Raw genomic sequence first — 72,089 nt, forward strand, 5'->3', positions numbered from 1 at the left:
TCGGATTCCAATACATTGCTTCGCCAGGCTTACATCGAGACGGAGGATAATCTTTTTTAATCAATTGGCAAAAGTATTTTGATCGATTGTAAAGATAAAATGGGAAAGTCGAACATGCAAGTCACTCTTATTCTTCTTCGAAATAAAAATATTGGATGCTTGGTGTAAATATAGCTTTCAAGAAACTAGTAACCAACTGCTAACACTATACAGATCAAGTACGCCCAGCAATTCATGATGATTCTGTGCAAAGGAGGGCGGTCCGTCTGATTGATAATCCATCGTTAAAGGCGAAGCTTAATGCTAAATCACTATTTTATTTATGTATTAATTAATTAACGGACTTGATGGTAATTGTGTTTGAAAGAGAGAGTACGAAAACAGTGTGCAATATAGTTGTGAATGAGGAATACTTGGAGCAGGTGGATGAGTTTGTGTATTTATGAAGTATGTTCTAGAGAGATGGGAAGGCTGATAGAGATATTGAAAGAAGAGTAAATGTAGGTAACTCCATTAATGGAGGACTGAACGCAGTTGGTGCTAACAAAAAATTGTCCAAAGAAGCGAAGTTAGCAGTCCACAATGGAGTGCTGGTACCTACCCTGATGTATGGAGGTTTGGCATGGAACTGTCAAAGAAAGGATGAAAGTAGATTGAATGCTGTTGAAATGAGATCCCTGAGGCGTATGTGTGGTAAAGCCATGTTTGATCGTGTGAGGAATGTGGAGATCCGCAAAGAGTGCAAGGCTGATGTAAGCGTAATGAGTAAGATCAAGAAATGGACGCTTAGATGGTTTGGGCGTGTAGAGCGAATGAGCGAAGAAAGAAGTGTAAGGAGAATATACGATGCAAATGTGAATGGTAGCAGAAGTCAGATAATCAGATACTTGAGTCGGGTCATGTCAAGAGTCAGAACAATATAGGAGTATGTATGAGACGATGTATGAATGTGAATGAGGCAAAGAGTGTGAGCCAAGACCGAGTTGTTTGGCGGTCCGTCCTCTCTGCCTACCCCTGCGGGGAAACGGCGTGATGGTTAGTTAGTTAGTTAGTTAGTTTAACGGAGTTAGTTAGTTTAACGGACTTACGTCCAATATGTTAGAAAGCGATACGAGATTTGGGACAATGTACAATACAAGAGTAAAGGATGGTATATAAAAGCAGAGACAAACAGGGAAAACATAAGAAAATATAAATGAAATAGAAGTGTCAAGTCAAGTCAAGTCCTTACTAAAACTAAAGTGATACAAAATATCCTCAATTGTATAGTGAGCGACAAAAAACATTCTGACTTATACCAAAAAAAAAATAAGGTTTTGAGGTGAGTTGACCATTCTACATATTCTGGACAATGGTGAATTATAAGCATAATAAGTCGAGTATAGATAATATAGATAATAGATAATCATAGATATAGATAATCATCATCCTCCCCTATACATTAAATTAAATATGACATGTGATAATGAAAGGAAACCTTCACAAAGCGTCCTAAACTTTAAACGAGCCGACTTCGACTCAATTAACTCCCATTTCTCAAATACAGACTGGTCTTTTTTATCCGACGAAAGCGTTGATGAATTGTTAGATAAACTTTATTTATATTTTTCTAATACTATTGAATCCTATGTACCTTTTTACACACCAAGAAGCTATACCTACCCGGTTTGGTTTTCATTAGAGCTTACAGCCTCTCTTCAGCAAAAAAAGAGTCAACACAGAAAATTCAAACAAAGTAAATCCATAAATGATTATATAATCTTTAGCGAAACTAGGAAAAAATGTAAAGATCTTTCCAAACAATGTTACAAAATGTACATAACCTCTGTCGAGGGCACTGTCTTTAAATCCAAAAACCTTTGGAAATTTCATAAAAAAATGAACAATGAAAACACAGACTACCCGCCAATAATGCAAATGAATGGAATCAGTGCAAACAATACACAGGATATTGTAAACCTTTTTTCGGACTTCTTCAAAAATGTATATGATGAAGACACTCCAGATGATAAAATACCCGAATACAAATTTAATATGACCACAAACTTAACAAACTGCCAAATCACACAAAAGTGTTGCGAACAAAAATTACTTTCCTTAGACACTGACAAATCCGCTGGCCCAGACAACATTCCACCAATATTCCTCAAAACATGCTCTAATACATTATCTAAACCACTTACATTACTATTTAACCGTCTCTTGTCCCTTGGACATTTTCCAGACCGCTGGAAATCTAGCTTCATTACACCGATCTACAAAAAAGGAGACGATACTGACATAGCTAATTATCGCCCCATTTGTATACAGTCAGTACTGCCAAAGCTTTTTGAATCATTGGTCCTTGATGAAATTTATCCCAAATTAATAAAATTAATTAATCAAAAACAGCACGGTTTTATCAAAGGAAGATCCACCGCAACTAACTTAACGGTATTTCAAAACTTCATTATACAATCATTTGCAGAAAATAAACAAGTCGACTGTATATATACAGACTTTTCGAAGGCATTCGACAAAGTATCCCATAAACTACTAATCCAAAAACTATTTGCTCTAGGAATAAGGGATAACATGCTAAAATGGTTTAGTAGCTATTTGTCAAATCGTAAACTGTTCGTTAAAATAAAATCTTGGATGTCGAAAGCTTTCCGGGCTACCAGTGGCCTACCGCAAGGTAGTCACCTTGGCCCGGTTTTGTTCCTCATTTTCATCAATGATATAACCAATTGCTTCAACGATGTCGAGGTATTGCTCTTTGCAGATGACGTCAAACTATACAAGAAAATAACTGATATAAATCATTGCCATATACTACAGTCAAATATTAGTAAGTTTAGAGATTGGTGCGTTCAAAATAATTTATTTTTAAATGTAGTAAAGTGCAAAACCTTGACTTTCTTCAGAAACAAAAATCCTGTTTTATTCGAATATTCCATCAATAACATAGCTTTAGAAAGAGTCACGAAAATGAGAGATCTTGGAATTATTTTGGACGAAAAACTAAGTTTTACCAATCATATCCATCAAATTGTGAACAAAGGTATGAAAACACTAGGCTTCGTATTAAGAACAACTAAAAACTTTAATTCTTTGCAAGCCATTAAACTATTATACGTATTTCTAGTAAGAAGTCTAATTGAATATAACTCAGTAGTTTGGTCTCCATCTTATACAATTCAAATTAACAACATTGAGCGAATACAAAAAAAATTTCTACGTTTTATAAATTTTAAATTAAAAATCCCTGTCGAAGACTTAAAATACAATTTCTTATTAAATACTCTAAAAATACATACATTAGAAGATAGACGTAAAATAAACGATTTAACGTTCTTATTCAAAATACTTAACTCTAAATTCGACTGTTGTGAACTCCTGCAACTTATAAACATACATACACCCACAATAACAACACGACAAAATACAATATTCTACAGCAGCACACATAAGCGTAACTACATTGCCCACTCTCCGATACAACGACTTCACACCATGGGAAATCATTACTTGGGTGATGTTGACATATTCAATACCAACTTGGCAAGTTTTGTGATCATTTAAAACATTTATTTCAACAATACTCCTAAATACATCATGTAAACCAACAAATAGCTGTAATTTTCTGTTTTTGTTTCTTGTGTTTGTATAACTTGTTACATAGCTTTTATCAAATGTAATTTTATTCTTATTTTTTATGTTTGAAAGTATTTGTCAAATTAAAATTATACTACCAACCATGTAAAAGCCCTCTGGGCGTTAAATAAATAAATAAATGAGTGTTGATTGAGGGAGCAGTTCTTTATTTCTTAGTCTACGAGAAGGTATATTGAATCAGATGAGTTCTAGTATCGATATATTTTTATTAATCTCTATAAATAATTGGTTAACATTATGAGTACCAAAAAATATGCTTTAGATAAACTGAAGATTTTCCTATCGTTTCCCTTGAGTAGAATACAAATAAATAAATAAAATACTCAATAAAAAATATATATGTAAGCTACTACTGCAAAAAAAATTTCAATAGAAATGTATGAACGCGTAAAGTAAACAACTTTGAAATATTACAGTGTTATAGCTAAGATTATCTGTGACAGTTTCACTTGATTAACTTTTTTGCTTTCTTATAAAATTATTTACAAAATAAATAAAAACTAGTTTTGTGCTTGAAATCGAACGCTTCTAGACTCCGTTTGTCAAGCGATTTTAATGCCTATTACCTACTATATAAGGAACACCAAAATGTACACATTTTGGCTTCCTCTTAATGCTAAATAATTATTATCTTTAAACTACATTGCCTACACACTTTATAATTGGCTTCCAGAAATGTATAAAACCATTGAGAAAAATAAAAAAATAAAAACTAACAATGATGGTTTAAATATTTTTAAAAATGAAAATCAGTAAATCCATATTTGTATATTTTTGATTGTTCCTTTATTTGTTTACTGTTTTTTTATTCTACTTAACTTGTCTTTAAAAAATATTATGCAGTGTTGTATTTTTGATATTTTGATGCCAATGTAAAATTGTATGTACTGACTTCTGTATGTATTCATCTTTTGTATTCTGTTCCGACTTATGTATTGTAATTTCCTCCCGTCCTAAAATGAGTGTACTAGCAAGAAATAAAAATAAATCACTATTTTCGATTAATCTTTATAACGAATTGGTTTACATTATGAATACCCAAAATATGCTTTAGATAAATTGAAGCTTTTAGTATCGTTTCCCTTGAATAGAATAAAAATAAATAATGTATGTACTAAATACAAAATATAAATGTAAACTACTAAAAAATGTATTTATTCAATAAAAGTTTATGAACGCGTAAATGAAACATCTGAAAAAATACAGTATTATAGCATTTTTTATATATGTATTTTCTTTTGATTTACTTTTTTGCTTTCTAAATTGTTTACAAAATAAATAAAAACCACTTTTGCGCTTGGAATCGAGCGTTTCTTGTCTCCGTTTGCCAAGCGATTTTAATGCCCATTACCCATATTCGTGACGATATAAGGCAAACCAAGAATGTACAAATTTTTGATTTGTAGCATCCTCTTAAGCCAAGACAAACCACTGGCAAAGCGGTGGGTTGAGAAAGTCCTGCTGGAGAGATCCAAAGACCTCCATCAACCAGTCTCTCCAAATCCGGCCCGCCACGCAGCAGGTGGGCAGACACATCCTCACCTGATGAATCCGGGCACCTTTGTTTAGTCACCAAACGTAACGAACCACTTATGGTGACCTATGGCAGATTTATCAAAGTGTTGAGTTATCGCGGAACTCAGTTGGGAAACTTGAGCGGTTCGTTTTGAAAGAAAAATAATTACAAAAGAAAGATTGCTATTTTTATTTGAGTCATCAAACATTTATTTCTACAAGTACAATCTTACATGAATGTATCAACAATTCAATAATTGATCAGAGTAACAGATATGTAAATTTATTTTAAATTACAGAAACAAACAATGCATTGGTTACAGTGAAAACAATTTACAAACACTAACCATTTCAATTGTAGTGACGGTGACGTGTTTAGTGTATAAATGCGTGTGCAAATGTGTGTGTGTATATATGTACATGCATTGAACCGTTTATCATTGACATGGTGCTCCTTTTAAATTTTAACAGTAAATCATAAACATGATGAGTTTTATAGATTATTGTTTCGGAGAATTTGAACAATTCATCAAATATCAACGTTCTTTTTCGGGTTCTGTGAAAGTCTTATTTAAGTTCTGTTATAGTTTAATCATAGGCTAGTTACTTGACAAAACTGAAATAAAAACAGAACATAAAAAAATCTTTCACAGAACTTGAAAATGAATGTTGAAATTTGATGAATTGTTCAAATTCTCCGAAACAACTCGTCCAACAAATTTGAAAACAAATTTGGAAGTATCTTTGTTTGGCCAAAATATCGGAAAGGGTATAGATAAATTCACTGAAGCTTAATTCATATTTCTACCGCTAGAGTTCAGTAGTGAACTTAAGCTATAACAAACGTCAGATCAAAAACAATGTCGTCTTTTGTAGTAATGACGCTAAAATAAAGAATTCTGAAATTCTACCATTGTATTAATTTAGTTTGTAAGACTGTTACGTAGAAATATTTGCACATAAGCAGCCTGCATTACTGGGGTAGTCGCAGACTTCTAATACTGGGTTGAAGTGTAAGTTATCTGGACAAGAAAGAAGGAATGGAGCTTCTCCATTACACTTGTAAAACTTGGTGCAGTCACTTTCGTGTGGTAAATGAACCACAGAACCATCCGGGTTATATTCAGGACATTTTGGAGGTCCGGAATTCGGATCACAGACCGTTGGTTGTTCAGAAGGAAAAGTAACGGAGTCATTTGGTGCAGGGGTGGTGCAGATAACTGGTGGTTGAGTTGTTGGCTTTGGTGTGGGTGGAGTTGGTGTGGTTGGTCCTGGAGTTGTACAGATAACTTGCGGTGGAGTTGTTGGTTTTGGTGTAGTTGGCGCTGGAGTTGTACAGATAACTGGCGGTGGAGTTGTTGGTTTTGATGTGGTTGGAATTGGTGTGGTTGGCTTTGGTGTTGTGGGATTTGGTGTGGTTGGAGTAGGTGTAGTTGGCTTTGGCGTTGTTGCTGCTGGAGTAGTACAAACAGGAGGAGAACCCGTTGTAGTTGATCCTGGCGTCGTGCAAACAGGAGGCGGCGAGGTAACAGGTATTTCAGTAGCACACCCACCAGGAGTTGTATTAGAAGGAGTAGAACAACCACCTCCAGGAGTTGGAGAAGTCGGCAGCACCCCGGTGGCACACTTACATCCGGCCCTCTCAGGATAATCGCAGACCTGCAGGACCGGATTAAAGTGTAAGGTGGGTGGACAGGACATCAGGTAAGCCACCCCCCAGTCACACTCGTAGAACTTGGTGCAGTCACTCTGATGGGGCAGATGGACAGCCGGGGCGCTAGGATCGTGCACCGGACAATTTGGGGGCGGAGAATTTGGGTCACAGGTGGAACCATTAGCCTTTGGTTGCGTGATTTTGGCGGAAACTCCGATAAAGAGCAGCCCAAATAAAGCGAAAAGGATTTTTCCTGAAATCAAAAACCCATGTTTTTAATTATCTCCACCCAGGAGTCCCTAAGAAACACAATTTATAATTTAAATATCATCTTTGGGGAGAATGTAACATCAGATTTTTTTATTTTTTTTATTTATAATACGCTTTTTAAAGGATTTTGCACATATATATAACAATATTTACGAAATTATACTCGTAAATAGTGCAATAAACGACTGTTTAAAATACTTGCACTAAAACAAATATTAACTGAAAGTATTGTTGAATTTGATCCACAAAGTATGTTGGTACAAAATATAAATAATCCAAAATAATGTTTTTAAATAGTCAATTTAAATAGCTTTATCAAAATATTCTCCTACTTGATGACGAAAACTTCAATAAGGTATGCTTCTATATTGAAATTGATGTAGGTAGGCTACTAAATATATCAACAACATCGAAGTATTTGTTTCCTAGCTTTTGAATCCGTCACATAGGAGTGTGACGTTGATGTAGAATTGCTATATTAATATGGTAGGTACTGTCATATAACTGAAATGTATGAAAAGAGATTACATATAATAAATCAGGGGTATCAAACATTGAATTAATGATTTTATACAAACAGATTAATTCGGAAATTATTCTACGATCAAATAATTTTATTAAATTTAATAAACAAAGTATTTTTTCGCAATTCTCTAGAAATGCCCATTTTAAAATTTACTATCTTAAAAATTTATTTTGGATTCTTTCAATCGCATGTGAATGAACCTCATAATTTGGGGACCAAACCGTGGAATTGTATTCTACATGACTCCTTACTAGTGACATATATAATGTTTTTACAGTATTGACATTATTGAAATCACTAGAAACCCTTAAAATAAATCCCAAAATTTTCAAAGCTTTATTGGTTATTATTTCTATATGCTTGATAAAGTTGAGTTTCGCATCAAACCAAATACCTAAGTCATTAATTTCCACGACAGATACTAACGACATAAAAAAATATGGGATTCTTTATTCGATACAACCTCATAATTTGACATTTGCTTATGTTAAGTTGCAAGCGGTTATCATGACACCATATAATAAATCTCAAGTTATTTGACAATATATGGCAATCGTAAATGCATCTATACACGGCGTCTGGTATTTACTACGGCATAAAACTTAACAACAATTTAACAATCTCTTACAAAAAATAAACTTAGGTTTTCTACAAATTCACAGCGTTCATGAAAAATGAATCTGGGACACGAAATTGATAGAATATTGCAACCAAACACAGACTGATTGAAGTGAGATAAATAAATAGATTACATTCATAGACATATGAATATTAGTAGACCTGCCCTAAGTGATTAAAAGCGTATTATCCCCACTCCCCATACCGGTTCCATTGGAGCCGGCTGTGCTCGCGTATGGCCTCAAGTGAAATTTGAAAACGTGACGTCATCATTCTTGTGCGAACTATGGTCGAGGCATCATCGGTTCATTTTACGAAATAACACGGCAAAATGTTGACTTGTACTATGAAAACTTGTAAAAATAGATGTGAAAAAGAGAATAAACCCAATTGTCGTATTACATTCCATATATAAGCATTATTTTACTTTATTTTAAGCATATTCACATCGTATAATATAGATCAGTTTTAGAAACATATACTATCACACCGAGAAACGTCTGGACGCGAAACACAAAGCTGGTTGGTTGCTGGGAAGTAAATTATGAACATTTATAAAAGTGTCTTAACTAAATACTTAAACGAAATATTCGACTCTGAAAATAGAACCGAATTTTTTTGCCGAATTTGGACTTTGCAAATTTGTTCATAACGTGGCGAGTAATTTGCGCTCCCATGTAAAAATGTCTATTCATTCAAAAGCAGATTTTACTTTTAAGAAGTAAATGGTGATATTATAATGCGAGATGCCTATTTACTGTCAGATTGATTTATTGACGAATCACAGTCAGCCTTACTCCCTTCGTTCTTCAACAGTTTATTTTACCCCTCGCCATTATTTTCTCGTCTATTAATTCCTATGTCTGTGATTACATTAGATTATATAATGTTTAAATTAAAATGTTAATAAAATACTGAAAATTTAGGAATCTTTTTGAAATCGATAAGAGTAACTTTGCGGCCTTACATTCTAAAACTTATTTTGGTCAAAGAAACTATTTATATCAGGCACCACTTATGTTTAATATTCTTCCAAACATATTAAGTCTACCAATTCTTTGGTTGAATTTAAAAAATCAGAAGATGTTTGTATCGACAGACGATTGTCTTAAGGCGAAGCTTAATGCTAAATCACTATTTTGATTAATCTTCATAACGAATTGGTGTACATTATGAATACCAAATAATATACATAATATAAATTGAATGTTTTCCTATCTTTTCGCTTGAATAGAATACAATTAAAAAATAAATTACTAATTAAAAAATATAAATGTAACTAAACTACTAAAAAAAATTTTTTGTTCAATAGAAATGCATGAACGCATAAAGGAATCAACTTTTAAAAAATACAATATTATAGCGAAGATTATCTGTGACAGTTTCACTAGATTAACTTTTTTTGCTTTCTTATAAAATTATTTATAAAATATATAAAAACTAGTTTTGTGCTTGAGATCGAACGTTTCTAGACTCCGTTTGTCAAGCGATTTTAATGCCTATTACCTACAATATAAGGTATACCAAGAATATACATATTTTTGGCTTGTAGCTTCTTTTTCCTTGTCGTTTCTTAAATAATAAGATTTTTTATAAGTCCCATTTGCTTAAAATTGAATGTCAGCGATTCTATTTGAAATTGAATTAGAATGATAATTTTGGGTTACGTTTAAAAACAGCGATTCTATTTAAAATTGAATTAGAATGATCATTTTGGGTTACGTTTAAAAACGGCGATTCTATTTGAAATTGAATTAGAATGATAATTTTGGTTTACATTTAAAAACAGCGATTCTATTTAAAATTGAATTAGAATGATCATTTTGGGTTATGTTTAAAAACAGCGAATCTATTTGAAATTTAATTAGAATGATCATTTTGGGTTACGTTTAAAAACAGCGATTCTATTTGAAATTGAATTAACATGATCATTTTGGGTTACGTTTAAAAACAGCAATGACATGCTATTATTTTGTCTAGATTAGAGGCGATAATTAAAATTAGCAATGAATTTTAGAAGATTTTCTAAATCCTAGATTTATAAACTTACCAGACATGTTCCTGAATTTTCACACAGTAAAATAGTCAATGCTCGATGATAATAGTTTTAACGCAACGGACATCAATAGAATAACTAAATTATATAAAACACTTATTCACTTTGAAGTTGCATTTATACCCTTTGAGAAAATATTTTAAAAGTAAATAGAGATAGCTGAACAACTAAATGTTATTAATTTTCCTAGTTATGATTCTTATCTTTTTTATCAACTAATCACTTTGGTGACGCAATTATTAATAATATTTTTTAATACTTTCTAATATATTTAATGGTTTATATGTGAATTATTTATTATTTATTATTTTATTTTTCATGTTCTCCGTAAAACGGTTATTCACCAATACATTATGGAGAAGATTACAAATTAGACAAAAAGTATAGCAAAACACATAAAAAGGTCAGTTTCACTACTTTGTGACATACGTCAAAAGATAATTGTTAAACTGCCTGTAGGTTACGAAATGTCGATGGTCAATGCAGACTCGTTGAGCAGTTCAGTCGCTCTGTTGACTGGGGCGTTCTGATAGGCAGAAGTCCTCGCTTTTGGAGCATAAAAAAGGGTACCGCAATAATACCGCAAAGGAGTCCCAACTGCTTCCAAACGTCAGGAGCCAGTGAGACTATGGCAGCCCCAATTGGGGTATGCTGTGGCTGAAGGAAGTGGGCAGGGTAAGGAGTTGGGAAAGAGAAAGGTAGGGGAGTACCTGGATATTCAAATGTGGTCATCAAACACGGGTAAAGCCATCTCAAGCAACATTTCAATTCTGAATGGTGGTTTTACACCAGGGCTATATTGAGAGTGTCTTTCATATATTATTTCAATTTTTTTTTTTTTATATTTACTCCACACAGGAGGCCCTGAAGAAAATAATTTCCCTCAGGGCCTATGTCATCTTTGGGGATGCTGTGTGGAGGGTCTTTTTGTGGAGAGGAAGGAGTGAACATGTGTCTTGAAGAGTCCCATGTTGTAGGAGGGAGGAAACACAGAGGCCGGCAGTTCAATCCACAGCCGAGCTGTTGAACTTAAGAACGAATCGTAGAAGCGACCCGTTCTCATGTGACAAATATCAACCGTGTACAAATGTTGGGCGCGCGTTTGGCGTGTATCCCGACTACGCACCGGTGCCGAAGGGATCAATGACGCTAGTTCCTCAGAGCATCTTCCATTGTAAATTAATGATTTTGTGAAATAACACAAATTCTTCAAAAAAAATTTCTTGCGCACGCCGGGATTTGAACTCGCGGCCTTCGGATTGCTAGTCGAGAGCCTTTCCCCCTTGACCCTTTGAGGGGTGAATTAACACTATGAATTCGGAAGTCACGGGTTATAGTATATTTTCAGTATTTTCAGTACATTTATTGCCCAGATCTGAATAGCCAGGTGCTTCACAATCTTCCTCTTCCCCATCTCCTTCCCCTCTCCATCTTCTTCCCCTCCCCTCTGCCTCCAGCCTCACAACCATACAATAAATAAGAAATGACTTCAATATAGATTTGAATGAAAATTTTGCCATTGACTTTGTACCTTTTGGTTCTAATTAAAGATTAAGAACTTTCGAAAAAGTAAACAACAGAAATACACATTTCAAACATATAATTATTTTTATAATTGATTTTTGAAAAATGTTGGTATTAATCGTCTGATATGACTTAATACACACTTATCAGTTCCAATATAGTTCGTTGAACTTTGGATAATATTACGCATTTACTCAGGAATACGGGGGAATATTTTACATCACACACGCACCGACAACCGATTATGGTATTAATTGAAATGTATGAAATGTGTATGTAAGTGTTTGTATGTGTGTATACATGTATGCATGTAGGTGCATACATGTACATTATTCTGTACTTACAGTGTTGTGTTCATCAATGTTGTGTTTGTCTGTAATTATATCAACCAAGTTTAATTAATGTAATTGTATTTCGAGAGCTTTGATATGAATCACTGTTGACAAACCTAAGAAAAAAAAAATAATAAAAAAATTAAAAATAAAAAAAAATTAACACGAATACAGTAAAATGAAAAATATAGGAGTAGACAAAGGTACATGAAAGCAAAGACATATGGTAGATATAATATAAGAAAATAAAGTGACAAGTCGAATCAAGTCAAGAATACGCCGTGGGTCAGGACCACAGGACACATAATATTCCATCACTTGTTTAGCGACTGGCAAAAATCATTTAGACTTATCCCAAAAAAGTTAAGGTTTTGACTTGAGTTGACCAGTCTACACATTCTGGACAATGGTGAATAATATCCATAATTTGTCGAATGATGGTTGAGGAAGAGCAGTTCATTATTTCTGAGTCTTTGCGAGGGGATATTGAAGTGAATGAGTTGCAGTAGAGTAGGTGAATCAATAATACCATTTATAATTTTGAAGAAGCAAATGAGGTCATTTCTTTCCCGACGGACTTCCAAATGAGAGAGGTTTAGAGTTAGTTCAATTTCATCATATGAGTATTTGCCTTTTTCTAAACCTAGCCTCCTAGCAATCCCTCTTAAGAACCGATGTTGAACAGATTCAATGCGTCGAATGTGGACAGAATAAAAAGGAGACCAAATAACACAAGCATATCCAAGATGGGGGCGAACCAAGGAGCAGTAAAGAGTTCTAAGGGTATTTACGTTTTTGAAGTCCGAAGTGATTCTAGTGATGAAACCAAGTAGTTTGAGGGATTTATTAACGATTGCAGTTATGTGATCCAGAAAAGAAAGCTTGCTATCAAGAGAGACACCAAGGTCTTTAATAGATGTAACAGTTGCTAAGCAAATATTATTAAGTTTGTATTCGAAGACAATCGGTTTTTTTGATCTATAGAAGGACATAATTTTGCATTTATCGACATTTAGTTTCAAACAATTAATTTTACACCAATCATTGAAAGAGTCGATATTCGATTGGAAAAGAAGGCAGTCATCGTGATTTTTTATTATCTTTAGAATCTTATTGTCGTCCGCAAAAAGCCAAAAGCGTGTATGAGAAAAAATACTAATAATGTCGTTTATAAACAAGTTAAAAAGAAGCGGTGCTAGATGTGCTCCTTGGGGTACGCCGGACGTTACTTCAATAATAGTAGACACAAAGTTGTTTAATTTAACTCTTTGTTTATTATAACCTCTGAAGGACAGATCTGACCGGGACGTCAATACATTATAAAATTATTTTTATATTTTTTTTCTATAATGCGTAGATATGTGATATTTTCGTCATTGGAAAGATAAATAATTATTCTTCACAGTTTGAATCAAATATTTATACATTATTACGTAGATAATTTTTTTTTTAAATTGTCAAAGTGCATGATTACGAATTGGCTGCATTTTTTCATTGACAGCTGAAAGTCAAAAAATTATGTTTAAATTTTTATTGTATAAACGGCATAAAAAGTAAATTGACAGTTTTATTACTAATTACAAAAGGAATATGTTTTATAAATATCGAACTATTTCAAAATTATGGACGTTCCGAGTAAAAATGTTTTGGTAAGTTTATCTGTTAGAACATTTCCATGTTTGATATTAAAAATGTATTGAATAGAAAGAAAGATCAATATTTTTTTCAAATGCAAATTTTTCAAAGATAATTTAATCTAGTTTCTAAAATAGTATTTTTTTAACGACAATTTCAAAAATAAGTAATTTGTAGCACATTTTAGATACCTCGGGAGTATTCCGAAATTCCATAGAAAATTGTCGTTGGGACTTAAAATGGATTAAATGGCAACAAATGAATGTGAGGATGGGTTTATATCTAGAAATAAAAAAAAACATTTACGAATACTAAAATGTATTGCAATAAAAAGACATAATGAAAAAAGAAATTATATAGCATCCTACTATTAAATCTGTCTGGCACAGGACTTGCATAGGTAAAATGATAAAGTGTCATACCAGTTGGTTCTTGATGCGAAGTAGTAGATTCCGGTTCTTCACAGCAATTATGCCAGTTTATATTTTACCCAAAAAATAATGCTGTAGTCCATTACAAAACAGCCTCAGGCTGGTGGTCTCCAAAAGGGTCTCTCTTAACCAATCAGGATCGGAAGATGTCATCGGATTCAATCAATCCAATAGTCAATGCTCTATATCCAAAAGCTGATGCTCACAAAATTGGCGAATGTGTTAGTCGAACTTCAGCCAAGAGGAATGCGCACTGCTTTGGGCTGGTGATCAAAGAATGGCCACTGCTTCCAATGCAAATCACAGATCCTTCCTCCCTCAGGTTTGGCAACTCTCCAAGTCAGAATTCCAGGGCTGTCAATTTGACCAGTATCAAAATGACAATGTGTAAGTACTTAAAGGTCCCACACACCATAACCATAGATGCGATGTAAGTAAAGTGATGCACACACCTTATTACAAATCTTATATGTAACAATACTTAAGAACCCAAGGGTTAAGATTTAAGTTAAGGGTTAAGGTTAAGAAAAGCAACAATTATTAAATATCGTGCACAGTGATTCATATTAATTTGAATTACATGTGTACAAGTGTTATTGTGTCTTGTCTAGTCGATATTTGTTCCTAGCTAGGCAAATTGCCTGTACTGAGGAACAAATGCTCGTGAAATTTCAAAAGAATGAAATTTGTAAACTTCGTCTGGGACTTGAACGCAGATTCACCAACTGTGCTAATGGGACAAATTTAACTGTATCATACTTTGAATAAAAACTATCAACATTATCTTAATTTTTCGTAACGCACATTTTTATTAGGAGTTGCCATCTTTATGTATGATCACAAGATTCAACTCGAACTAAATGCAATCTTCCTATTTTCATTTTATCTATTGACTTGACGATGAGTATTTCTATACAATTATTATTGTTCAAATTCCCACCTACGTCAAATGAAGAGGTTATAAAAATTATTGACAATCTTAACACTACACATTCAAAAAGTCCTGATAGTCTTAACACTCATATACTAAAAATCATCAAACACAATATCGCATCGCCTTTATCAAACATTTTCAATAAAAGTTTTTCTTCTGGGGTTTTCCCCGACCATCTTAAAAAATCTATAGTAGTACCAATCTACAAAAGTGGACCCAAAAACCAAGTGGGCAATTATAGGCCAATATCCCTATTGAGTGCAATCTCAAAAATTATTGAAAAAATCTTCAAAAATAGATTAAGTAATTATGTAGAGAGTCGAAAACTTTTAAGCAAAAATCAGTTTGGCTTTCGGCCGGGGAGAGGAACGGACGACGCTATAGCGCAACTTACAGAACATATTTCTGGAAATATAGATCGCGGAAAGAAAAACATTGCACTGGTTTTAGACTCAGCCAAGGCTTTCGATACAATTTCTCATAAATTACTTCTCAAAAGATTACAAAATATTGGTGTGGTAGGTATGCCGTACGAATGGTTAAAGAGTTACTTAACGGGTAGAAGCCAACAACTCAAAATAGGCAAAACAGTGAGTACCTCACTAGACACCAACTTTGGTGTACCACAGGGAAGCACACTGGGACCTCTTCTATTTATAATTTATATTAATGAGTTATGCGGTTATGCGAGCTACCAGTAGGCAAAACCGGAAAAATTATGACGTTTGCATACGATACGGTAGCTATATTTGAAGGAGAAGATTGGACTGAAACTCATAAACATGCTGAAAGTGGAATCAATGCGATAAAACAGTGGCTTGACAAAATTCTACTAACACTAAATATAGCAAAAACTAAATACATAAGATTCAGCTCAACTATAAAGGGACTACCTAGTACATCATACATAATAAAAACTCATAAAACTAATTGTATCTCATATAATATGGACTTTAACTGCAACTGTGAAGCTTTGGAATGTGTAAACAACATCAAATATTTAGGTGTTATTGTAGACAATCATCTTAATTGGAAACATCACATTGACAACCTTTTAATTAGGGTAAGAAAATTAATTCACATATTCTTAGCATTACGCAACATAATTAAACAACAAGACCTAAGAAAAATTTATTTCGGACTGTGCAACCCCATCTTAACGTATGGTTGCATTGGCTGGGGAGCGTCAGGAAGAACAATTTTAGATCCGCTTGTGAAGGCCCAGAAATCCATAATTAGAGTCATTATGCGTAAACCCTATAGGTTCTCAAGCGATGAACTCTACAAAAAATTTAATGTTCTTGATATTCGTCAAAACTTCATAAAAAAGATTATTATCCATGTGCACAAAAATCTAGAATACTTTAATAAAATTGATCATAAATATAGTACAAGAAGTCACACCAGAAAAGATTGCGTGGTCCCAGGGAGCAATACGGCAAAATATCAAAAAACATATACATATCTTGGACCGAGATTATATAATAAAATCCCCCCAGATTTAAACATAAAAAAATGCAAAATGTCCTATATCGGTGAAATAATAACTAAATGGTTGATTGGCTTAGGTAGGGAGGAGTCTGAAAACTATTATATAATGTCACTTAAGACTATACATGTTTAACTATGTCATATTTATTAAAAACTTAATATAGGACTGAAAAACTATTATATAATATAACTTAAAACTATACATGTTTACCTATTAATATCACATTTAGTAAGAACTTAATATAAGACTGAAAAACTATTATATAATGTCACTTAAAACTACACATGTTTAACTATTAATGTCACTTTTAGTAAAAACTTAATATAAGACTGAAAAACTATTATATAATGTCACTTAAAACTATACATGTTTACCTATTAATGTCACATTTAGTAAAAACTTATTATAAGTATACTTAATTTTTAAAAAAAGAGTAAAAATTAAATTACATTTGGCATTTCAAAAACATTTGGTTCCTTAGAACAGGCAATCTGCCTAGCTAGGAACTAAATTCGACCCAACAAAACGTAATAACACTTGTACCTACTCATTTTAAATATATGCTCTCATTGTGCTATATATTACTGCTATGTCTCCTTTAAATGTATCTAATCTAAAAAAAAAAAATTAAAAAAATACATCTCTGAACTATGCGTCCCGGAAAACACTGGTCTGACGCAGTCAACTCTTAGATCAGCAACATCATCAGCTGTAGGCAGACTGATGGAACCTAAGTGCAAGCCAAATACTAAAGTTTGGTGATCGCGCTTTCGGAGTATCTGGGCCGAAGGCTTGGAATAAACTTCCTCCGGAACTAAGATCCATAACAAGTCCAACAGAATTTAGGTCTAAACTAAAAACTTACATTTTTAAGCTGTCATACCCTTAAATTAAATATACCATTCCTGAGAGAAAGTCCAGTTATATTCAATTTTCCAATTCTGTCCTAAATCCTGTATCTAAATTTCGCTAATAAACAATTATTTAATGTTAATCTTAAGTGACCTACTAGGTAGGTATGGTACTGTATATTATCCTAATTATATAGTTATTAGTAACAAAGATCATTGAAGATGTGTATTATATATTTGTACAGCACCTTGAGAAGATTTTGCACGGCGCTATACAAATCATCCAAATATTATAATTATATATTTATTTTTGGAATAACTTTATGAATAAAACCTAATTTTTTTATCCCAGATGTGACCATTTTTTTTTTGATTTTTATGTTTAAAATTATCTTCAATATTTAAATATTACATATTTTTATTACAAGTTTTACTCTATTCCAAAAATAAATCAAAACAAGCATATATAAAAACTCAGTTACTATGCAAATAGGAAAATAAAATTTAAAAAAAACCATAACACTCAAAGGATGTGTAAAATTTTAACACAATTAAAAATTATAAAAACTCAGTCGAATGACAAATAGGACAAAAAGAAACAAGAAATATGATTTTAAGGATTAAGGAGATAACTTACTGATATAAAATATTGTCAATTTATTAAAAAATCTCTTCAAATTATCCGTATTCCTTTCAAAAACAGGACTGCAGGCCTTTAACTGATGAATTGATTGGTTTCCTAATAAACTATCAGTAAAACACGAATGTGGTATGGCGATGTTAGTAAAATACTAATATTTTCACATTTCGTCATTACATAATAACGCTGCTGCATGAACACGTGTTCTGATACATTATGAAAAAAATGAGCTTTATAGGAAAGGGCCTGCTGTCACCTTTTTAACAGAATTTTAATAAATCAGAAATACTCGTTTTCTCGGTGAGAATCTGCATATATTTTCGACGAAAATGTCTACATCAGCACACTCTATTTAAGGGCTAAAATACGTGAAAATTAAATACATCTATTTGATGCATTTAATTTGAATTTCACCTTTGTTTACGTAACTGATTGCAAATCTTGAAAATGGAAATTAACCCACTTTCTGACATCCGACCAAACTCGACAGATATACTCGTTGTCGATGACAATGCATACGAACACGCACGCGAACACAAACGCATTTTTATGAAATCGGATGACCTTACAGCAGTTAATATACGAAATAATTGTCGGTCCTACCCGATAGGCATTTGGCGAGGTAGGTAGAGTTATTAACTCCATTTCCTGGGTAGGATGATTCAATCTCAGGCAAACAAAATTTTAACACGATATTTAAAAATATACTATAGCAACATTTCTTTGTACGGGTTGATTTTTTCCATTTTGGATTGTAAATTTGTTTTAAATGTTGTTGTGCATATTTAGATGTTCTTTATCTTTGTTTTTAATTTTTCAACATACTCTTGTCATTGTCAATGTGGTAACTCTGTGATTGTGGCTGATAAGCCAACACTGGTACTTTGTAATACTTCTTTAGTCAGTAGAATGTTATTGTAAACGTACTGTAAAGCTGTAATTTTAGTTTTAATAACTGTAGTATTTATGAACTAACTAATCAATCATCACGCCGTTTCTCCGCAGGGGTAGGCAGAGAGGGCAGTCAGGGCATTTCCATCATACATCGTCTCATTCAGAGTCTTCTATTATTTTGACTCTTGTCATGGCCCTACTCAAGAAAAGCGTATTATCTAAGGTTGATATTTTCAGTTGCGAACTTACCAAATACAAGAGGTCCATAAAAGAATATTTCTCTGATGCTTTGTGAATAATGTTTATGTCTCTATTGTTTATATCTCTATTATGATTTGATTTATATTTACAACCTCTCTCCATGGCTATAAATGTTTTGTTTTCTAAATTTTTCGTTTTATATAATCTTTTGTTTTGTATAATTTTTTTCATTAATATTCCTTTCTCACAAATTTAAATTATGCTGTCTCAGTAGAGGTAAAGTCACAAGGAGGAAATCCATAATTGGTTTTATTTAACTATATAATACTTATGTACAAACTGATTAAATGTAAACTGTCGATTTCCCAAAAATTAATAAATAAATAAATAAAGAATACGTTGACTTGATTGTGCTATTTCTTCCTTAGCCATCACCGACTTGTTTTATAATTCTTCCATTTTTTTAGCAATCACACACACACATGCGGACATATAAGCATTTTTCTGAGAACGGATGATATCAGAGTGGAAGATACTCTCAGTGTTGCCCTAGTGTAAGACCACAAATCAAAATTGAAATGTTGCTTTAAATAGCTTTAGCCGTGTTTGGTAACAGATCTGAAATAAAACAATAACTTCTACACATCTTTTTCCCATCTCATTCCCCTCCACATTAACATAGATCTCACAAAAAACTAAGGAATTAATGACATTGTTTCAATTGCAAAAGACGGTTAGGAGCAATTGAGACACTTGTTCAAATTTTAAAAAATCAAGAAGAAGGAGATTTCAATAAAACATAGTTAAACATTTTTTTAAATTATTATTTTAAGCAGCATTACAATAACGACAAAACAGTTTAAAATAAATAAGTCTTACAAATATTGCCGGCATTGCCTTATTATTAACCAGTTGGTTAAATTAATAAAAGAAATGGAAAAATGGCTACAATCTATGCACAATTACAGCCAGCATCCTCAGGCCAGTCACAAACTTGGAGAACTGGATTGAAGTGAAGGCCACCGGAGCAACTAAGAAGATACGGAACTCCCCAGTCACACTCGTAGAACTTAGTGCAGTCATTCTCGTGAGGCAAATGGACGGCTAGTCCAGTGGGATCGTGATCAGGGCATGTTGGTGGTCCAGAAGATGGGTTGCAGGTGGATGGAGGAGGGGTTGAAATCCCAACACATGCGCAGCCAGCATCTCTAGGCCAGTCACAGACTTGAAGAGTTGGGTTAAAGTGAAGTCCACTTGGACAGTCAAACAGGTAGGCAACTCCCCAGTCGCACTTGTAGAACTTTGTGCAGTCATTCTCGTGAGGCAGATGGACAGCGAGACCTGTGGGATCATGAACGGGGCATGTTGGTGGTGAAGAGTAAGGATTGCAGTTTGATGGAGCTGATGTTGTGACAGTTGGTGCAGAAGATGGAGTTTCAGTTGGAATTTCAGTTGGGGAAGCAGTTGTTGCGATTCCAGTGCAAGAACATCCAGCATCCTTGGGCCAATCACATACTTGCAGTGTTGGATTGAAGTGAAGGCCGCTCGGGCAACTCAGAAGGTAAGCTACTCCCCAGTCACACTCGTAGAACTTAGTGCAATCATTCTCATGGGGTAGATGGACGGCTAGTCCTGTGGGATCGTGCACGGGGCATTTTGGTGGTCCAGCAGATGGGTTGCACGTCGAAGGAGCTGATGTTGGTGCGGGGGTTGGTGCCGCAGTTGGAGCGTCAGTTGGGGAATCAGTTGGTGCTGCGGTTGGGGCAGCAGTTGTTGCAATTCCAGAGCACGCACATCCAGCATCCTTGGGCCAATCACATACTTGCAGTGTTGGATTGAAGTGAAGACCACTGGGGCAACTCAGAAGGTAAGCCACTCCCCAGTCACACTCGTAGAACTTAGTGCAGTCATTTTCATGGGGCAGATGGACGGCTAGTCCTGTTGGATCGTGAACGGGGCATTTTGGTGGTCCAGCAGATGGGTTGCAAGTCGGTGGTGCTGAAGTTGGAGCGTCAGTTGGGGCATCAGTTGGAGCATTTGTTGGGGCATCGGTTGGCGCTGCGGTCGGGGCAGCAGTTGTCGCGATACCAGAGCACACACATCCAGCATCCTTGGGCCAATCACATACTTGGAGTGTTGGATTGAAGTGAAGACCGCTTGGGCAACTAAGGAGGTAAGCCACTCCCCAGTCACATTCGTAGAACTTAGTGCAGTCATTTTCATGGGGCAGATGGACGGCTAGTCCTGTTGGATCGTGAACGGGGCATTTTGGTGGTCCAGCAGATGGGTTGCAAGTCGGTGGTGCTGAAGTTGGAGCGTCAGTTGGGGCATCAGTTGGAGCATTTGTTGGGGCATCGGTTGGCGCTGCGGTCGGGGCAGCAGTTGTCGCGATACCAGAGCACACACATCCAGCATCCTTGGGCCAATCACATACTTGCAGTATTGGATTGAAGTGGAGTCCACTCGGGCAACTCAGAAGGTAAGCCACTCCCCAGTCACACTCGTAGAACTTAGTGCAGTCATTCTCATGGGGCAGATGGACGGCTAGTCCTGTGGGATCGTGCACGGGGCATTTTGGTGGTCCAGCAGATGGGTTGCAAGTCGGTGGTGCTGATGTTGGAGCAGGGGTTGGTGCCGCAGTTGGAGCTTCAGTTGGAGCGTCAGTTGGAGCGTCAGTTGGGGCATCAGTTGGAGCATCAGTTGGGGCATCGGTTGGCGCTGCGGTCGGGGCAGCAGTTGTCGCGATACCAGAGCACACACATCCAGCATCCTTGGGCCAATCACATACTTGCAGTGTTGGATTGAAGTGAAGACCACTGGGGCAACTCAGAAGGTAAGCCACTCCCCAGTCGCACTCGTAGAACTTAGTGCAGTCATTTTCATGGGGCAGATGGACGGCTAGTCCTGTTGGATCGTGAACGGGGCATTTTGGTGGTCCAGCAGATGGGTTGCAAGTCGGTGGTGCTGATGTTGGAGCAGGGGTTGGTGCCGCAGTTGGAGCGTCAGTTGGAGCGTCAGTTGGAGCGTCAGTTGGAGCATCAGTTGGAGCATCAGTTGGGGCATCGGTTGGCGCTGCGGTCGGGGCAGCAGTTGTCGCGATACCAGAGCACACACATCCAGCATCCTTGGGCCAATCACATACTTGGAGTGTTGGATTGAAGTGAAGACCGCTAGGGCAACTAAGGAGGTATGCTACTCCCCAGTCACATTCGTAGAACTTAGTGCAGTCATTCTCATGAGGCAAATGGACAGCAGGTGCCTTAGGATCATGCTCGGGGCATGTTGGTGGTCCAGCAGATGGGTTACAAGTCGGTGGTACTGATGTTGGAGCAGGGGTTGGTGCCGCAGTTGGAGCGTCAGTTGGAGCGTCAGTTGGGGCATCAGTTGGAGCATCAGTTGGGGCATCGGTTGGCGCTGTGGTCGGGGCAGCAGTTGTCGCGATACCAGAGCACACACATCCAGCATCCTTGGGCCAATCACATACTTGCAGTGTTGGATTGAAGTGAAGACCACTGGGGCAACTCAGAAGGTAAGCCACTCCCCAGTCACACTCGTAGAACTTAGTGCAGTCATTTTCATGGGGCAGATGGACGGCTAGTCCTGTTGGATCGTGAACGGGGCATTTTGGTGGTCCAGCAGATGGGTTGCAAGTCGGTGGTGCTGAAGTTGGAGCGTCAGTTGGGGCTTCAGTTGGAGCATTTGTTGGGGCATCGGTTGGCGCTGCGGTCGGGGTAGCAGTTGTCGCGATACCAGAGCACACACATCCAGCATCCTTGGGCCAATCACATACTTGCAGTGTTGGATTGAAGTGAAGACCGCTGGGGCAACTAAGGAGGTAAGCTACACCCCAGTCACATTCGTAGAACTTAGTGCAGTCATTCTCATGAGGCAAATGGACAGCAGGTGCCTTAGGATCATGCTCGGGGCATGTTGGTGGTCCAGCAGATGGGTTGCAAGTCGGTGGTACTGATGTTGGAGCAGGGGTTGGTGCAGCAGTTGGAGCGTCAGTTGGAGCGTCAGTTGGGGCATCAGTTGGAGCATCAGTTGGGGCATCGGTTGGCGCTGCGGTCGGGGCAGCAGTTGTCGCGATACCAGAGCACACACATCCAGCATCCTTGGGCCAATCACATACTTGCAGTGTTGGATTGAAGTGAAGACCACTGGGGCAACTCAGAAGGTAAGCCACTCCCCAGTCACACTCGTAGAACTTAGTGCAGTCATTTTCATGGGGCAGATGGACGGCTAGTCCTGTTGGATCGTGAACGGGGCATTTTGGTGGTCCAGCAGATGGGTTGCAAGTCGGTGGTGCTGAAGTTGGAGCGTCAGTTGGGGCATCAGTTGGAGCATTTGTTGGGGCATCGGTTGGCGCTGCGGTCGGGGCAGCAGTTGTCGCGATACCAGAGCACACACATCCAGCATCCTTGGGCCAATCACATACTTGCAGTGTTGGATTGAAGTGAAGACCGCTGGGGCAACTAAGGAGGTAAGCTACACCCCAGTCACATTCGTAGAACTTAGTGCAGTCATTCTCATGAGGCAAATGGACAGCAGGTGCCTTAGGATCATGCTCGGGGCATGTTGGTGGTCCAGCAGATGGGTTGCAAGTCGGTGGTACTGATGTTGGAGCAGGGGTTGGTGCAGCAGTTGGAGCGTCAGTTGGAGCGTCAGTTGGGGCATCAGTTGGAGCATCAGTTGGGGCATCGGTTGGCGCTGCGGTCGGGGCAGCAGTTGTCGCGATACCAGAGCACACACATCCAGCATCCTTGGGCCAATCACATACTTGCAGTGTTGGATTGAAGTGAAGACCACTGGGGCAACTCAGAAGGTAAGCCACTCCCCAGTCACACTCGTAGAACTTAGTGCAGTCATTTTCATGGGGCAGATGGACGGCTAGTCCTGTTGGATCGTGAACGGGGCATTTTGGTGGTCCAGCAGATGGGTTGCAAGTCGGTGGTGCTGAAGTTGGAGCGTCAGTTGGGGCATCAGTTGGAGCATTTGTTGGGGCATCGGTTGGCGCTGCGGTCGGGGCAGCAGTTGTCGCGATACCAGAGCACACACATCCAGCATCCTTGGGCCAATCACATACTTGCAGTGTTGGATTGAAGTGAAGACCGCTGGGGCAACTAAGGAGGTAAGCTACACCCCAGTCACATTCGTAGAACTTAGTGCAGTCATTCTCATGAGGCAAATGGACAGCAGGTGCCTTAGGATCATGCTCGGGGCATGTTGGTGGTCCAGCAGATGGGTTGCAAGTCGGTGGTACTGATGTTGGAGCAGGGGTTGGTGCAGCAGTTGGAGCGTCAGTTGGAGCGTCAGTTGGGGCATCAGTTGGAGCATCAGTTGGGGCATCGGTTGGCGCTGCGGTCGGGGCAGCAGTTGTCGCGATACCAGAGCACACACATCCAGCATCCTTGGGCCAATCACATACTTGCAGTGTTGGATTGAAGTGAAGACCACTGGGGCAACTCAGAAGGTAAGCCACTCCCCAGTCACACTCGTAGAACTTAGTGCAGTCATTTTCATGGGGCAGATGGACGGCTAGTCCTGTTGGATCGTGAACGGGGCATTTTGGTGGTCCAGCAGATGGGTTGCAAGTCGGTGGTGCTGAAGTTGGAGCGTCAGTTGGGGCATCAGTTGGAGCATTTGTTGGGGCATCGGTTGGCGCTGCGGTCGGGGCAGCAGTTGTTGCGATACCAGAGCACACACATCCAGCATCCTTGGGCCAATCACATACTTGCAGTGTTGGATTGAAGTGAAGACCGCTGGGGCAACTAAGGAGGTAAGCTACACCCCAGTCACATTCGTAGAACTTAGTGCAGTCATTCTCATGAGGCAAATGGACAGCAGGTGCCTTAGGATCATGCTCGGGGCATGTTGGTGGTCCAGCAGATGGGTTGCAAGTCGGTGGTACTGATGTTGGAGCAGGGGTTGGTGCAGCAGTTGGAGCGTCAGTTGGAGCGTCAGTTGGGGCATCAGTTGGAGCATCAGTTGGGGCATCGGTTGGCGCTGCGGTCGGGGCAGCAGTTGTCGCGATACCAGAGCACACACATCCAGCATCCTTGGGCCAATCACATACTTGCAGTGTTGGATTGAAGTGAAGACCACTGGGGCAACTCAGAAGGTAAGCCACTCCCCAGTCACACTCGTAGAACTTAGTGCAGTCATTTTCATGGGGCAGATGGACGGCTAGTCCTGTTGGATCGTGAACGGGGCATTTTGGTGGTCCAGCAGATGGGTTGCAAGTCGGTGGTGCTGAAGTTGGAGCGTCAGTTGGGGCATCAGTTGGAGCATTTGTTGGGGCATCGGTTGGCGCTGCGGTCGGGGCAGCAGTTGTCGCGATACCAGAGCACACACATCCAGCATCCTTGGGCCAATCACATACTTGCAGTGTTGGATTGAAGTGAAGACCGCTGGGGCAACTAAGGAGGTAAGCTACACCCCAGTCACATTCGTAGAACTTAGTGCAGTCATTCTCATGAGGCAAATGGACAGCAGGTGCCTTAGGATCATGCTCGGGGCATGTTGGTGGTCCAGCAGATGGGTTGCAAGTCGGTGGTACTGATGTTGGAGCAGGGGATGGTGCAGCAGTTGGAGCGTCAGTTGGAGCGTCAGTTGGGGCATCAGTTGGAGCATCAGTTGGGGCATCGGTTGGCGCTGCGGTCGGGGCAGCAGTTGTCGCGATACCAGAGCACACACATCCAGCATCCTTGGGCCAATCACATACTTGCAGTGTTGGATTGAAGTGAAGACCACTGGGGCAACTCAGAAGGTAAGCCACTCCCCAGTCACACTCGTAGAACTTAGTGCAGTCATTTTCATGGGGCAGATGGACGGCTAGTCCTGTTGGATCGTGAACGGGGCATTTTGGTGGTCCAGCAGATGGGTTGCAAGTCGGTGGTGCTGAAGTTGGAGCGTCAGTTGGGGCATCAGTTGGAGCATTTGTTGGGGCATCGGTTGGCGCTGCGGTCGGGGCAGCAGTTGTCGCGATACCAGAGCACACACATCCAGCATCCTTGGGCCAATCACATACTTGCAGTGTTGGATTGAAGTGAAGACCGCTGGGGCAACTAAGGAGGTAAGCTACACCCCAGTCACATTCGTAGAACTTAGTGCAGTCATTCTCATGAGGCAAATGGACAGCAGGTGCCTTAGGATCATGCTCGGGGCATGTTGGTGGTCCAGCAGATGGGTTGCAAGTCGGTGGTACTGATGTTGGAGCAGGGGTTGGTGCAGCAGTTGGAGCGTCAGTTGGAGCGTCAGTTGGGGCATCAGTTGGAGCATCAGTTGGGGCATCGGTTGGCGCTGCGGTCGGGGCAGCAGTTGTCGCGATACCAGAGCACACACATCCAGCATCCTTGGGCCAATCACATACTTGCAGTGTTGGATTGAAGTGAAGACCACTGGGGCAACTCAGAAGGTAAGCCACTCCCCAGTCACACTCGTAGAACTTATTGCAGTCATTCTCATGGGGCAGATGGACGGCTAGTCCTGTGGGATCGTGCACGGGGCATTTTGGTGGTCCAGCAGATGGGTTGCAAGTCGGTGGTGCTGATGTTGGAGCAGGGGTTGGAGCATCAGTTGGAGCGTCAGTTGGGGCATCGGTTACAGCTTCAGTTGGGGCAACGGTTGGTGCTTCGGTTGGGGCAGCAGTTGTTGCGATTCCAGAGCATGCACATCCAGCATCCTTGGGCCAATCACATACTTGAAGTGTTGGATTGAAGTGAAGACCGCTAGGGCAACTAAGGAGGTAAGCTACTCCCCAGTCACATTCGTAGAACTTAGTGCAGTCATTCTCATGAGGCAAATGGACAGCAGGTGCCTTAGGATCATGCTCGGGGCATGTTGGTGGTCCAGCAGATGGGTTGCAAGTCGGTGGTGCTGATGTTGGAGCAGAGGTTGGAGCATCAGTTGGAGCGTCAGTTGGGGCATCGGTTACAGCTTCAGTTGGGGCATCGGTTGGTGCTTCGGTTGGGGCAGCAGTTGTTGCGATTCCAGAGCATGCACATCCAGCATCCTTGGGCCAATCACATACTTGCAGTGTTGGATTGAAGTGGAGTCCACTAGGGCAACTCAGAAGGTAAGCCACTCCCCAGTCACACTCGTAGAACTTAGTGCAGTCATTCTCATGGGGCAGATGGACGGCTAGTCCTGTGGGATCGTGCACGGGGCATTTTGGTGGTCCAGCAGATGGGTTGCAAGTCGGTGGTGCTGATGTTGGAGCAGGGGTTGGTGCCGCAGTTGGAGCTTCAGTTGGAGCGTCAGTTGGAGCGTCAGTTGGGGCATCGGTTGGCGCTGCGGTCGGGGCAGCAGTTGTCGCGATACCAGAGCACACACATCCAGCATCCTTGGGCCAATCACATACTTGAAGTGTTGGATTGAAGTGAAGACCGCTTGGACAACTAAGGAGGTAAGCTACTCCCCAGTCACATTCGTAGAATTTAGTGCAGTCATTCTCATGAGGCAAATGGACAGCAGGTGCCTTAGGATCATGCTCGGGGCATGTTGGTGGTCCAGCAGATGGGTTGCAAGCCGGTGGTGCTGATGTTGGAGCAGGGGTTGGTGCCGCAGTTGGAGCGTCAGTTTGAGCGTCAGTTGGGGCATCAGTTGGAGCATCAGTTGGGGCATCGGTTGGCGCTGCGGTCGGGGCAGCAGTTGTCGCGATACCAGAGCACACACATCCAGCATCCTTGGGCCAATCACATACTTGGAGTGTTGGATTGAAGTGAAGACCGCTAGGGCAACTAAGGAGGTATGCTACTCCCCAGTCACATTCGTAGAACTTAGTGCAGTCATTCTCATGAGGCAAATGGACAGCAGGTGCCTTAGGATCATGCTCGGGGCATGTTGGTGGTCCAGCAGATGGGTTGCAAGTCGGTGGTGCTGATGTTGGAGCAGGGGTTGGTGCCGCAGTTGGAGCGTCAGTTGGAGCGTCAGTTGGGGCATCAGTTGGAGCATCAGTTGGGGCATCGGTTGGCGCTGCGGTCGGGGCAGCAGTTGTCGCGATACCAGAGCACACACATCCAGCATCCTTGGGCCAATCACATACTTGCAGTGTTGGATTGAAGTGAAGACCACTGGGGCAACTCAGAAGGTAAGCCACTCCCCAGTCACACTCGTAGAACTTAGTGCAGTCATTTTCATGGGGCAGATGGACGGCTAGTCCTGTTGGATCGTGAACGGGGCATTTTGGTGGTCCAGCAGATGGGTTGCAAGTCGGTGGTGCTGAAGTTGGAGCGTCAGTTGGGGCATCAGTTGGAGCATTTGTTGGGGCATCGGTTGGCGCTGCGGTCGGGGCAGCAGTTGTTGCGATTCCCGAGCAAGCACATCCAGCATCCTTGGGCCAATCACATACTTGCAGTGTTGGATTGAAGTGAAGACCACTTGGGCAACTCAGAAGATAAGCTACTCCCCAGTCACACTCGTAGAACTTAGTGCAGTCATTCTCATGTGGTAGATGGACTGCTAGTCCTGTGGGATCGTGCACGGGGCATGTCGGTGGTCCAGCAGTCGGGTTGCATATCAATGGAGCTGATGTAGGAGTCACTGTTGGTGCGGCAGTTGGAGCGGAAGATGGTGGCTCAATCGGAGCCTCAGTTGGGGCTGTAGGTGCTGCGGTTGGTGCTGCTGTTGTCCCTGTCTCACACTGGCATCCCGCATCTTCGGGATAGTCGCAGACTTCCAATACCGGGTTAAAATGAAGGATTCCTGGACACTTTTTTAGATAGGCTACTCCCCAGTCACATTCATAGAATTGGTTGCAGTCACTTTGATGTGGTAGGTGTATTGCTGGGCCTTCGGGGTCGTGAACCGGACAGTTTGCCGGTGGTGCATTTGGATCACATGATCCAGGTGGTCCTCTCGCTTGGGATGTTCCTAGTAGGAAGATCCCCACTACGACGATAAATATTTTATCTGGAAACGTAATGAAAGCATTTTAATATTTTTCATCTGTGAGTGTACTTATGTCGTATGTCTGTATGTGCGTCTGTATTATTATGTTTTTTTATCGAAATGTAAAGAAAGATTTGAATGTTTACTATATATTTATACGTCTATGTGAATGAGCCGCTCACCTAATTAACTTTAAAGTACCTTATCCAGTTACTCTGCCTAATGCATTATTCTGCAATAATAATCATACTGGACCTTCTATCATTGGACCCTTATTTCGGAAACCAATTCACCTCAAGTTTTGACATGTTTATTGTGAGCTTACCCGTGCTTTAGTGATTCTTGAATTATATATTACAGAGCGGTTGTCCTGATTATTTTACAACACGCTTTCTTAAGGAATCGTCAAACCCACTCTGTTTTAACCAGCCGTTACAAACAGGACACTTTTCGAAAAATGTAATTTCAGTTTCTTCATCTCAGATAATATGTTTTTTAATCTTTTAAACAGTAAAGTTTGAAATAGTAAAAACTTTTCCTCGAATTCAAAGGAAAAAATTTTACTTGTAAAATATAATTATTTTTAAAGATAATTATGTTAGGCAAGGTTTTAATGCAAAGCACAAATCTTAACAAATTATCATAATTAATCATGATTAGCCTGAAACACCTATATAACACAGTTTATCGATTTGCGGACAGGTGCACTAAACATCGCATTGCTTTGCTACGTCGGCTTATTTAAAACTGCCAAATAATTCAATAAATGCTAGTATTTTATTCCACAATAATTTCTTATTAGATTTATCCACATGGAAGTAGCCAACTTTATATTTGTATGAAACGCTTCGTTGAATACCAAATTTTCTACTCGGTCGCGTAGAGATATAAATACCATAGTGGCTTAGGTGCGACCGACTGGAAATCAGAATTTGTTTTTTCTTGGGAGATTTTTTAATTTATATAAATGTTTCAGGCGAAGCTTAGTGCCAAATCACTATTTTGATTACTCGATGGTTTAATTGATGGTTTTCCTATTGTTTCGCTTGAGTAGAATACAAATAAAAAAATAAATTACTCAATAAAAAATATAACTGCAAACTACTAAAAAAAAATTTTTTCAATAGAAATGTATGAACGCGTAAAGGAAACAACTTTAAAAAAATACAGTTTTATTGCTAAGATTATCTGTGACAATTTCACTTGATTTACTTTATTCTTTCTTATATTATTATTTACAAAATAAATAAAAACCAGTTTTTTTGCTTCAAATCGAACGTTTCTAGACTCCGTTTGTCAAACGATTGTAATGCCTATTACCTACGATATGAGGTATACCAAGAATATACACATTTTTAGCTTGTAGCTTCCTCTTAAAGAAAATGAGAAGAAAAAATAAATTAAGATATTTGTAGAGATAAATGAAAATTAAAGAAATAAAAAGTAGACAAAATTATAATTATACGTTTAACCTCCGTTTTAACCTACGATATAAGGTATACCAAGAATATACACATTTTTGGCTTGTAGCTTCCTCTTCAGGCCAATAATTACTGTCTCTAAATAGTACAAAATGAAGACGCTATCCGTTTGTGAGCTTAGTTCTTCTAAACTATGCAATGGATTTTGATAGGGTTTCAATTATCATTTAGAGAATTTCTTCCAAAAGGTTTATATCTTAAATATATGCATACTATATTTATAGAAAGTAAAGAAATGTATTTTTGTTATTTGTTTTTGGGGTATTATGCCGTGTTGCGCTAACTCCTTCTTTAGCCAACGTTTCGGACAGCATTGCAGTGTCCATCATCAGGGCAGATGTCTTATTTGAGGTTGTGTTAAAATGTGAGCTTAAGTATGAGGTTGTGATACCGTGTTGCCAGCTCCAACCCTCTGAGCTAACATTAACGTATCATGGACACTGCAATGCTGTCCGAAACGTTGGCTAAAGAAGGAGTTAGCGCAACACGGCATAATACCCCAAAAACAAATAACAAAAATACTTTTGGCCGTGAAAATCTTAAATCATATTTAAAGAAATGTATGTTTATACGCACTCGAATTCCAAATTTTGGTAAAAAAAAATTGATAGAAAGAAATCTCAAACTATTTTCGAAAAATTATTAAAAACATCTTTTTTCTGTTATTTAACATGTTATAGGTTTGAAAAAATTCACAGCGATTCTTTAGATGCAATTTAAGCATTTCTCGGGAGATTTTTGCTTTATTTGAAATGTTTTGTGTTTCATTAAATATTATTGGCTGCAAAAATTTAAATCATAAGGTTTGTAAATAGTTACTCAAATACCCACCCACTTAATTATAAACCAAAGAAATAAAATAAAAATTAATTTAACATCACTATCCTATCGATTATTATTTTTTCAATCTTTCTTCAGGCAAGTTGGCTAGTACTTATTATTCTAAATAGACACTATTCACGCTCATGCGATCTCTGGCGGGATAAAAATACAGCATTCAACACGGCTACCATCTTAAACTGGAAACTGAACACATAACCAAAATTTTATATTTTTTCTGAAAAATGATAAAATTATTATATTTTTAAATTTTTATCCATTTGTAAATCTTATGAAATTATTTTCGTTACTTACAAATGTATGTTCTCTGAATCAATTATGTTCAAAAGATATTTTAATTTTCGCATTTAAAAACTAGGATAACTCACAAATAAACTAAAATCCACATTACAACAATCATTTCATCAACCTAAAACGGCGTTTGGACGAATTAATGTGCAATATTTCTCTATAAAATTAATTAAAACACTTGCAATAAAAACCATTTAAAAAATTACTGACTGTAAATTAAAACATGGATGAAGGACGCGGGAAGGAAGAATATAAATGCAATGTTACAACCTAACAAAGTTTAACGCTGTTGTTATGTTATTCTCCAAGACACTGCATTATCATTTTCCTCTTGTAATATTTAACCACGCTTAGGTTCTTATAAGAAATTAAAATTCTTACAAAAAAAAAAATTGATCTAAATTTATAATTCATACACAAAACCGTGTACAATGTGGCCTTAGAACGAGTTACCCCAGTAAAGTCACATTCTTTCAACTGTTAAAATTTTTTAATATAAACGGTGACCGGATAAATCATCACAATAATAATTCATCACATCTTTAAAAAGTTATATAAAGTCATGCAAAGTGATGAAACAAAAAATTTATTAACTGGGTTAAGTAGGTTAGGTTAAAAAAAAAATTTCATCGTTTATAATGGCAGATATTTTAACTTATTTAAGGCGAAGCTTAATGCCAAATCACTATTTTGATTAATCTTTATTACGAATTGGTGTACATTATGAATACCAAAAAATATGCTGTAGATAAATTAAAGGTTTTCCTATCGCTTCGCTTGAGTAGAATACAAATAAAATAATAAATTACTCAATAAAAAATATAACTGCAAACTACTAAAAAAAATATTTTTTCAATAGAAATGTATGAACGCATAAAGGAAAAAACTTTTTTAAAATACAGTATTATAGCTAAGATTAAGATTATCAAGATAAAGATTTTTTTTTTTTTATGCTTCCGATTTTGTTGTCCGGGTTAAATCTTCCCCATAGGAAAAACTAAACCTTTCCACTCACTTTTCCAGAAATGATCAGCTAGTCAATCAACACTATGCAAGTGCATTATATAAGTAAAATAAATACAAAACAATACAAGAACAACACGTCAACTCACCAGAGATCAAATGGGAAAAAAATTCACCGACTCCAGATATTTTCATATCAGAGGGTTCGGCTCGGTAGAACTTCTAACAGGGCCTATAAATCCTACTGATCCCTCAACATAAATATTTAAAAAATCTTTTGTTATCCTACATGTATTCAAAATGACCGACTTTTGCATATTTATAAATTTTTTGATAGATCTAATACGCCTAAATTTTTAATGAGAGAGCTAGGTATAATGCCAGTAGTATATATAAATTTTTTGATAGATCTAATACGCCTAAATTTTTAATGAGAGAGCTAGGTATAATGCCAGTAGCCGAAATAACGAATGGTAATATTTTTATAGTCTGAGAATGCCAAATTCTTTTTATTTCGTTTCCTAAATCTGTGTATTTTCTTATTTTTTCATGAACAGATTTTTTAATGTTACAGGAATTTGGAATAGCGACATCAATGATATTATTTTTTTATTTTTGAAAAAAATAACTATCAATTGATAGTTATTTTTTTTTAATTTTGTCATGTAAAACTATATCGGGTCTATTATGACTAATCGTTCGGTCTGTTAGTATAGTTTTATCATAATATATTTTATAAAATTCGTTTTCTAAAAATGAATTTGGTTCGTATTCATAATATGGTACTATAATATTGCAGTCAATCAAGTTATGTTTAATTACCAAATTTCGGTGAATTATTTTTAAAACTTGTGCCTAAATGTGTACTCGGACGATGCTTAATATAGAACATCCCGATATAATATGTTCTATAGTTTCCGGAAAAGCCAAAAATTTTCTACACAAATCATCTATTTGATTTGTATCTTTGATTATATGCTTTCTATAATTTTTAGTATTAATGACTCTGTCCTGAATGGCAAGCATAAATCCTTTTATTTCTGCGCTCAACTCTCCAATACTCAACCATTTGTTTGACGAAAATTTGTCAACATACGTTTGGTTGAGATAATTGAAGTGTTTTGCGTGTAAAATTTTATTAGACCAGGAATCTAATAATTCCTGGTTGGGATTTATAAAAATGTTGGCATTCTCATCGTATAAATTTAAAGGTGTAATATTTCTATATTTTTATTATTATTAAGATATATATTTTTTTCTTTAACTTCCGATTTAGTTGTCCGGGTTAAATCTTCCCCAAAGGAAAAACTTAACCCTTCCACTCACTTTTCCACAAATGATCATCTAGTCAATCAACATTATGTAAGTGCATTATATAAGCAAAATAAATACAAAACAATACAAGAACAACACGTCAACTCACCAGAGATCAAATGGGAAAATAATTCACCGACTCCAGATATTTTCATATCAGAGGGTTCGGCTCGGTAGAACTTCTAACAGGGCCTATAAATCCTACTGATCCCTCAACATAAATATTTAAAAAATCTTTTGTTATCCTACATGTATTCAAAATGACCGACTTTTGCATCTTTATAGATGTTTGCATCATATATTAATATTATTATTAAGATTATCTGTGACAGTTTCACTTGATTGACTTTTTTGCTTTCTAATAAAACTATTTATAAAATAAATAAAAACCAGTTTTTGCTTGAAATCGAACGTTTCTAGACTCCGTTTGTCAAACGATTGTAATGCCTATTACCTACGATATGAGGTATACCAAGAATATACACATTTTTAGCTTGTAGCTTCCTCTTAAAGAAAATGAGAAGAAAAAATAAATTAAGATATTTGTAGAGATAAATGAAAATTAAAGAAATAAAAAGTAGACAAAATTATAATTATATACTCGTACCAAAGAAAATTTTACAAATTGGAGCAAGATTGAGTTAATGTCTTTGTTTCTGGATGGTATTTGTCTTGGAAGTTTTGCAGTATGGTGTTTTTTTTTTCTTTTTATTACAGATAATTTTGCTGTATGTTCAGTAGAGTAAAAAAACTAAAAGTTACAAATTATTTTAAAACAATTCGAAGCTCACGATGAAAAAGTAACAAAACTTTCACAGAACTTGAATTTTAAATTTGATGAATTGTTCAAACTCTGTGAAACACGCCCGTCCTTAGATTTTTTGATGTTACCATCAATAATTCACGCGGAATTTTAATTTTTTTTAATTTTGTACAACTTTATATGATTACCACTTAATTTTATGAATATAAATATATTATTATCACATTTTTTTATAAAACTATGTTTATTTCACTTTTAAATATTTTCAAATAATAATTTCACTCACCCATCACGTAATAATGCAAAGTTAAAGGTGTTTTCTTCTCTTGGTCTGAAAGTAGGTTTTATCTACAGAACTAATCACCACTTCACATCACATAAACAATGATGCTTCTCCGGGGTATTTATACTTTTATGGAATGGTTCTTTATCATTTTTATCGTACCTTTTCGGCACTTTTAATGACATGATAATGTGTATTAATTTATTGATCACTTATTCAGTCATCGAGAACCATTGGATTGAGAACCATTGGATCGATAACCATTGGATTGAGAACCATTGGATTAAGAATGTAAGCTTTGTAGTTCTACTACTGCTTTGATGTATAAAACAATAACATATTTCGCTTTGAATTTCTATTTTTTTTCTCTTTGTCACCTTCGATTTGCTTGTATTCTCTTCTGTTATATTTTGTAACTGTCTTCTACTTGTGTATGTTCTTCTCCGCTGTTATCTTGTATTCTCTTCGGCCTGCTTGTTTTCTCCTCGGCTGTGTTTTTATGTTCTCCACTTTTTTTTTTCTTTTTTGCTAGTTTCTTTTACTTTATTACACTTATGTGTATTCTCCTCTCTTATTATCTAGTATATCTTCTCTTCTATTTACTGTTATCTCCGAAGCTAATTTTTATTTGTCCTCTTCTGCTTGTTTGTATTTTCCTTCACTCTTTTCTACTTTTTTTGTATTCTCATCTGCTATTATCTTGTATTAACTTCTGCTTGGTTGTTTTCTCCACTAATGTTTTTTGTGTTCTCTTTTGCTTTTACTATTTTCTTTAACGCACTTCTACTTATTTGTATTCTCATATGCTTTTATCTTACTTTCTGTTCTGATTGTTTGTTTTCTCCTCTGGTGTTTTTATTTTGTTTTCTCTTCTGCTTGCTTACATTTTCGTGTGGGGTTTTCTTGTACTCTTTTCTGCTTGTTTGTGTGTTATTTCTTCTGCTATTTGTTAATCTCACTTTTTCTTTCCTATTTATCAATAAGTCAATAAATATATCACTTATTTTTGGGGTACATGGCGTGTTGCGCTTACTCCTTCTTGCTACATAATGCTCTCCGAAACGTTGGCTAAAGACGTTAGTAGCGCAACACGGCATAGTATCCCAAAATTAAATCACTATAATTCTTAACTAACTAACTAACCATCACGCCGTTTCTCCGCAGGGGTAGGCAGAGAGGACGGACCGTTAAACAACTCTGTCTATAATACTTTTGCCGTTAAAATCTCGAATTATAAATATTTGTAATTTGTGCACTTTCTTCGAACCTATCAGATGTAAAATTGTAAACCCCTTTCAAAATTTATATTTGGGAGGTACCGCCGCCCTGGCAATTAACTGGATAACCAATACCAACACCTCACTGCCATAGGTCACCCCAAGTGGCAAATTACGTTTGGTGATTTAGCAGGAGTGCCAGGGTTCATGGGGTGAGTATGTCCAGTTCTTTGCGGCCGATGCGTTGCCCACCAGTTTGGAGAGACCCTTTGATCTTTCCAGCCGGCCTCTTATTGATCTTATTGGAAGTATTTGAAAACATTGTTAATTATCCTCTACTTTAATTAAATAGTATAAAATAATGTCGCTTATCCACGTCTGTGTCTTTGTGCGCTTAATTCTTCTAAACTAGGCAATGTATTTTGATAGAATTTTCACTATCATTTAGAAAATTTATTCCGACAAGTTTGCGTATATAATACAATATTATAGTTCTACAAAGTAGAGGAAAGTTGATGTTTTGTAATCAAGTAGTGATAAATATTTTCGCTGGCTTATAAGAAACATTGAAATAATGTATAACGTAATTATATATCTGAAAAAAGTCTACAGAAAATTCAATAATAATTTATAAGGATAACGACCAGTTACGCTAGGTACTCCTCAGCTAGTAAATTTTCTAAATGATAAAGAAAACTCTATCCATATCCGTTGCGTAGTTTAGAAGAACTAAGCGCACAAGCAGACAGTCTCGGATGGCGACTTTATTTTATACTATTTTTAGTCATATGGACCCAAAGCCTTGCATCGCAGTGGGAGGGATGGATTCATACGATAGTCATGGATAAACTGACCCCTATATTCCTACGCATCCCTCATACCTTTTTCTTTCCCAGAACTTACTCCATTATTTTTTTAAATTATGAATACTGCACAAGAGTCCTAACATAGGACGGTCGGTCTAAGAGCGAGGTCGACAGCCGTATACATCAGGCTAGGCTTGCATTCAATAAAAAGTCGAAAATAGTAGAATCCAATAATATAGACCTAAAACTGAGAATACTCCTCATCAAGACCTATGTATGGAGTATCTTGATGTACGGCTGCGAAACATGGTGCCTATCCGAAAGAGATAAACGGAGACTAGAGGCTTTTGAGATGTGGTCCTATAGAACAGTGCTCCGCAACCTTTTCTCACCTACGACACACCAAATTTCTTCCTAGAATTCCGCGGCATACCAAAAGCTAAAATATATAGATATTAAATTGATTCACAAATGTTACAATAATTTTTTGTTTTTTTATTTGAAAAGTATACATACATACATATCAATATAACATATTGAAGTGAAACTTCTTTACACGCGTTATGCAATTTCGAGGACCGGAGTAAAACCAACTCATGACCGTCATCAAAAACCGTAATCATTTCGCTATAGGATCCTAGCCAATATTATATACCTACTTTCGGTCGCTCTTCAAACTCAGCTTCGCGGTCTAGAGGCAAAGCGCCCGATTGTCGTCGTGAAGAAACGAGGTTCGTTCCCCGCTTTAACTATTTTTTTTTTCTTTTTGTGATTTTTTTAATAATAATTTTTTTTTAAGTGATAAAATGCTCTCGTGCTGCGACTTTTAGATATTTCGACTATATGATATTTTGGTCGAATACGTAATAACCGCGGTCTAGAGGCAGAGCGTTCGACACTCGTTATGCAGGACCCGGGTTTGAATCCCATATTTTTATAACTTTTCATTTTTTTTATCAACGATTTGTTTTTTTACTTATAAATATGTCAATAGACAGAAAAAAGAGAGAATGAAATGAAAAGAGAGAGAGAAGAATACTAAAAGTTTCACTTCCATCGTGCGTAGGCTTGCCACACACTGTTTTTTTTTTATTTTTATGTAATCTTAATAATTATTATAAAATAGTAATAAATTAATGAGCGATTAATTATTAAATTAACCTGCGCTTGTTTCAATGAACACAAAATTTTTATATTCGGCTCGATTTCTGAAGTTCTTGGTCAAGACCTTTTAAGCATGACCGCTTTTAATTTTCAATTAATACAAGCGTTGAAAAACTCTTATATTAATTAAACATAAATATGTCGTTGAAAATGGAAGTAATGTTAAGAATATTTTATATTTGACGAAAATGTGAGGATATTCTTTTTAAAGTTAATCCAGAAAACATCTAATTGATCTTCGGAGAAGTGAAGTTTTAATGTCATGTCATTATTTAAATCTGTAAATTCCACTCGAATTTGCAGAGGCAGTGCTTCCGTAGAATTTATTGCATTGGTTGCAAAAGGATTTCGAATCCAATCGTATTGTTCCGTATTAATGGAATAAAAATACTTTTTAATTTTTTTATTATTATTGAATAAATAGTTAATACATATCAACAAACAAGTCCTGCTAAGCCAATTGAATTGGCTTGTCAACAGGTGCTTAAAGTTTAGTTACATATACATTTTTATAAGTTATAATTTACATCTTATATCTACAGAATCAACAATTTTTTTCCTACAATTTTTCATACATATTAAAGTTAATATTTTTTCCGTTAGCCAATTTTTCACCATATATTTAACCTTATTCATAAATTTACATAGCTTTATAGTGTCAGGTAATAAATTAAATATCTTCGGTATGTTGTATTCAAACGTTCTCTGTCCGTATTTATTATTAAATTTCGGAACTATTAACCCGTCATTGCGCGTGAATCTACTAGAAGTATCTACTGTATTTATGTTCTAATTTTTTTTTATGCTGCGGGGTAAATATATACTGAATTATGATTTTTTGCCATAGAATAGCCTTAACAGGTAAAATTTTGGACTGACCAAATTTCTACTGAAGCATACATAAATATAGTTGGGTCAGATCCACAGTTAATTATTTATTTTCAATTGTACTATGGTTGATCCTTTGGTACATTTCCAAATATCATTTTGCAACTATTTCTGCCAAATTTCGTTATTAAGTTCATTCAAATGCTCGAATATATCAGCCATGTATGCAAGTTTGGCTATCCAGTAATTATTATCGAGGTGCTGATATAGTTTGGGCATATTTTGATTTAAAAGAAACTCACACACCTCGTGACGAAGCTCAAACAATCTAGCCAAAACTTTGCCTCGGGATAACCAAATAATTTCAGTGTAAAACAATAAGGATTCATATTCGGCTCCCATTTCTGCACAGAGTATTCCAAAGATTCGCTAGTTTAGGGCTCTTGATTTAATTATGTTTACGATTTTAATGTATTCATTCATCGTGTTCAAAAGTTCCTCCGGTAAATTTTTGACCATCAATGCTTCTCGATGTATGCAGCAGTGTGTAAATTGAAACGCTGAATTTTTTTGTTTTACACAAGAGACAAAACCCCTTTTACTACCCGTCATTGCCGCAGCGCCATCCGTGCAAACAGCAATGCAATTGCTCCATTATTATATATTTTGAAGAAATCATCGGTTATTTGAAAAAATTCTTCACCGGTAGTTTGCTCTGGAACCTCCTTACAAAATAAATAATGTTCTTTAATAAAGTCCTCATCAACGAAAAGTACAATAGCTATCAACTGTGCTTTATTTTGAATATCGGTTGTTTCGTTGATCTGAAGTGCAAATTTTTCAGCCAATAACAATTTTCTAATCAGTGTTTCTAATATATTGTGAATACGTCTTTTAACAGTATCTGCAGACAATGAATAATAGACAAAATTATGAAAAATATTTTGTCATTGTGTATTAAATACATAATGAAATATTGTAAAATGTCAAATACATTGAATTTGACCGCGGCACACCTGTGTCCGGCTCACGGCACACCAGTGTGCCACGGCACACCGGTTGCGGAGCACTGCTATAGAAGACTGTTAGGAATTTCCTGGAGAGACCATGTTACAAATGAGGAGGTTCTCCAAAGAATCGAAGGAGGAAGGCACCTGCTCAGGACCTTGTCCGAAAGGCGTGCAAGATGGATCGGCCATGTTATACGACAAGAAGGCCTCTTGCATGTCATAATGGAGGGTATGACCGAGGGGACCAACTCTAGGGGACGAGAGTACCTGGAGGACCTGCTGGTGGACGTGCGCTGCTCATCATATGCACAAGTCAAAAGAGCCGCACAAGACAGGGAAGAATGGAAGAGGAGATTAGATGAAATTGCTGCAAACCAATCCCAGGATTGAAACCAGAGAGAGACAAGAGTCCCAACTGCTCCCAACCGAACTAGAACCAGTGAGACTATGGTATCCCTACTAGGGATATGCTATGAAGCTGAAGACGAGGAATTTGGGGGAGTACCTGACTATTCAGCTCTGGTTTTGATTCTGAATGGTGGTCTTAAACCAGGGCGATACTGAAAGTATCTTTCACTATAAGAGGACCCTCCGCACAGCATCCCAAAGATGGCATATGTTATTGAGACACAAACGAAGCGATCACCGTGTAGTAGGTAAATGAAATTTTCCTGTGAATATTTTAAAAATAATTTACTTATCACTTGCAGAATCTACTTTACGATATGGAATAACCAAATGGGGACACTCTTGCAAAACTAACTTAAATTACCTACAATTAGTACAAAATTCTATGATTAAATTACTAGTTCCAAAACAGATATTTTCACAGAGGCGAAACATATCATCATTGTATCGGAACTTGACTGTCTTACCGGTACAGACCTTATTATGGTACAAAATATTGATTCAGCAAATATCTGACTCTGAATATAAGAGGAAAGTCGAACATGAACATAATACTAGATTCACAAAAAATGAAGGAATGCTTGTACCAAAACATAACAATAAATACGGACAGCGAACCCTGGAATACAACGTGCCCAAAATATTCACCTCAGAAATTCAGATATATGCTGAAAACATGGCTACTAAGCAGAGATACTCTGTATTAGTAATACTTTTGATTATGGCAGTGGTTGGTGATAAATATGATGTATAAGTTGTATTGTAATAAGTAATAATATTATGAAAATATGTTATATTGTAATTGAACATGAACATCCTGTTGACAAACTGTTTAATTGCGGTTTAATGGGATTGTACTTTGAAGAACAATAAATAAATAAAAAATAAAAATGACTTGATATCACAAGTATGAAAACTTCTTTAATATAAAAATGACCTGATATCACAAGTATTAAAACTTCTTTAATATAAAAATGACCTGATATCACAAGTATTAAAACTTCTTTAATATAAAAATGACCTGATATCACATGTATGAAAACTTCTTTAATATAAAAATGACCTGATATCACAAGTATGAAAACTTCTTTAATATAAAAATGACCTGATATCACAAGTATGAAAATTTCTTTAATATAAAAATGACCTGATATCACAAGTATGAAAACTTCTTTAATATAAAAATGACCTGATATCACAAGTATGAAAACTTCTTTAATATAAAATGACCTGATATCACAAGTATGAAAAATCTTTAATATAAAAATGACCTGATATCACAAGTATTAAAACTTCTTTAATATAAAAATGACCTGATATCACAAGTATGAAAACTTCTTTAATATAAAAATGACCTGATATCACAAGAATGAAAACTTCTTTAATATAAAAATGACCTGATATCACAAGTATGAAAACTTCTTTAATATAAAAATGACCTGATATCACAAGTATTAAAACTTCTTTAATATAAAAATGACCTGATATCACAAGTATGAAAACTACTTTAATATAAAAATGACCTGATATCACAAGTATTAAAACTTCTTTAATATTAAAATGACATGATATCACAAGTATTAAAACTTCTTTAATATTAAAATGACCTACCTATAAATATACAGTAGTGAATGGTGGAAGAAGTTGGAGGCCTTCGAGAAAGATATTAGTAGTAGTGAAGCATAAATGGGTCCACTTGTATCTTATGAAAACTTCAACAGTACGTGGCCCTAGTTCTTAATTGTCCAAACGACCAATTAGCAAATTTCTCAAGCTCCGTTTTAAAACTAAAAATAAAGTACCAAAATTGATATTTAGTCACTTTACTTAGAATGACTTAAGGCGATGCACTACGTCGTGTAATATTTTAAATTGAGCCGCTGTCAATAATAACACTTACGTAAATGGCGATCAGGTTTAAATTCCCGCTTAACACCATCCGCCTGTTTTAATTTATGCAAGAAAAAAACATGGCCAAAAAGTGCCTTTTATTTTATTTTGTGGATGTTCAGACACAAATATTTAATGTTTTTTCGATCATTTTATAAATAACTTAATTTGCCACATTGTACAATACAATCATAACCGAAAATGGGTTCGTAAGTAGGAGATTTTGAACTTTGAAGCAGTTTTCATAGGCCTTTACATTATTTTTTTCTGGACTTATAAAAAGACTTATCTAAAAAATACTCGATTATTTCAAAGGCCAAGATGTATTCTACTCGTAGTATTTAATTAAAGCATCTGAAACATTTCTAGACGATCAAATTTTCAAACCAAAAACACGTGATTATGCATTACTACGTAGTGCATCGCCTAAAGCTAAAGTAACCTTTGCCTTTACGAAAATAGCTTCAACATAAACACATATCATAATATTTTAATTCGTTCAATTCTCATCCATTACTTTATTAATTCTAATTATTTAATTCTCATAATTGTAGTAATTCCTTTTAATATCATAATCTGTCTAATAAATGCTATCATTTTAGTTATCTGTACTTTTTTAACTCATTTAGCTAATAATTATCTTAATTCATTCAATCCAATTTACTTACTTACTGAAATTAATTCACGATCTAAAAATCTCAATGTTTTACTTTATAATGTACAATTCCTTTGATTCCTTTAATTCATGTGACTAATTCGTTTGATTTAATTCCTCTAATTAAATTACCATATATGATTCATATTACTTTTCAAATTGAAACAAAGAATCTAATTCATTTAAGTTTTGTAATATTGATTCATTCAATTACATTTATTTCTAAAACTCTTTCAATTCCTCCAGTCAATTGATTTTTATTTCGATTATTTATCTAATTTCCGACTTTATGTCCGGGTTAAATCTTCCCCACGGGAAAAACTAAACCCTTCCACAAACTTTTCCACAAATGATCATCTAGTCAATCCACATCATGCAAGTGCATTATATAAGTATAATAAATACAAAATAATACAAAAACAACACGTCAAATCACCAGAGATCAAATGGGAAAATAATTCACAGACTCCAGATATTTTCATATCAGAGGGTTCGGCTCGGTAGAACTTCTAATTGGAACTATAAATCCTACTCATCCCTCAATATAAAAATATAAAAAATGTTTCGTAATCCTACATATATTTAAAATGACTGATTTTTGCATGTTTATATATAAATTCTTTGACAGATCTAATACGCCTAAATGATGAGTTAGAGAGCTAGGTATAATGCCAGTAGCCGAAATGAGAATGCCAAATTCTTTTAATTTAATTTCCTAAATCTGTGTATTTTCTTATTTTTTCAGAAACAGATTTTTGAATATACATAATATTTTCTTTTAAATATTATTCTGGCCTTATTTTTTACTATCTTGATTATTGTACATATACTTTCAATGGTTTGATTATTTTAAAATCTATATTTCATTCAACTGTCTTAACAATTTCATTTGTTTTAATTGCAAAGGTTTCCTCACTTCAGACCTCGGAAGGACATTACTAGCCACAAAGATCATATTCCATTATAGGCTCTGAAGGACAAATCTGACCGAGGCGTCAATACATTATAAAATTATTTTTATCTTTTTTTCTATAATGCGTAGATATGTGATATTTTCGTCATTGGAAAGATGAATAATTATTCTTCACAGTTGGTATCAAATATTTATACATTATTACATGGATAAAATTTTTAAAAACTTTTTTGGTGCACGATTGCGAAATTTGGCATTTTTCATTGACAGTTGACAGGTGACAGACAGACAGTGACAAAAATATGTATTTTTTTATTGTATAAACTATTTCAAAATTATGGACGTTCCTAGTCAAAATGTCCTAGTAAGTTTTTTTGTTAACATTTTCATTATATTAAAAACGTATTTTTTAGAAACATCAATATTTTTTTCAAATGCAAATATTTCAGAGATAATTTAATCTTGTATCTAAAATAGTTTTTCCATTAACGACAACTTCAAAAATAAGTCATATGTAGCACATTTTAGATGCCTCGGGACCATTTCGAAATTCAAAGAAAATTCACCACGTCGTTGGGACTTGTTGGCAAAAATATTTAGGAACCTTAAGGTTTAACTAGGTGCATCGTTATAATTTACAAAGCCTTTGCTGAATCCAATCACACAGAATACACAGACACACACAATGCACTTGATTAATTCTTTTGATAATTTTCTTAATATATTTTTTTTTTTTATTTTATTTATTTATTTCACGCCTATTAAGGCTTTTACATACATATATATATATAAAAATATTTACGAAATTATACATGAAAATAGTGCAGGAATCGACTATTAAAACAATTGCAGAAAAATAAATATAAAGTCAAAATATCACTAAACTTGATTTGATCTACACAGAATGCAGGCACAACATATAAAAAATCCAAAATATTTTTTTCTATTTCAGTTGACAAAATTATTATATGTTAGTCAAATCAAATTAAATACCTTTATTCAAATATTCCACTACTCGATGAAAAAAAAAACTTCAATAGGGTATGCTTATATATTGAAATTGATGTACTAAATATATCAACAACATCTGAGTATTTGTTTCCTAGCTGTTGAATCCGTCGCATAGGAGTATGATATTGGGACGTTGACATAGAATTGCTACAATAATATGGTAGGTACTGTCTTGAAACCGACCTGCTTGGAGTATGAAAAGAGATTACATATAATAAATCAGGGGTATCAAACATTGAATTAATGATTTTATACAAACAGGTTAAATCGGAAATAATTCTGCGATCAGATAATTTTATTAAATTTAATGAACAAAGTAAGTTATCGTAATTTAGGTTTTCTCTAGGAATGCCCATTTTGAAATTTACATATCTTAAAAATTTATTTTGGATTCTTTCAATCGCATGTGAATGAACCTCATAATTTGGGGACCAAACCGTGGAATTGTATTCTACATGACTCCTTACTAGTGACATATATAATGTTTTTACAGTATTTACATTATTGAAATCACTAGATACCCTTAAAATAAATCCCAACATTTTCAAAGCTTTATTGGTTATTATTTCAATATGCTTGATAAAGTTAAGTTTCGTGTCAAACCAAATACCTAAGTCATTAATTTCCGAGACAGATACTAACGACATGTTGTTAATGGAATAATCAAAAAATATTGGATACTTTATTCGATGAAACCTCATAATTTGACATTTGCTTATGTTAAGTTTCAAGCGGTTATCACGACACCATATAATTAATCTTGACAAGTTATTTGACAATATATGGCAATCGTTAATGTTTCTGATTGCTTTGAATAATTTCAGGTCGTCTGCAAACATTAACACTATAACGGTACAAACGACAAATAATACGAATACAAAAAAATATCTCCTAACCAACAGCTTTCAAGTTAATCGCCATGAACATCCGTAGCCTCAATAAAAACTTCGACAGCTTACTTGTACTGCCAACCAACTTAGGTAATGATTTCGATATCATCGTTCTATCAGAGTGCTAGAATAATGTAATTTACATGAAAATAATATTACCGAAACTAATAAATAACTACTTACAATACAACTCGGCACAGATCTCAATCCGACGGGGTCATAGACAAGGTCAAACCAATCTAAACTCTTTAAGATATTATGTATGGCTTATAAAGGGTGGATAAATTTGTGTTTTAACAGTAACAAGGCGTTGTTATATAGATTCAACCTCTCTTTTCTTATCCCCAATTTTAAGGGTAAGTACCTTTTGGTAAATTCTTGCCTTGGCTTTGTGCTTATGTATACATCCCTGTCTGTTCACTTTTTTGTTTCTTCTTGTTTGTTCTACTTAACCTTTCTTTTTGTATTTTTGTACTGTTTTGTATATGAAACTAATAATTTTGATATCAAAATACCTATTAACATGTACCCATTAACTTCCACATATGTATTGTAAGTTCATCTCGTCATTCAATGAGTTTTGTAACTCATCGGGATTGCTCTATCAAGAAATAAAATTAATTTAAAAAAACAGCAGATGACAACTGTCACACATTAGAAATGCGGACTTAAGCATAAAAAAATTGAGGGTAATTTAAATCCGGCGTACCAGAGCGTATGGACCACCATTTATTTCCAGTGTCATTGTGGTCGACATATATAACACAATAAAGTGACTAAAAACAAACACAAAAAAATTTATTCGAATAAAATAATGTTTATTGAAAAACAGAATAATGTTTGCTAATTTGTCGATCGGACAAATAGGCACCAAGATGACGATTAATTAAAAATAGTAGATGGCAGCACTTTCGTTTGTAGCAAGCACGTGGATTAAGTGTGTACGACAGACGTTAGCGTATTAATACAATACATTTTACACTCTATTAAAACATTTTTTTTTTCAGAAAACTGACTCATGTAATTTTACATTACAAACTTTGCAAATCCACTTTTCTTGAGAAAACTTATCTCATAATTTTAATCTAAGTCTTAATGTCTTATCTGCATTAATGATTGGAATTTCGTTAATTCGAGTCAAAAAGTGACGAGCCGTTTCTGACGTAATTTTGTAAAGTATATCTTCTCGTTTCGTGGACAATAAAAAATATGTATATATCTTTCCAAGTACTGTTTATTAGAGAGATTTTAAGAATAGTTTTATCAAAGGGATAACACCGTCATCATGCAAAAGAAAATGCTGATGGCTTTAGAAGGTGCTGCTGGGATCCCTTTGCAACACACTCGAAGGACCAGTTCCAAAATTGTTTTATTTATCTATTTACGCCTTAAAGGATTTAAATGGATTCAAAGTTATTGATTAGTTGATCAGAAGAACCATATGCACTACAGACTGCGCTAAATTAATTATAAATCTAATGTTAAATATCTCAGAATCTTAATACATAAAAATGTTAAATGGAAAGACCATATCAATCTCACAGTGGAAAGAATTATAAAACTAATCTATGTCTTCTATAACGTACGTAACATATTAAACAAGAATACTATCAAAATTTTCTATTATGCATTAATACATTCCATATTGCATTATTGGCATTATTGGATCGGGAGGGTCCTTTTAAGCTATTGTAGGGTAAATTATAAGGAGTTTACATCTCCCGAAAATAACTACAACATTATTTTTACCTACAATCTTGTGAGACTGGTATCATTGTAAACCTGCGCGAGGTACCTCACGCTGCAAATAATATTATTCTGTCTCCAGCACTCTAGCCCAGGGGGGTATAACTCCGCTTAAAAACGTCAACACAAATTATAGACATGGTAAAAATCTATGTTTGTGACGTAGGCGATGTGTATTTTTTTTGTTTCTCGCTCACTTTACCATAAGACTCGTGCGCCAGAAAGAGAGGGTTCGCAAACGGTGTAATGCGTGTTCTCGCCGCTAGGTGGCCGACTCATGCTTCCCGCCATTTCACTTCCTCTAAAAAACTGTAAGAAAAGTTTGACAGACGCCGTTGTTTGTCATCATAAAATTGTCAAATATCTGGTTGTGTAAAACAGTTGATTTATGTGTGATAAATAACATTTATGTGCCTACCGATAAAGTCCTTAAAACGTATTGTGTGAAAGGATGTACGGACAGAGACTATTCGACACAAGTTTCCAACCATAACCTCTGAGAGTCCATTTCGAGAATGGTGTTCAGCACGTATCATGACTACATCCTAAAAGGTATTCTATACTGCATCAGCCTATAATAATAATAATATGTTTTGTTAATTCGGTTAATGTAATAATTATATTTATTTCAGAGCATAACATCTCAACCAGCAGCGTACCCGTTGCTGCACAGGGGAAGCTAGTAGAAAATGAAGGTACACATCTGTTTTATATTACTTAAAAGGGAATAGTATTGTTAGTTTTGTTCCTCTAATATGTCAATCTTTACTTCAATTTCTTCAAGAACTATGATATATTTTTTTCCAGAAATGAGTGCAGGACCCAGTCATGTCTTCTCTGCAACCAGCAGCGTTGCTGTTGCTGCACAGGGGATGGCAGAACATAGATGTAAAATATCTTGCATAGGTGACCCATATGATCCCACTAAGAAATTTGCTATCAACGCTCTTGAAATTCATTATGTCGTCGAGTATGTACTGAATTATAATTGCGAAAATTTATATCTTGTGCCCGTTATTGAAGAAACCATTGCCAAATATATATGTTTTGATTGGCTTAATTGTAACGAGCATAAAAAAAATTATTCAATTCATTATCAAGATTACTGTACCATTTATAATCAATGCATGGTGTACCGATGTCAATAGAAAATTAATTAATAATAATAATAATAATACTTGGATGACTTGTATAGCGCCGTTTTTGTGCAAAAACACCTCAAGGGCGCTGTACAAACTTATAATACATTTGTACAGTGGTCTATGTTATTACTCAACTATTTATGGAGAAAATATACAGTTCAATACTTACCTGATAGGTAACTTGAGATTAACACTTAATTAACATTATCTAATTGTTTATTGGCGAAATTTAGATACAGGATTTAGGACTTAATTGAAAAATTGAATATAACTGTACTTTCTCTTAGGATTGGTATATTTATTTTAAGGATACGACAGCTTAAGGATACACTACCATACAATGGACCTGACTCCATGAAGAAAATGGCAGTACTGCAACATTTAAAATATGCTAAATATCGGAAGAAATGGTTGTCATAACTAATTTATTTTAATAAGTTAAAACCAATTAGGACCACAATTTGTTCCTATAAGCGTCTTTTAAATATCGTAGTACTGCCATGCTCCTCATTAAATCAGGTCCATTGTATGGTTGTGGTGTATCCTTGCCAATTCATTTTCTATTGACATCTCTATATGAGTAGTAGAATAATAACGAAAAAATAAATATACAAGTTAAATATTGTTATCGTTTGTAATTTTAAGCCAAATATTCTCTGATGCGGAGTTTACATTATTCAGTTTGGCTGTATTAGTCTGCAGCCCATTTTCAGTCACCGACTAGTGTTAATAAAAAAAATAGTCGAATTAGTTTATTTCATATGTCTAGTTTATATATAGTTCTACCTTTTTATTACATACTTGACATCATAATGAATATTCTCTCAACACCTTCTTTAAATTTTACTCTTATATTTGGTGTTTTTATTTGTTATTATTATACCCTATTTATTTATCAGGTGCCAATATGTATTGTTAAAACAATAACCTATTGTTAAATTTACTTTTCTGTTTACACTGTTACATTCTTTATGTTGTGTACTATTCCTAAGTTAAAAATATCTAAAAGGCATATAAAGTTTTTTAAACTAAAAAGTATTATATACTTACTATTTATATTTAAAAGTAGGAGGGAAACAAAAATAATAATAGTGTAATTAGACGCTAATACAGCTAAAACAGTAGGTTGAATCGTTGACTGCCTTATTGACAATATTTTTTCAATAGCCGTTGGATGTTGAAAGAAAATAACTAACATTTCCAACAGCTAGTTTTATATTGATACAGTAATTTCACCTTCTAAATGTGTTTTGTGCTTATATTATTGTATTTCATGTTTATATTTAAAAAATAAAATTATTGTACATGTAATTATGAGTTTGCTTTTCAGCTTCCTTCTGATAAAACGCTGTCCTGAGAAAATGAGCTGTAAAGGAAGTTACTTTAAAGGTCATTTCTTTCTTAGGACAGGGCTTTGTCAGATGGGACCTTGTGGTCTTAGGTGACATTTTACTTATGTTTTAGGCTAATGAATTGGGTTTTAGGTAGGTTCCGAAGCAGAATTAAATTGTCTATGGTTGCGCCTTTTTTTAAAATTTCCTCTATCCTTTGTCGATGGTGTGGTGTGACGTCGGCGATGCATGGTGTATACAAATTTGCCAGATCTATGGTTAAAACTTGACCAAAGCAAACGTATGGAAAGAGGGCGGAGTTATCAATCTATAGATAGTTGATTTATGCTCTAGCCGTCGGGTTAGCCTTAAATTTCTTCTAGCGTACGCGATCTATATGTAAATAAAATTATTATAAGTGAGGTTTGTTAAAATAAAAAACTAAATTTGAATTATCCAAATTCTCATTATTCCACACTGAGATTAATCACGAAACCTTGGATTCTGCGGATTAGAGAACCGCAGACCACAGATAAATCTTGAAAGGCGATGCACTACGTCGTGTAATATTTTAAATTGAGCCGCTATCAATAACAACCCTTACGTAGATGGCGATAAGGTTTTGCCTGTTTTGATTTATGCAAGAAAAAACATGGCCAAAAATTGCCTTTTATTTTATTTTGTAGATGTTCAGGCATAAATATTTATTTTTTTCGATCATTTTATAAATAACTTAATTTACCACATCATACAATAAAATCATAACCGAAAATGGGTTCGTAAGTAGGAGATTTTGAACATTAAAGCAGTTTACATAGGTCTTTACATTATTTTTTTCTGGGCTTATAAAAAGACTAATCTAAAAAATACTCGATTATTTCAAAGGCCAAGATGTATTCTACTCGCAGTATTTAATTAAAGCATCTGAAACATTTCTAGGCGACCAAATTTTCAAACCAAAAACACATGATTTTGCATTACTACGTATGGCATCGCCAAGTTGGATGTTGGACAAAAGCACGCACTCTTGCGTGACTTCTGCTTTATCCAACGTGTTTAGTATTACAGGAAGATCGGAAAGCATTTCAAAATAATATTATTATTAAATTCACTCAAAATAAGTCAGTCACTAAACGATGATACTTACATGATTTGCGTTCAAAATTTTTTAACTCATCAGTTATATTTTGAAGGTGAGATCGAAAAAATTCAGATGTGATTCTTAAAATAATTTTTGTGACATTTTTTAAATGATTAATTTCTTGATTGGGAATCAAATAGTAAGAGTAAAATTTATCCAATAAAAACGTAGTAAAATCATAACAGAAAACATTACTTTTCAGACGTCAAAAAAATAATATATTAGACTGCATTACATTTATCGGGCGATTCATTGTTATTGTTGATTGACAAGCAGCAGCCAGTGAATGCAATCAGTGTATTAAGTAGGTCATCAATCGTTAACAAGATCTAACTTAAGCCTGTGTATTCATTATTATTGTAAAATGCCTTAAAGGTGATTTTACACTTAAGCGGCGCCACAAAAATTTTGAAAATTTTATTATTTTGATCATATTATGGCATATAAATACAGGGTGTATCGGCACGTACCCGACAAACTTTAACCAGCTATTCCTTAGCATATTTGGAGTAAAAAATCTTATGTGCACTTTGCTGTCCGGTAACGTTTTTTTTTAATAAAAAATTTATTATTCATATTTTCACCACATGTCACCTCTGTTTTATCCTTTGTCAAAGTTTGAAAACCCATCTGGCAATATTTTATTCGAATTCCGTTGAATAATGTAAGAGTGTACCTATATTGGCGCACACTTACAATCACAACGAAATGGCACGGCACCATTCGTCTCATTTTTAACTATTATTATTTAGTGTGTGCGAAAGAGCGAAGACGCTTTTTGACATACTTGCTTATAACAGCTGTTGAACACGAAACGCAATGCAAATGACAGTGATGTAGTGTGGAAATTTTATTTTTTTTTGTTTTTAATTGAAAAAAAATGCTACCGGACAGCAAAGTGCCCATAACAATTTTTACTCCAAATGTGCTAAGGAATAGCTGGTTAAAGTTTGTCGGGTTAGTGCCGATACACCCTGTATAAATCGGAGCTTTAAAAATATTAAGATAATTCAAAGGATCTCGAAACAGAATAGATACCTACAAGGTCTTTAGAAATGTGTAAAACAATATGCGATGAGTCCTTTTTAAAAATGATTTGACCTTGAAACACATGGAGTAGGATTTATATCTATTACACAAAAAAGACTACCTTGTATAAAACCTTTTAACCACATTTAGCTCCGTTACAAGTGTTCCAGTGTTTGGGATATCGGCGAACCATTGTGTATTACCATTCAGTTGGGCATGGGTTACAAAAGTGGCTGAATGAAGGGATTGGAAATAGATGTAGGTAAAAATAAACAAAATGAAAAATATAAACATTAAATGTACGAAAAAAAAGCGTTTTTATTGGCTCTGCGATAAATATTTATTTTTCTAAATCATAATTCTTGAACAAAAAAAAGAACAGTTAACAAACAAACGAACACATGAGAAATGTTAGGTACTAAATGTACAAAATAAGAAAAACCTTTCATTATGATTCTATTACATTTTTGATAATAACTGTCTTGTTTTAAACATCACAAGTACAACCTCTCATAAATAATTATTTATTGTATCATTTAAACAAACAGCTTCGTCTGCTGCTATATAAAAGATCCAAATCCTTTTTACTTTGTCAACTCTGTAACAAACAACAACACAACTTTTCACTTCTTCAATAATTGAAAAATTATTCTGTTGCGTTTAAATTTTAATTAAATAAAATTTAATTTTTATACTAAAAAGAATTATTGCTTATAATATACTAATTGATTAAGATTGCTTATAATAAGCAATCTTCCGAACAGCCCTACCATTGATATGCTTGGTATAACTATAAGTGACCAGCTCAGGTACGGGGGCTCCATCGAAGCCAGAGTAAAGTTGGCCTCTCAGAAGCTGGGCGTACTGTACAGGGCCCGCAGATACTTTAATAGTACACAACTGCTGACCCTGTACAAATCGCAAGTGCGCCCTACTGTCGAATTTGGCAGCCATCTCTGGTCCGGAGCCCCTAAATACCTGAAAAAAACCCTTGACTCTGCAAAAACGGGCGGTCCGTTTGATAGATTCCCCAATCTTAACAAACGGACTGCAATCTTTAGAGCACAGGCGTCAGGTAGGTATGCTGTCCTTGTTCTATCGGTATTACAATGGAAGATGCTCTGAGGAACTAGCGTCATTGATCCCTTCGGCACCGGTGCGTAGTCTGGATACACGCCAAACGCGCGCCCAACATTTGTACACGGTTGACATTTGTCACATGAGAACGGGTCGCTTCTACGATTCGTTCTTAAGTTCAACAGCTCGGCTGTGGAACGAACTGCCGGCCTCTGTGTTTCCTCCCTCCTACAACATGGGACTCTTCAAGACCCATGTTCACTCCTTCCTCTCCACAAAAAGACCCTCCACACAGCATCCCCAAAGATGAAATAGGCCCTGAGGGAAATTACTTTCTTCAGGGCCTCATGTGTGGAGTTAATATAAAAAAAATATTAAAAAAAACCTTTACCGTTCTTTTATGTACACGATTAAGAACCATTAAATTACTTATAATACGATGACTAAGATTCCATAACTATAATGATGATAAATGAACCATCACGCCGTTGCTCCTCAGGCATAAGCAGAGTGGATGAGTTGCCAAGCAACTGTGTTTTGGCCCTCAATCCTTGCTCCATCCAAATTCCAAACATCATCTCAGATACTCTTTCATTATTACATCTTTTAACATGATCCGCAATAAGTGTTCATTTTTGCGTCATACATTCCTCTGACACCCAACTATTCAAGCACCCATTTCCTTACATTTTTCACTATCGGCAATGCATTCCTTTTGGAAGTCTTGATGAACTGCCAGTGCACGGGTGTAATACTCTCCGGTAAAATTAATATATATTCAAATCACAGACATAGGAATTAATAGACGAGAAGATAATGGCGAGGGGTAAAATCAACTGTTGAAGAACGAAGGGAGTAAGGCTGACTGTGATTCGTCAATAAATCAATCTGACAGTAAATAGGCATCTCGCATTATAATATCACCATTTACTTCTTAAAAGTAAAATCTGCTTTTGAATGAATAGACATTTTTACATGGGAGCGCAAATTACTCGCCACGTTATGAACAAATTTGCGAAGTCCAAATTCGGCAAAAAAATCGGTTCTATTTTCAGAGTCGAATATTTCGTTTAAGTATTTAGTTAAGACACTTTTATAAATGTTCATAATTTACTTCCCAGCAACCAACCAGCTTTGTGTTTCGCGTCCAGACGTTTCTCGGTGTGATAGTATATGTTTCTAAAACTGATCTATATTACGATCTATAAACGATGTGAATATGCTTAAAATAAAGTAAAATAATGCTTATATATGGAATGTAATACGAAAATTGGGTTTATTCTCTTTTTCACATCTATTTTTACAAGTTTTCATAGTACAAGTCAACATTTTGCCGTGTTATTTCGTAAAATGAACCGATGATGCCTCGACCATAGTTCGCACAAGAATGATGACGTCACGTTTTCAAATTTCACTTGAGGCCATACGCGAGCACAGCCGGCTCCAATGGAACCGGTATGGGGAGTGGGGATAATACGCTTTTAATCACTTAGGGCAGGTCTACTATTATTCATATTTCTATGGTTCAAATGGTTCCATGCTAACTCAACACAGTGACTATTCAACACACTTTTAAAAAGTGATATAAAGTCATTAAAAACGATGAAAAAAAGTAAAATTTTTATCTAACCTAACCTACTTAAAAGAGTTAATAAAGTTTTTGTTTCATCACTTTCCATGAATTTATATAACTTTTTAAAGATGTGATGAATTATCATTTTGATGATTTGTCCGGTCACCGTTCAAATGTAGATTCCTACAATGTCATGAATGTATAAAATCTGTTTTCTTTTTCATTTTAATTATTTTTTGTTTTCTTTACAGATATTTAAGAAGCTGTTTCGTTCTCTTACCTGAACATATTTTAATACTGTTGTGTTTTTGTTTATATTGTAGGCATCTTGCAACCTAACCAGTATGCGGGGACATCGGAGGTCACGATTATTTTGTAATAAATGTACTTGCTTGTCGAGAAAAGTCCTTGTGAGATTTTTCTGTATACAAATTTTACTAACAAATTACAGTTTACTAAATGTTACTAATACCTATTTTTTACTTGTACATCTCCTCGGCGGTAGTTAAATAAAAACTCTTTGCGATATGCTACCACTGAGGAGATATTTAAAATACCGTTTTTTAACGAATTTGTGTAACCATTTTTGTATAATTATTTTTACATATTTGCCTCTACAAAAATCCAGGAACCTCGTAGCATATTGAATCTTTCCTCTTTCGAAGCGCTACGTCACGGGGAACCTGCGAAAAATACTGCCATAACCATTTTACAAATTTGATCCCTTCAAGATCATTTTTACACTTTTATTTTACAAACATTTCTTATTTTTTGTCGTATCTTGACAAACTAAAAATCTAGTCGTCAAGATACACATTGTTATAACTGCTATGTAATAAAACTATGTAATTGTAATACAGTCGAGCTTGCAAAATCTCAAATTCAAGCGTCTGCCTTCGGCTAAACCACCGGCAAAGTGAATATGCAACATTTTACGGTGGCTTATGTACGCGTTTGTGGCGCGGATAGAATCCCCACCCTTTTTCGGTCGACAACCAAATGTCGGCTGCGAGTCAGCCTTATAGAATATAAGCAGCGACATTAAAAATATTAAATCAGTTCAATTTTACCACCAAAACAAGCGTTTTATTTCAACAAGTGACTCCTGCCTTCCAACTACCTCACCTCGCCTAGTCTTCTGCTACAAACCTTCTGGTGTTACCTCTTCAAGACCAGCCGGCCCTGCCTAGGAAAACCACCAGAAGCGAGCAGAGACGACAGCACACCCATTGCCCAATATTCACCGAACACCGGGTGCGGGAGGCAGATTGCAATAATTAATACAACTATCATCATCATCGGTTGAAGACACGGTTTGGAACCGGCGCCCAAATCTACAGTCTTGTGCGGACTCCCGTCCAGTATACACAGGGACATTTAACTAAGCTTTGGCCTTGAAACCCATTTTAAACCGCCACGCCCACCTCATTATTCTTATAGAAAACGAATAATATGGCTAAAAGCTCAGATCTCATTGGTAGAGCAGAAGGATTGGTTTGATCTCTCGCTCTCTACCATTATGACTCGTGTAACAGAAAGAGATGACGGAGTTTTGTCATTTGACTGTTTTCAAATCATTCTTATTTATACACGCGGGTTGTCATTTGCTGCCGAAATACTGTAATTTCGCGTCGAAAATATTGCTTATTAAAGTTGTTCGTCATAAAAATACAATATTAGCCAGTATAGTGTTAGCGAGTTACAAGCATATATTCATTCTACCTACGTAAGTTCAAGTTTAAAGTGAATTGACAGTTTTTAGGTTAGTCTTCCTCCACAACGTATAAATGTTATTTATTATATCGACCAACTTATTCATGTTATTGATTAGGTGTTATCCTGTATTATCTTATTGTTTTGGTGAAATTAAAGATTTTTAAACATATGCAACCTTGAGTTTAAAATAGGCAGAAAAATGTCGGAATTCATCGTCGTACTGTCGGACAATCATGTTTTGGAAATTTTCTTCAGTGTTTTTTGCAAATTTCTCGTCATTTTGGGTTTCTTCTTCTCCGATTAACAAGTTTCATCTTAAGGAAATAAACTGTAAAAGTTTATTTTTTTAGTCAGATGAACTTTTGCCCGTGGAAAACATTTCGACATTTTTCTGCTTCAAGGAAATTTTTATTTTTAAAATAGTTTTTTGGGCTAGTGAATGAATGGAGTAGGCCGAGAGCAATTATATTATCTATGGATATTATGTATATATCTATGGTTGCATCTTACTTTTAAATGGCCTTGAGTTTTTTCTACCTTGTCTACTGCTTTGCTCCGCCCGGTAGGTACTGCTTGTATATCTGTGGTTAAGTACTGTATAATTCTGTTGTATACAAAAAGCCCGAAGATATCGATCTAGAGAGTGGTATATTTATGAGTACACACTTCACATTGTTAAAATTTCTGGTTAGCTTAATTATAAATCCCAACTTTTTAAGCCCTTATTAGAGATTTCTGTAATATGGTTAACAAATGAAAGATTTGATTGAAAAGTGATGCCTAAGTCTTTGATATGGATTAATGTCTCAAGAACATTGTTATCAATCTTATAACCAAAAATCACTGGATTTTTTATTCGAGAAAATCTAACTATTTGAGATTTTGAGATATTTTTATTATATTATTATCTTCTTCTTCAATGATATAATATATTGATTAGTATAAAATATACAAAAGAGTTGTATTAAATGTAACAATAACCTCAATACTAACTACTCTATGTATTCACCAATTCCAAGAATTCATCACTGCGCAAACAAATACTGTGAACTTATTGATATATTTGGTGTTAATAACTTTGTGAGTTTCAAAAGGCAACTAATTTCAGACCTATTTGCTAGTTATTAACTTGTATTATTTATTAGCCTTAAAAAAAAGTCTTGTCTCTATACCTTCCAACGTTTAACTCACATACTCCTTAGTTTATTTGTTATTTATTTTTTGGACGCATATAAATGACTGTATGCATGTACGGTCATACTTGATTTATACTTTATATATACTTGATTTATACGGTCATACTTGATTTATACTTACGGTCATATTATACTTTGATTTACTTTACCATTTCAAGTACTAATATTTAAATTCAATATTAATTATGGCGTTGGTATTTTTCCATCACTTATTAGTTTTTTTTTCTCTATAGATACACCAGACATTATTTTTCTTCTTATTTTAAACATTTGTTTTATAATACATATCAGTATATTACATAAATTTATTTTGTAATTACCTTACGAGTAAATTATATTTAGCTATTTTATCCATGTACTATGTTAAACTTATATACATATACTGTCAATTTACTATGTAAAAGCCCGATAGGGCGTTAATGAATAATAAATAAATAAATTATTATGCCCTAGCTTGTTGAATTTTGTTCTATAACAAATAATAACCTATTATGTATACATTACTGCCGCAATGGATGAAACCGTAGTATATTGTCCTTGAATATCTCAAGAACAATAATGTGTTTTTACTTATGACGACATAATAACACTTTCCCAATACATCCGAACACCTCAGCACAGGTACTCCTAGTGAGGTGTTAACAAAACTCTTGTAAACTCTAGTTTAAAAAAATATAGAAAACGAATACGTGATTTATTTTACAGTAAATCTAGAAGAGAAACCTATAATTTAGAGCTGTTGGAATATTATAAAGGATGAAGAAAGCGATTTACAAAGATTATATGAACAACAGAGCAACATGTTACAGAAGAAAATTAGTTAACGTCAATGGTAAAAATAAACAATTACAATTACCATTACAATTTGGTAGGCGGGAATGGGTACCGCCGCCCTGGGAACCATTTATTGGATGACCAACACCTCTGCCACAGGTCACCCCAAGTGGTTCGCTACGTTTGGTGACTTAGCAGGGGTGCCCGGGTTCATGGGTTAAGGTTTGCCCAGGTCTTGGTGGCGGGTGCGTCGGCCCACCTTCTGCGTGGCGGGCCGGTTGGGAGATGCTGGTTGAGGGAGACCCTTTACAACCGGTTACCGCTGTCCGGGCTAGAGGTGGGTGAGTTCTGCATTTTTCCGGAGGCATCCGAGGACTGCTTCCTTTTAAAAGAACTCGAGTTCTTGGAGTGGGTCCCGGGTCCGAGTTCTTGGGTGCGGACTGGGTACTGGGCGACTACCGGGACGCACGGGTCCGGCCAATGACTCGGCACTCGGACTCGGATAGAACCCGCGAAAGAACTCGGACCCGTAGCAGGACAAGGACCCGCACAAGAACTCGGACCCACACGAGAACACGGAGTCAATCCCGTCACCCATCGCACCCGAGTCGCGAGTTGTGCAGTTTACATTTTGGCGAAGTTCAACGAAATCCATTCGTGTCTTGTCGTGTTCCAGCTGATTGGGCTACGGCTAATGCGAGGCCGTAACGGATGTAGTATTAGGTTCCAAGTTCCAGATGATAATTTTAGCACACGCGTAAGCAGTAATAAATCAAATGTAGTAACATAAATTTCGGTTGTCGTTGAGAATTTGTCGTTTTCATAATCTCTGTCCATCGATATAGATAAAGGTACTTGGTCGAAGCCTCTATCAAATGAAACTCAGTAAAGGCGAGATGTTTTAAAAACAAAGTCAGGAAGTAGTTAGGTACAGCATTGAACTATTAAAATTTTAACAATTAACAACATGTTTTAATATCTATTTATTCTAGACCATTTTTTTTTACTTTTACAATACATACACACTTTGTTCAATATATTATTGTAGGATTTGTGTATATTATATACTTGATTTGTATATTTTTCCTTTTGTATTCTTTTCCGTTGTAGTTATCAGTGACAACAAAAAATACAATATTTACAATGAAGTGTTATGGATATTATAAATAATAGGCAAGATGCTTTTTAGTGGCTTGTGTTTTTTAGAAGATAAATAAAAACATCCACTGGAGCGCTTTTCGTCAAATTTTTGCAAGTATTGCAATATCTTAGTAGCACCTCTAGGTACATCCTAGAGTACTTAGTGAGTCTAAAAATATTGGAAAAATGGTAAAATCTAGGTGAATTCATTGGCTATAAGCCGCAATAATCATTTCTTATTGTTTCAATACTAATATTTTGAGGAATGCTGTTAATTGTATCGAATGGCAGAATTGATTGCTGAAACAGAATTGATTGATAAAACTATCGACAATACTAGGGTAAGAGAGGCAGAATTGATTGCTGAAACAGAATTGATTGATAAAACTATCGACAATACTAGGGTAAGAATCAATTTTTTTTAAAGTGAAAACCCCAGTCACAGCCTAATTTTTATACACCTAATTAAATTAAATATTACTTAACTTATTTTTTTTTACATCACTCAAATAATTTATTGCTATTATTGATTTATTAGTACATGTCAGTCGATATTATTATTTAACTAATTAGCTCATCGGTTTAGAAAAGCAACTCATAACCCCAAATAACTCCAATAAGTACTAGATATTAAACAATAAACAAAACATCCACTTACTGTAAAGCAGGTAAACAGAAGATGTCTTCACCACCAGAACTTACCACTCACTGCAGGACTCGCGAGGCCGGTTGTGGAGGGAGGCATTCGGGTTCGAGACCCCGAGTCCGAGTTTTCTGGGAGTTGTTGATTAGAGGCATTCGGGTCCGAGTCCAAGTCCTTAGAGGCATTCTCGGGTCCGGGTTCTCTGGGAGTCGTTGATTGGAGGCATTCGGGTCCGAGTCCCAGACCGAGTTCTCTGGGAGTGGTTGATTACGAAAAGGAGTGGGAGTAGGACCCGCTTCCCGCAAAGGACTCGGGCTCAAGGACTCAATCCGGCTGAACCTACACATCGCTAGTCCGGGCCGCTCGATAGTACAGGGGCCCGACCCTCAGGCTCACGACTAAGGGTGGGCTGCCCCATCAGCGAGTGAAAAAACCCCGCCACTGCTGTTGTGCCGGTTCGTGACCGGAGGGGACCCAGCAGCAGCGTTTGGGGCGCATTGGATGCCTTCTCCAGCCGGACTCTCCCAGCCTATCGCCTAGCACCGCAGTGGGTGGGCTGGAACCAAACGCTCATCACTCTTGGACAGCCTGAACCCCAGATTCCTACCCACCCCTCATACCTTTCCTTTCCAGACCTTCCTTTCACCTCATACCCTTAAAGAATAATTTAAAATCATGAATATACATAAAAACAAACTTAACATCATTACAGCGGCGAGTAGCAGGCGTCCCCGGTGCGGGCCAAAACTGTTGGTAAATTTTGCCAACATTCGCGGTCTGCACACTAATTTAAATTCTGTTCATCACCATCTTTTGTCTTCTCTTCCTATCCGAAACTCAGATAGCCGAGCCGCCAAACTACTCCTATCTGGACTGCCCGGGCTTTAACCTTGCAAGCAAGTTCCGACTCAAAGGAGGAGTCTGCCTCTATAGTCGAGCTGACGTCAACTGTGTACGACTATTGAGTCTGGAAAACTCCAGATTCGACGTAATGTGGGTGCGCGTCAATCTTGCAAGTACGGCAAGATTCTACGCATGTCTATACCGCTCACCGAACCATAGCGAATCAGACACTTCCGAACTCTTCAAACATTTGAGCGATACTATTGATGATCTCTTGCCCCGCTACCCTTCGGCCGAGTTTATTGTTCTGGGGGACTTCAATGTTCATAACGAACCATGGTTGAAGTTTTCAGGCCCAACGGACTCGGCTGGCCGACAGGCGGAATCCTTTGCCATTTGCTACGGATTAGAGCAATTGGTTCAGGAGCCTATAAGGGTTCCTGATGTCCAGACTCACCGCTCCAATCTGTTAGACCTATTCTTAACTACTGTGCCACACGGTTATAAGATTGACGTCACAGCTCCTCTGGGATCATCCGACCACTGCCTAGTGACGACATCAATCCCCGTTAACCTCAGACCAACCAATGAGAGGCTGAGGAGAAAAGTGTGGCACTATAGGTAAGCAGATTGGTTCGGTATGCGGGCCCATTTCAACGCTTTTCCGTGGTCAGCTGTTTGTTTTCGGACTTTGAACCCTTCAAGATGTGCCCAGGAGATTGGTGAAGTCATCAAATCGGCGATGGATGGCTTCATACAATCGACTATTAAAAAACTGGTGTGGGCTCAAAGCCGTGGTTCAGTCGACAATGCTCCGAAGCAGTTCGACGAAAAAACGCGGCTTACCGAGCCTACAACACATCTCGAACGCCCGAAAGCAGATCAGCATACAACAAATCGGCAAAGGAATGCAAGAGAATCATTAATAGGTCAAAATTCGAACACGACCTGCAGATCAGCAAAAAGCTGGCTGCCTGCCCGCATGGCAGCAGAGCATTCTGGTTGCTTTTGGGCTCAATAGGTCGAAATTTCAAACCCAGTTTGCCACCTCTTACCAGACCTGACGGCTCACTAGCAAACACCGCCACCGAAAAGGCAAACCTATTAGGGAAAATGTTTGCGGAAAACTCGACCCTCGACGACGGAGGTGCTGTTCCGCCGTCGGTTCCTCACTGCGGCTTCTATATGAAAAAGCTGAGGATCCGGCATCGGGATGTACTCCACGTCATACGGGGGCTCGATGTTAACAAAGCTAGTGGACCTGATGGAATACCTGCCCTGGTATTGCAGAGGTGTGCTACGGAAATAGTTCCAGTTTTGACAAAGCTCTTCAAAATGTCCCTGAAGTGTGGCACTGTGCCCTCTGGTTGGAAAAAAGCGGTCATTCACCCTGTTCCCAAGAAAGGTGACCGCTCCAACCCGGCCAACTATCGCCCCATAGCGATCACATCAGTTCTGTCCAAAGTGATGGAACGTGTGATCAACGACAAACTGCTCACATACCTCGAGAAGAACAAAATTATCAACGACCGTCAATACGGATTCCGGCGGAACCGCTCGTGCGGTGATCTTCTCGCGTATGTGACGCATGTTTGGGGGCGGTGCCTGGAACGTCACGGTGAGACCCAAACGGTCGCACTAGACATATCCAAGGCCTTTGACCGGGTCTGGCACCGAGGACTTGTCAACAAATTGCCTTCTTACGGACTTCCCGCATCCCTGTGTGCGTGGATTGCTGACTTTTTAAGGGATAGGTCGATTCAGGCGGTTGCAGATGGTTTCACCTCTTCCTCGCACTCCATAAATGCTGGCGTCCCACAGGGATCGGTTCTGTCTCCGACTTTGTTTTTGTTGCACATCAATGACCTTTTGACATGTGCACAGATTCATTGTTACGCGGATGACAGTACAGTTCATGATAGCTTTTTGTTTGACAAGCCCCCAAAGGGCACACAAACTCCAACGGCTCGGAGGGCTTTGAAGGTTTGACGGTTATCTCGAGAGTATTTCCTCCTGGGGTAAAAATACTCTCGTCGAATTTAATGTTTCAAAGACCCAATCCTGTCTGATTACGTCTAAAAGGGATCCAAATGATAATCTAGTCTCCTTCAACGGAAGCAATCTTCCGAACAGGCCTTCCATTGATATGCTTGGTATAACTATAAGTGACCAGCTCAGGTACGGGGGCTCCATCGAAGCCAGAGTAAAGTTGGCCTCTCAGAACCTGGGCGTACTGTACAGGGCCCGCAGATACTTTAATAATACACAACTGCTGACCCTGTACAAATCGCAAGTGCGCCCTACTGTCGAATTTGGCAGCCATCTCTGGTCCGGAGCCCCTAAATACCTGAAAAAAACCCTTGACTCTGTGCAAAAACGGGCGGTTCGTTTGATAGATTCCCCAATCTTAACAAACGGACTGCAATCTTTAGAGCACAGGCGTCAGGTAGGTATGCTGTCCTTGTTCTATCGGTATTACAATGGAAGATGCTCTGAGGAACTAGCGTCATTGATCCCTTCGGCACCGGTGCGTAGTCGGGATACATGCCAAACGCGCGCCCAACATTTGTACACAGTTGACATTTGTCACATGAGAACGGGTCGTTTCTACGATTCGTTCTTAAGTTCAACAGTTCGGCTGTAGAACGAACTGCCGGCCTCTGTGTTTCCTCCCTCCTACAACATGGGACTCTTCAACTTCCCTTCACTCCTTCCTCTCCACAAAAAGACCCTCCACACAGCATCCCCAAAGATGACATAGGCCCTGAGGGAAATTATTTTCTTCAGGGCCTCCTGTGTGGAGTTAATATAAAAAAAAAAAAAACAACAACAACAACAGTTGAAGATTATATTTATTTACCTAAAAAAGAAAAACTACCATGAAAAATTTAAAACAAATACAATAATTACTAATCACATAAATAATTTCTTCAGTGACATTTGTCCAAGTTTCGATAACAATTTGTGAAGTTTAAATAAAACTATTTATGCGTGTCTTGTGAATGATTTTAAATCTGAACTTCAGGTTACATGTGACAATTATAAGACATCTAGATAAATGGTTTTTAAATGTGTCTCGTATAGCATTGATGATGGCTGAATTGCATCTTGATGCAATCGCGAAAATAACGAAAACAATTTATAAGTCTTTGACTGGCGAAATACTGTTTTTTTTTGGCAATTTTTTTGATACAAACAGATACATACATTTTTTTTTTCTTTATTCATAAAATATATTTGGATACAGGTTTTTACATGCTTTTCGGCTACCACACTAGACACATATCCGTATTATGGTAGTCGAAATTGTTGTATAATTATATAAATGTAATACATAATTCATTTGTTAATGTATTATTTTCTGAAATGCAATGTATTTGTACAACAGGTATAGGTTAAATAGGTTTAACTGAAAATAAGAAAGAGATGAAAATAAAGATTAAATTAATTAATTATTTTAAAAAGATATTTTAAACCGAATTCAAATGAAAAAAGAATAATAAAGCAAATGAACTTACTTTAATTATGTCAGGTATTCTTTAAAATAGTTCTTTCCAAAATTATATAAATTATACAAAATATAAGGCAGTAACAAAAAAATCCCACAAAGGCGAAGCCTGTGCGTGGGCATTATAAGGTATGTATTCAAAACAGTGGTGGTTACATTATCTATGGTTTAAATGAAAAAAAGAAATATGAATAAAGAAAAAATAAATATACGGTACATTTTTGCGTATTTAATAAAAAACAGTTTAAAAGAAGTTAAACTTTTTTTTAAATTTAGATGGTAACATATTATCATTTATATAGGTATCATATTCGTAGTATTATAGAAAAATTTCTCTCACTTCCAGATACTTTTTTACCCAGCTTTTGACATTTATTTTATACGAGTTTAGGTTTTGGCACATCTTGAGGGAACTCTGCAAGGAATTAAACAATTTTGGGCCAATATAGTTAATGTGTCTTTGGGCTAGCCTAGTTTTTCAGTGAGGCACTGTGTACACGCATATGTTGTGTCTCTGGCTGTTTATATATATTCATCTACTTACTACGAAAATATTTTGACAGTATATGCCATAGGAAACTAATCAAAACATTAGAATGTATTAGAATTCAAGGAAAGGAATATCTAAAAGAAACCAATGTGTAAAAAATAATAATGAATTGAGCGAACCCAAACATTCCGAATTTGATGTCCCTCAAGGAATAGTCCTAGGTCCAATATTGTTTATCATTTTCGTAAATGAAATGCTATCAATTCCGAACGTTTGAAAAATAATATCTTTCTTGAGTTGATCATACAAAAAATCTGGGAAGAAGCATAGCAAAGCGCGAAAGTAGAAATAACCAGATTTAAACTAAGGTTGAAAGACAATTACCTATCCTTAAGGCGATGCCATACGTATAGTAACGAAAAATCATGAGTTTTTGTTTTGAAAATTTGGCCGCCTAGAAATGTTTCAGATGCTTTAATTAAATACTGCGAGTAGAATACATCTTGACCTTTTGAATAATCGGGTTTTGTTTAGATAAGTCTTTTTATAAGCCCAGAAAAAAATAATGTAAAGGCCTATAAAAACTGCTTTAAAGTTCAAAATCTCCTACTTACGAACCCATTTTCGGTTATGATTTTATTTCATAACGTGAAAAATTAAGTTATTTATAAAATGATCGAAAAAAAATTAAATATTTGTGCCTGAACATCCACAAAATAAAATAAAAGACACTTTTTGGCCATGTTTTTTTCTTGCATAAATCAAAACAGGCGGATAGGTTTAAGCGGGAATTTAAACCTTATCGCCATCTACGTAAGGGTTTTTATTGATAGCGGCTCAATTTAAAATATTACACAATGTAGTGCATCGCCTTACAAAACTTATTACATAACATTTACACGAACGGATAAATACCTTTCAATAATAAATTCGACAATTATTATTCATAACTATTCTAAAAAGTATTCCGACGACTGCAGCTCCCCAAAATGCTCAATACTGACAAAAAAAAATTTTTGGCATAATAATAGATCAACACATTAAATGGACAGAATATTTTCGGACTCTATTAAAATAATACGTAAACTTTACTACATTTTCCTTAAACTGAGATATATTCTTCGAAAACCTATGCTACGGAAGTTATATTATGCAATATGCAGTTAAAGTTTATTTTTACTGCGCTCCAAATGAAATCAGTAGTCCCAAGATCCGTATAACTGAATGTCTAGAAGCAATAACTCGTTGGATGTCTTCAAACAAGCTGAAGCTCAATCCATCTAAGACTGAGTTTCTCTGGGCAGCCACAAACAAACGTCAACATTTCATAGACAATTCACCTATTACTATTTCCGGCAGCGATATCATCCCAAAAACAACAGTCAAACTTCTCGGTGTCAATTTAGATTCAGACTTTTCGTTTAAAAATCAAATAAATAGGACTGTAAGCACCGGTTTTTTTCACCTAAGACAACTCAAGTCTGTCCGAAGAAACCTTCCTTCAGAAGCAACAAAACTACTTATCAACTCTTACGTAGTCTCACGTCTCGATTACTGCAACGGCATTTATGCCAGCCTTCCAAAATATCAAATTGACAAACTTCAATCACTGTTTAATGCAGCAGCACGGCTCATAACCGGGGTTCAAAATATTCGCACATTTCAGAACACCTGGCTCACGTGCCCTGAAAGAATCCAGTACAAACTGTGCTGGATGGTGTTTAAATCCATCAATGAAATGGCCCCACCCTACATCTCTGAACTATGCTTCCCGGAAAACACTGGTATGAGGCAGTCAACGCTTAGATCAGCAACATCATCAGCTGTAGACTGATAGAACCTATGCGCAAGCCAAATACTAAGTTTGGTGATCGCGCTTTCGGAGTATCTGGGCCGAAGGCTTGGAATAAACTCCCTCCGGAACTAAGATCCATAACAAGTCCAACAGAATTCAGGTCTAAACTAAAAACTTACCTTTTTAAGCTGTCATACCCTTAAATTAAATATACCAATCCTAAGAGAAAGTCAAGTTATATTCAATTTTTCAATTTAGTCCTAAATCCAGTATCTAAATTTCGCCAATAAACAACTAGATAATGTTAATTAAGTGTTAATCTCAAGTGACCTACCAGGTAAGTATTTTACTGTATATTTTCTCCATAAATAGTTAAGTAATAACATAGATCACTGTAGAAATGTATTATAAGTTTGTACAGCGCCCTTGAGGTGTTTTTGCCCAAAAACGGCGCTATACAAGTCATCCAAGTATTATTATTATTATTAATAGGATAGAGAGGAGCACATTAAACCAACTTAGCTCCACTGGAAGTAGTCCATAAAAGACTCAATTAAATACTTTAAAAAAAATTCAGTTTATGAATTTAAAAGTGCATTACTCCACATCCACAAAGATGAACTAATAATAAAATCATTGAGCACCAGAACGAGAACCACGGGACAAATAACAATTCCTAAACTCAATAGAACAAAGGCACAACACTATTACTGTGATGTTTGGTAATAAGTTGGGTTTTCAAGCGATAGATGGCACCAGTCATAAAACTTACTCCAGAGTCCGACAGATGTCGCTAGAGTGTAGCAATTGCCTGTGGGATATTATTGCCAGACAACAAGCTTCTAGAAACAGAGAATTCCCAACCCTCGGGTAATGAACAGTGTAGCTAAATCCAGACTTATCTATTGTAACGTAAATAAACGCAATTATAGTAAAAGAACCTTTTACTTTATCAAAGAGTTCCCAACACAGAAATTTGCAAGTAAAGCAGAGATATAACATAACATAGCATAATACAGCCATTAAATGTTTTAACAAACTCTCTAAAGAAATACAAGCAGAAAAATGTTGTCACTGTTTTCGGATATTTTATGCGTTTTACATACATAGAATGCATACGCAAGTAATATCATTTGAGATTTTAGTAATACGTTCATCAGAAATAATTAAAATGTGAGCGAAGCAAATCCCCGAGTCTTATGTCGCCCATTTAATATGGAATGTAATGTTGCCTGTAAATAAAGAAATTTATAAAAAAAACATCTGAATATGACACAAACGATATGAAGATTCTTTCAACATCAAATTAGCACAAAGAACACAACAAATCTGTACTACTAGAATTGGCTCTTCATTGAACTTTGTTACCGTACATACTAAAAAAATTTTGGTCAGAGAACCTATTTATCCAGATCTATTTAATATTCTTCCAGATTTTATTGAGTGTTCATTCTTGAATGATTTAAAAAAAATTTCAGTTATGAGGAAAATCAAAATACGTTTCATCCTATTTTTACATTAACCCTACACAAGAGGCACTGTGGCAGATAATTTCCCTCAGCTGTGCGGAGGTCTTTTTTAAGCAAAGAAAGGAGAGAAAGTTTTGGGAAGTGAAAAGGTATGAGGGTTGGGTAGAAATCTAGTGGACAGTATGTCCAGGAGTGACGAAGAGGTCCACGCAGCTGGTGTGCCAGAACCAACCCGGACACCCCTGCTAAATCACAAAACGTAGCGAACCACTTGGAGTGACCTATGGTAGATGTGTTGGTAATCCAATAACGGGTTCCTGGGGCAGTGGGGCATCCTTGTCCTTCCTTGAATAATAATATTTTGTTTAAGTTCCATTTCCTTAAGGAGAAAGGCGTTTTTGGATTTGGGTTTAAATTTGAGGCCAAAATATCCAACCAAACTAATAAATTATTTTTTTTATTGGAAAGGTATTGTAAATGCATGATAATAATATATATTTTTTTAAGAAATTTTCAAATATAACTAAAAATATATGTTATGTGTCCATAAATATGTTATGTGTCCATTTTTTTATAAATTAGATATTAAATAGAATTAACAACAGAAAATAATAGTATAAAAACAATAGAAAGTGTGTAATAAACAGAAAATAAATAGGTTTCTCATAACCTCCCTCGCAAGGCTAGCGGTTAGCCTGTGTTGAGGTACTCATAACCTGCCTCACTAGGCTAGCGACTATCCTGGATATCCTATGATCATATACAAAGGACAGTCTTTACAAATGACATGCCTTCTCCAGAGCTTGAGCAGTGCTACACAAGGCTTTGCCTAAGTGACCAATTGGATTACTGAAACTCTACTACATCAAAATATGAGGACCATTGTAAACTTAGACGATTTCCTTCTGGCCCGCCAGGATATGGAAACCCTTAAGGTCTAAACCAACGTCTACGTTGAATGTTGAACGATCTCCGTTGGACCATCAATTTGAACAAATACGTCAGCGAGTGTCGGCAAGTAGTAGAGTATTTGGGTGCAATGTAACTGCAAATGCACTCCATGATGAAACTCCTCATACAAACAGGAATTCTCATAAAGGAGCCCGTAATGAAAAACATATCCCGGTGGGCACATAATGGGTCATTATGCCTCTACACGTACGCGATGCCTCTCATTTCCTCTCAACCTGTAACTGCAATTATTGGCTAATATCATAGACATATGAATATTAGTAGACCTGCCCTAAGTGATTAAAAGCGTATTATCCCCACTCCCCATACCGGTTCCATTGGAGCCGGCTGTGCTCGCGTATGACCTTAAGTGAAATTTGAAAACGTGACGTCATCATTCTTGTGCGAACTATGGTCGAGGCATCATCGGTTCATTTTACGAAATAACACGGCAAAATGTTGACTTGTGCTATGAAAACTTGTAAAAATAGATGTGAAAAAGAGAATAAACCCAATTGTCGTATTACATTACATATATAAGCATTATTTTACTTTATTTTAAGCATATTCACATCGTATAATATGGATCAGTTGTAGAAACATAATATTATACTATCACATCGAGAAACGTCTGGACGCGAAACACAAAGCTGGTTGGTTGCTGGGAAGTAAATTATGAACATTTATAAAAGTGTCTTAACTAAATACTTAAACGAAATATTCGACTCTGAAAATAGAACCGAATTTTTTTGCCGAATTTGGACTCCGCAAATTTGTTCATAACGTGGCGAGTAATTTGCGCTCCCATGTAAAAATGTCTATTCATTCAAAACCAGATTTTACTTTTAAGAAGTAAATGGTGATATTATAATGCGAGATGCCTATTTACTGTCAGATTGATTTATTGACGAATCACAGTCAGCTTCACCCCCTTCGTTCTTCAACAGTTGATTTTACCCCTCGCCATTATCTTCTCGTCTATTAATTCCTATGTCTGTGGCTAATATCAATTTATGACTCGTTGGTCACCATTGTAATGCAATTAACTCGTGTACAACTCAACCACTCTAAGGCCATTGTAACATGATATTGAATAAAAAAGTACGATGATTAACTTACATTTATTAAAATCAAATAGAACTAGAGACTCTCAAATTGACAAGATTAGCATAATCTTTAGGGGTGAGCGGCAAGTCGAAGATTTGCTCGCCCGGAAGGAATTTTAATGGTAGCAATAGATAGTTAAAAGTGTGACATTGTGTACAAGATTAATATCTGACCTGATTCACAGAAATGAGCCACAGCTCTTAGGAAAGAACTCTAAAAAATTATGAGATAGACATGATGACCAGCGAACACATTCAACTAGCTAAGTCCACCATCAGCGTCTCCCGTAAATTATGTAGACTGAAACAGTTGCCCGAATCCCTCCTATTGGATTGCGTGACCTCACTCCAAGGCTGTCGGATTGGTACTGGCCATAAATGAACCACTCACTAGATCAATATCTTCGGGTTTTTAGTACTGAGCCCATGGGTCCTAATGTTTGCCATAGATAAAAGTCAGTAACTGAAAAATATACGTCACTACTACACATATTCACCATCGACTAGGATAGAAACTATAAAAAAGGCGTAACCATAGACAATATAATTCTCATTCGGAGCCAACCCATTGGCTAGCCTAAAATCGGCCAATGACAGCGGCCTATAAACATGCATGAAGTTCGTGACAGCGGCGTATAAACATGCATGAAGTTCGCATTGGTTTGTGGAAAATATACGTCACAAGTCACCCATAGAGATTACCGTGTCTTTTTTTCTGACCCACTTTTTTCTCGGAGTTATACCCCCCTGGTACTGGCCATAAATCAACTATCTATAGATTGATAACTCCGCCCTCTTTCCATACGTTTGCTTTGGTCAAGTTTTAACCATAGATCTGGCAAATTTGTATACACCACGCATCGCCGACGTCACACCACACCATCGACAAAGGATAGAGGAAATTTAAAAAAAAGGCGCAACCATAGACAATTTAATTCTGCTTCGGAACCTACCTAAAACCCAATTCATTAGCCTAAAACATAAGATAAATGTCACCCAAGACCACAAGGTCCCATCTGACAAAGCCCTGTCCTAAGAAAGAAATGACCTTTAAAGTATCTTCCTTTACAGCTCATTTTCTCAGTACAGCGTTTTATCAGAAGCTGAAAAACAAACTCATAATTACATGTACAATAATTTTATTTTTTAAATATAAACATGAAATACAATAATATAAGCACAAAACACATTTAGAAGGTGAATTTAGAAGAAATTACTGTATCAATATAAAACTAGCTGTTGGAAATGATAGTTATTTTCTTTCAACATCCAACGGCTATTGAAAAAAATATTGTCAATAAGGCAGTCAACGATTCAACCTACTGTTTTAGCTGTATTAGCGTCTAATTACATTATTATTATTTTTGTTTCCCTCCTACTTATCTTATTACTTAAATATTTATACCATTCATATATAAATAGTAAGTTTATAATACTTTTTAGTTTTAAAAACTTTATATGCCTTTTAGATATTTTTAACTTAGGAATAGTACACAACATAAAGAATGTAACAGTGTAAACAGAAAAGTAAATTTAACAATAGGTTATTGTTTTAACAATACATGTTGGCA

The 72,089-nt window shown here is 36.2% G+C and overlaps 1 protein-coding gene across 1 annotated transcript; it reads right to left on the reverse strand.

Annotated features, from left to right (window-relative positions):
* Positions 1-20,182: 20,182 nt before the first annotated feature.
* Positions 20,183-59,171, reverse strand: LOC149414998 (uncharacterized). The gene is made up of 5 exons (XM_089642970.1): positions 59,033-59,171; positions 27,553-29,142; positions 27,229-27,522; positions 26,899-27,168; positions 20,183-26,838 (listed from the first exon to the last, which is right to left on the reverse strand). Exons 1-5 carry the CDS (start codon positions 59,169-59,171, stop codon positions 20,183-20,185), a joined length of 8,949 nt encoding a protein of 2,982 aa, XP_089499096.1.
* Positions 59,172-72,089: the final 12,918 nt, after the last annotated feature.

Source organism: Hesperophylax consimilis, chromosome 19 (assembly GCF_061612785.1).
Source record: "Hesperophylax consimilis isolate HC1 chromosome 19, BYU_Hcon_1.0, whole genome shotgun sequence".
NCBI classification, from domain to species: domain Eukaryota; kingdom Metazoa; phylum Arthropoda; class Insecta; order Trichoptera; family Limnephilidae; genus Hesperophylax; species Hesperophylax consimilis.

Coding starts and splice junctions, on each gene's coding strand:
- LOC149414998 (XM_089642970.1), bottom strand. CDS start 59,171: ATGGGTGACGGGATTGACTCCGTGTTCTCGTGTGGGTCCGAGTTCTTG. Junction 29,143..59,032: donor GGCCGGACCCGTGCGTCCCG/GTAGTCGCCCAG, acceptor TTACGTTTCCAG/ATAAAATATTTATCGTCGTA. Junction 27,523..27,552: donor TGCTGGATGTGTGTGCTCTG/GTATCGCGACAA, acceptor CCCCGACCGCAG/CGCCAACCGATGCCCCAACT.